This window comes from Bubalus kerabau, chromosome 20 (genome assembly GCF_029407905.1).
Source record: "Bubalus kerabau isolate K-KA32 ecotype Philippines breed swamp buffalo chromosome 20, PCC_UOA_SB_1v2, whole genome shotgun sequence".
In the NCBI taxonomy this organism is placed as follows: domain Eukaryota; kingdom Metazoa; phylum Chordata; class Mammalia; order Artiodactyla; family Bovidae; genus Bubalus; species Bubalus kerabau.
Genome location: NC_073643.1, coordinates 14,924,677 through 14,987,349, shown reverse-complemented (window position 1 = coordinate 14,987,349; position 62,673 = coordinate 14,924,677). Strand labels below are relative to the sequence as shown.

Genomic DNA, 62,673 nt, shown 5'->3' with positions numbered 1-62,673 from the left:
CTATAACAGCACCCATTTCTGACCTCACAATTCTGGAGATCAGAAGTCTGGGTGGGTTCTCTGCTTAGAGACTCACAAGGCTGAAATGATTGGAGGCTCTGAGGAGATCTGCCTCCAAGTTCACTTAGGTTGGCGGCTGAGTTCAACTCCTTGCAGTTGTAGGACTGAGATCCTTCTTCCATGCTGGCTGTCAGCTAGGGGTTACTCTTAGTTCCTAGGGGCTGCCCTAGGGCCCTTTCTGCCCTAAGGAGGATTTCTACCCAAATCCTCCTAATGCTTTGAATATGACTTTCTTTCTTGGAGAAAATGAAAATGAAAGTGAAAGTCACTCCAACTCTTTGTGACCTCATAGACTATGCAGTTCATGGAATTCTCCAGGCTAGAATACTGGAGTGGGTAGCCTTTCCCTTCTCCAGGGGATCCTCCCAATCCAAGGATTGAACCCAGATCTCCTGCATTGCAGGAGGATTCTTTACCATTAGAGTCACCAGGAAAGCCCAGGAATAGTGGAGTGGGTAGCCTATCCCTTCTCCAGTGGATCTTCCCGACCCAGGAATTGAAGTGGGGTCTCCTGCATTGCAGGTGGATTCTTCATTAACTAAACTATCAGGGAAGCCTGGAGAGAACACTCTGCCTTTAAAGAAGTCATGGAAATTGTGAGTTGAGATTAGATTAGAATTTTGTAGTCCAGTTGCATGATTAGCAACAATATGAGAATTTGTGTAGTTTTTAAAAAGTAATCCAAGAGAGAGATCATGATGTGTGTGTGCACGCGTGCATGAGTGTGTGCAAGGAATCTTTGTGAAAGAAGTAGAGCTGGGATTGAACCTTGAGAAATATGGAGGTTTGGATGAGTGGGAGGATAACCCACAGTCTAGGGAAAACTGTGAACAGTGGTGCACTTTGGGATGGGAGCAGCCATTCTGGTTGGGAATCAAAGTGTGAGTGGCAGGTTGTAGCCTCAGAAGCTTTGCAATGTCAGATAAGGTAAGGAAATGTTGGACTCAGTTATCTCAAGGAACTGAAGGTTTATTAAAGTGAAACACTTTGAGCTCTTTGGAATAAAGGTGATATTGATGTATGACTTTCTTAATACACTAGGAAAGTTTGCTCAATAAACTTTTTTAGTTGTTTAGCTTCTTTTCATAGATGCCACCTTGGGTCCTTAAGAGAAAGAGTACCGTATGCACAGTAACAAACACACTGCAAGTCACAATAAAATAAGTCTCCTTTATTCTGTACTCAGTGAACAAGCTATAATCTGAGAGAATGTTGATTTTTACTTTGTAGCCATTGGACTTGATAGAGTCCCCTCCCACTTTGGAGTTAAATATCCCTGCAGCTTCCTTTCCACCCTCAAAGTCAGGAACTATGGCTACTGTGTGCAAAGGCCTACCATCTAGGAAAGTGACTGGTAAGCAAATCAGAGAAGAGGATGTCCTGTGACAGCATCAGGTGGGCCTGTGGAAATGGTGGGTGAAATATACACAGGGTGCTAGTGATGGAAAGACAACCCTAAGCAAAAGCCTAGCAAAGGCAAAATGATCTGGAGCATGATAGCCTTGCTAGGAATAGACATTTCACAAGGGCACACAGCAGTGGGAAGGGGAGGCGACGAGAATGATACACACACAGGGGGCGATCTAATGACCAGAGCCCTGAGAGGGAATCCTACTTCAGGAATGGCCTGTAGTGTTCTGGTGGATGTTCTGTGTGGCTCTGCCCTTCAGGTTCTGCCTGCGTGGCAGAAGCTTGGCTGTGGCCACTGTCCTTGGGGGCGAAGGAGGATTTTCCCCCAGATACAATATTCTACCAAGCCGAGAGAGCTCAATGTTATTAATGGTTGTTAAGGAAATTCTTAGTTAAGGACCAATGAGAGGAAGCCATAAAATGAGATATTTGATTGGACCAGATGCTTACTAGACACCTGCCAATTTCCAATCCAACTGGGAGGACTATGGCATTTTTGAAGGAGGGAAAATGCAAACTGAGCCCTGAGGTCAACTCTTCCACATTCATCTGTCATCTTCTGAACTTACTCTTCCTGTGGGACACTTGGAATAAGGAGGCTGACCTTGATGGCCTGTCTCTCCTCTGTTCCCCAATAGGTCAGCTAGTGGGTGGCAGGGTCTCTGGCAGAGGAATGTGCACAGAACAGTTGAGGGACCTCCCAGGAGGTGTTTTGACATAAATCAGTATCTGAGAGGCACAGGACCTAGGCATTGGACTTTAGCTGTGTTTCCCGAAGATGGACATTTTGCTTGCATTGTCTGGTGCTCCCCAAGCTGGTTGGGGGCAGCTCTCAGGCTCTAGGAACCACTCTGTGAGGCTCACTCAGAGTCCACCATGTTGTCCAAGGCATGCTGGGAGCGCCTCTGATTCCTGGACAACACACACAAGTATACGAGATATGTCAGACACAGCAAGGCCACTGCGACAAAGAAGGAGAGGGTGCCCACGAAGGCAGATGGCTTGATGGGCAGGCGGATGAGGGGGCTTTCGGCTGGGATCTGGTTGGTCAGGCTGAGCATGTAGCCGAGAGACCAGGCTATGCTGCTGTTCCCCACCTGTGGAGTAGAGGAGATGGCTCACTTCTTGGACTGGACTTGAGGCCCAGATTATATCCCCAGGACACACCATGGTCACCCTCCTGAGACACCCCCAGGAACTGTGGCCTAAGGAGGTCAACGGACTTGCCTAAGTTCAGAAACTGCAGAGACTGATCTAGAACCCTGGTCATCATGACCACAAAGGCTTGAGTGCCCAACCTCCCACACTGCAGAGAACTAATCCTCACAGCCTCATCACAGCCAGCGTGAAGAGGGCACAGTTAACAGCAGTGGAAGTTTTTCAATCACTGGGTACATTAGTCTATAGCTAAAGAAAGAGGTGATGTATCTTTTACCAAACCCAGGACCAGTTTCTAGGAAAAGAAGGTCAGTCTAAGTGGGAAGCAGACTGTGTCAGTTCCATCTGGTTGTTCCATCAACTTTTGCCTGCATGGTTTTAGGTCATTTTGGAGATGTATAAATGTTTCACATTTGTAATCTTCCATCCTCTCTCTCTCTCACTGTGGTGTCTTCTCTTGTTGCGGAGCACAGACTCGAAGGTGCACAGGCTCAGTAGTTGTGGTGCGTGGACTTAGTTGCTCCTTGGCATGTGGAATCTTCCCAGACCAGGGATTGAACCCATGTCCCCTGCAGTGGCAGGTGGATTCTCATCTACTGAGCCACCAAGGAAATCCCCCACATATTTTGGATATAAATCTTTGTTTGGCAAATCTCCTGAAGTCTTTTTATATCCTCACATTTGAATACTGATTTGACTGATATTAAATTCTTTATAAATAAAAGAAAGGAACTTGAAACCTAGAATTATGTATCCCCCCAAATTGATATTTAATGGAAAATCATAATGTGCTTTCCTGGTAATTAGATTAATTAGAAACAAAGCTTGGAGAGTACATGCCACCAGCAGCCCTTATCTGTCTCCAGACATCCTTATTTTTTACGGCTGACTCAATTTTATCTATGTAAAAAAGTCACAAGCCTAATACTGGATGTTGCTTGCTTTAATCTAATTACTGCTGAAGCTCATATTGAACAGACTGACTCCAGACATACTTCAGGCTTTACATCTGCTATTCCTGAAATGAGAAAACCCTCCAAGAACCTGGGGAACAGAGTGCTGGATCGACACAGCAGCAAGGCTGAGTCCTGAAAGCAAAGTACAGAGGCGCCTCACCAGTCGGCTGTCATTCCAGCGTCAGACCATTCTGGACGCTTGAAAGTGAATACAGTGACCTCAGACTCATTCCAATATCAAATCCTTACTTAACGCTGCTAACTTAATCCCTGTGCTCTAAAGAATAGATCTCCCTCTGACATTTGTGTAAAGTGGAGATCAGTTAGTTACTATCCTCTTAACAAAACTGTATTTGAAGCTTCTTGTCAGGATAAAAAGTCTCAGTTCCTTAATATATTTATGGATTCACGCAACAGTATTTACCAAGAGCCTTCTATGTTCTCAGCCTTGTGTGAGTGCTAGGAATGTGAGGATGATCGAGCAAGTCCTGCCCGCACAGAGCTCCGAGTCCACAGTTCTTGGCTTCCTCAGCTCACATAGAAGGTTTCTGATGACCACTTCCTCTAAATTCTCCATTATCTCTTCTCATAAGCTCACCAGGGATCAAGCCTCGTTGGCTCCCATTCAGCAAGTTTAAATCCCCAATTCCCACTTATCCCCTACATTTCTTTCACACACATACAAACAAACATCTATTTTTGAGAGGAAGAAGAGGAAAACAATTTGTGCTTTGACTTACTTCCTTTTTAAAATGTATTTGGGGCCAGCTCTCCTCGGTGAATTTGTATCCACTTACAAGCAAATGGTAGATATAGTGGGCCGAGAAGCAGTAGGAGCGTGCATACTGCTCATCAAACTGGGGCAGCAGCAGTGGGAGCTGAAGGCAAGTTTGAAAAACAGGGAGGAGGCAGGTTTTAAAATGCGCATTTCAGAACAGCTTAGGTCACGGTCATATTTTAAAGAATCTTATCACCCAGAGAATTTAATCATTAAAATTACTATAAAATAATACAATGACAAAAAACCTGTTCATTTGTTTCATTTTTTAGATTCCACATATGTGTGATAAAGTACAGTATCTGTCTTCCTCCGTCTGACTTATTTCACTAAGCATAATACCCTCCAGGTCCACTCATGTTGCTAAAAATGGCACAATTTCATTCTTCTTAAAGGCTGAGTGATACTTCATTGTATATATACACCACATCTCGTATATTAAAAAAAAAAATCCCTTTACAACATAACCGAGTGGTAAAGAACGCGCCTGCCAATGCAGGAGACATAACAGATGCAGGTTTGATCCCTGGGTTGGGAAGATCCCCTGGAGAAGGAAATGGCAACCCACTCCAGTATTCTTGCCTGGAGAATCCCATAGATAGAGGAGCCTGGACAGTTCATAGGGTCACAAGAGTTGGACTGAAGCGACTTAGCATGCATACAATATCATGGAACAGCAATCTTAAGTTTATAGAGTGCTTGTTACATGCCAGACACTGTTATAAACATTGTGCCCATGTATAGAACATTTAATCTAATTACTGCAGTAATCCAATCACAACACAGCTGTGAGGTGGGGTTCCTTATTAATCTTACAGATGTGGTGAAGGAGAACAGCATAAAAGTCAAATTCAGAACATACATACACACGTACACACACACACAGGCGCAAATGAAATCTACTCTGCTCTACTGTTTTGTACCAATATGGATGCTTTTTCTTTAAATACTGACCTGATTCCAATTCTTTGAGCAAAAATTCCAGGTGCTCAAGTTGAAGGCGTGCAGAGAAAAGCTACCTGAAAGGTTGAAAGCATTGGCTGTATAGTAGAATCCTGCAAAAGCCTGTAAGGAAGTTGTACAGAAGGAAATCATTTCTCAGAATGCGAGATAATGAAGGTTTCAGGGCAGGGAATAAGAAAGCGGGAAACACCTCAGCAGAGGAAAGACAGGAAGGTGAGAAATAATCAGTAGGGGGAAAAGGAATCTCTGTTGTTTTGCTCTTACCACAAATGACCCTTTAACTCTTGGCTGATACACCCCATCAAAGGAACAAGCTTCGTGATCATGGCAAGCGCTGAAGTTGAATAGGGAAGCCACCTTTTCCCTACACAGTGATGGGTCCCCAGTTCCTTCAAAAGTGATGATGTTGTTGGGATTATATCTTTCAGGTCTCAGGTCCTCTGTACACAGGCTGCCAAACACCTGTGCCTCAGTGAAGGTGGTGATGTAATTCTGAGGGTAACAAGGGTTGGTGAGCGTGGTTTCAGTGGTATAATCCTGTAGGTAAAGAGTAAGCTGTTAGAAATCACTCTTGTGGAGATCCAAGTACTTTCCTTTTGCAAGTCCTCACTGTTGTTCCCCTCCAGTGCCAAGAGAGAAATGGGAAAAAGGCCATTATACGTCCGGTGGAAGGGGAGTCCCAGGTTGTCTAGATAACTCTACTTGGGGAGGGGGGATTATCACCCTGCACCAGGCACAATACCAGGCTGTGCTCCAGCACTTAGCACAGCTGCATGAAGCAGGGTTTATGAACTCCATTTTGATGAGAAAGCAAGATACGTTTAGGTTAATCAACCATTTTGAAGAGCATGTTATCTATCCATCTAAAAATAACAAGTAAAAAGGTACAAATAAAGGTATTGTGAAAATTAAGGCTCATTCCCACCCACTTTATCCACCCAGCTTCCCTCCCTGGAAGTAACCACTGTTGCCAGTTATAGTGCATTCTGACAGAGATTCTGTGTATACTTCTTCTATGCATGTGCAATTATGTTTTCTTTTCCCCTCTTTTTCTTTCTTTAAATTTTAAATCATAAATGGCAGTGCTCTATACACACCATTCTGTCCCTTGCATTAAGAATATATCTGAGATTTTCCTTTCATTGTCCATGTAAGAGTGACCTCTTCGTTTTACACTAGCTTCTTTCATGCTAGCTACCCAGAACTCCACTGTACAAATCAACTGTACTTTATTTAGGGAATCCCATCTAGAGGAAAATTTAGCTGGTTTCCAATCACGTGCCATTACAAAACAATGATGTAATAAATACCCTGTTACATAGAAATCTTCGATCTGTTTGTAATTTATTTGGTATTAAGATTGTGGTAGGGATTTGATTTTACTTTCTCCAGATGATTATCCAGTCTTCTATTTATGGTGAAAAATGTTCCCTTTATTTAATGCTAAATTCCAAAATGTGTTTGGTTCAATTTATGGGCTCTCTTTTCCAAGGAATTGAATTTGAACTCTGTGTAATTTCAAAGCTACTAAAGTGTATTTTAATCCTCTACAGTATAATCTTGGCCCAGAAAACACTTAGCTCAGCTCTCTTATTTTACTGCTGAGGAACCTGAGGTACACATCAAAATAATGTAATCATTTAATGAAAGGCAGTCGTAGGATTCTATGCAGAATCCTACAGAAGTCTAACACTCAGCTGATATGAGTGTCCTACAGAAAGATCTTAATATGACGGTGGAGGCAGCAAATGGGCCCCTTCTGCTTCAGTGGTGTGAAAAAGTCTATGGTGTTCAAAAGTTGTTATGTCTAATTTGTAACATATCACGTCATGGTCACCCTATGGCTGAAATAATCATTGAAAGAAAAAAAAATAAAATCAACAATTAATCATTTAGTTTCCCCCTCCAAATCTGACTTCTACTTTTTTAATAATTAAAATAAGTCATTTCTGGCCTGGCTTGGAGAAGAAGCAAAATAATGTAAATTATTTTTGGCTAGAAGAAGCTTAGTAAAGATTAATTCAGTTCTCTTTTTGGATCATGAATTATTTGTTAGAGCATTCCTGAAATGTAACTTGCCAATGTGCCAAGTTACTTAGTCCCTCAACATTTAATAAATCTTCCCTGAATTTAGTCTTTGCAGGGCATTAGCATGAAAGGGTCATGTACTTCCTTTGTAACTACACGACCAACATAGTTTTTCTTTTTAAATAATGTGTTTGGAATACTGCCTGTGCTTGTGCTCAGTCGCTCAGTCGTGTTCGACCCTTTGCAACCCCCATGGACTGTAGCTGGCCTGGCTCCTCCATCCATGGGATTTTCCAGGCAAGAATACTGGAGTGGGTTGTCATTTCCTCCTCCAGAGGATCTTCCCAACCCAGAGATCAAACCTGTGTCTCTTACGTCTCTTGCATTGGCAGGCGGGTTCTTTACCACTAGCACCACTTGGCAAGCCCATATATATACCATATGAAGCCAAATTTGTAAATACACATATTCTTGCATTAAAAAAGAACTGGAATAAAATGCAATAATATGTTAATGATGGTAATTCTAAGTTTTGTTGTTTATTATTTATATTCTTTATGTCTGTATTTTCTCTCCCTCCCCCTCACCGAATATGGGTTACTTTAAAACCAGAAGAAAAAAATCTTACTTAACAAGAAGAGAAAGTGAATACATGTCCCTAATGTCTAACATGCTATCAGAGTGAGACTTGAGCCTTGGGGTCACTGGAGACCCCTTAATTAAGAAAATAATTTGCAAAGTATCTATTGGTAGCTCAGATGGTAAAGAATCTGCCTGCAATGCATGAGACCTGAGTTCGATCCCTGGATCAGAAAGACCCCCTGGACTAGGAAATGGCAACCCATTCCAATATCCTTGCCTGGAGGATTCCATGGACAGAGGAGTCTGGCAGGCTACAGTCCATGGGGTTGCAAAGAGTTGGACACAACTGATTAACACTTTGACTTTTCATATATCTAGGTGTCACTCTCACCACACTCTGTAGCACTTTATATTTCAGTCCAGGAACTGAGACCTGGACTGGAAGCAATTACTCAGGCAGCGTTCATGATGCAATAGGCTTTGGGAACCTTTAAGCTGGGGTTTGGCAACACATCTTTGGAACATGAAAGTATTGACTAGGCAGGTCGGGACATGCATTTGTGGGTGATCCTCATCACACCTGGATCCTGCCCCACACATGAGTCAGAAGGCTTAGAGGGCAAAGCCACTCTCTCAGGCATCCACATGTTATCAGGCAAGTTGACGATGCCCCCTGTCCCTGTGAGTTGACTATATACAGTGAGAAGCAGGGGTGTCCCACCTCTGCCCCCAGACCTGGGCTCACACCTTGAGACCTGCATTCTCAAGTTCAAATGAGACCTCACCCAGGTGGAGTATTCACTTCTCTACTGTAGACTGTTAGGAACATAGGCAGTCATTCTTTAATAAATCTCATAGGAATGTGTGCACAAATATACATACACACACCCTCATGGCCAGCCAAATTTAAGAGATTAGCTTCTCAAACCTAGATTCACCCTGGGAAAAGGGTGATTTCCCCTGCCTCCCTTCTCCCATCTGAAGTCCAGAGGAGCCCTGCCCTCCCCGACCCACCCTGCACCCCTTCTAGGGCCAGAGCTGGAGGAAGGGGCCTTAAGTATTGCTAGAAATAAAAGGAGAGAGAAAAGAGTAGCCCAGTTAGAGAGGGTTGACTAAGCTCCCTGCGGGGTTTGGTTTGGCCGAGTGGGGGTGTGTATTTAGGAGTCTGGCCTGGGCACCAAGTCTCCTGAGCCATGGAGAAGTAGCTCAGGGCTGCCTGCAGGGCCCCTGCTCTGTCTTTCCCAGGAGTGCCCAGGCCCTCCCCAAAATACATGTGGCATACATGTGTGCTGGGGCTCCAGCCTTTCCTGTGAGGCTGAAAGAGAAGTTTTGGGAAGAGGGCCAGACCTGGAGGGTGAATTCTCACAATCCACCCTGCATGAATACTCAGTAAATGCAGGGATCTGAAGATGTGAGTTCTACTGATGACTCTTTGTAAACCAATCCAATTTTTCTACAGCTAGTGGCTGGGAAATACTGCTTCCCTCCTCATGACCAGAGTAAGCTGCAGTGGTGGGGGTTAACCTACTGATGCTGTGTCCACTACATTCAGAGGCTGACTCAGCCCCTGTGCCCTGCCCCAGGTCCCCTCAGAAGTCAGGATCTGTGGCCTCCGGTTGGCCTCATGCCCTTCCAGGAGATCAAGATTCCTTCCCTTCATTCTCCTTTCATCTTCATCTTCCCTTTTCAGCCATGGTCGAGATGGATGTCCCCTGAGCACTGGAGTTTGGGGCCCAGGGTCACATCCATGGTGCTAGTGCTCTCGCTGCCACAAACAGTACTCATGTCAACTTTATATTAGTGACAGCCTAACTGATGTCTGAAGTAGCCATCATATTTAGTTACCGTATAAATTACTGATCAATGTGATGGAATTCAGTTGCTCTAAGATCCCACCATATAAAGCACATTAAATCTGCCTAATACAGGCTCATCTAAAAGAAGCCTGAGCCTGGGGAGGTCCTCTACCCTCTCTGTTGTCAGCAAGCATTTCTCCTGTGACCAGGTTTATTATTTTGTCTGCACTCAGGGGAGTCTCTGCAATCTCCAGCTTCTTTAGCTACTAGTTTAAAGCAGTTTGTGTCCATAAAGGGATCCCAAGTCCTGAATCATTTATAAAACCTCTGGGGCTCTGGAATTGCCCTGGACTTCTGACTCAAATACACTGGAAATGGTCAATTTATCAGAGAGAGAGAGAGAAAGAGAGAGAGAAAGAGAATGCGTGGACCCCTACAAGTTAACAGGAAAATGCTGCTGTTTCCATCCACCTCCTAATTGGAATGGAAAGGACAGACCCCAGAAGGCAAGGCATCTTCCCCTCAGCCAAGACCCCTGAGGGAACACCTGTTGCCCCCTGGCTCAGGTACCTGAAGGAGGGTTGCCAGAAACCTCTTCTCAGCCTCGTTCCGGCCATAGCACTGGAAGCTGTGTGTGTAGAGCGTGTATTCATAGCCATACAGGGTCACCTTCATGATGTCACTGGTGTTCAGCCCCACCTTCTCTTCTGCTGCGAAGGATATTTGGGTGGAGGCACCACCCAAATCCAGGGCACCTGTGGTCTCCTTTCCACTTGGATGCACCCACATATGCCACAGGCTTTTCTACGCAGTTGGAAAGAGAAGCAAGAAAAAAGACCAAAGGTGCCATCTCTGACTGGCCAGGGCTCATCACCCAGGATCCATCTCTTATTGCTAAGAAGTATGACATGGGGTGCATTCAGGGCCAAATCTCTCCTTTGTTTCACAGGTGGTGAACTCAAATGCTTTCAGGGACTGGACAGGCAACATAAATGAATGAGTAGATTAGGTGTACACAACAGGGAATGGTGAGGACTGTGGCCATCTGGGGAATGCATGAGATATAGACTCTGTTCCAGTTGGTTGTTGGCATGCAGGAATGTGAGTCTGCTATGACCAGCTCTTCTAACTTTTGGAGAGTGAGGGAGTCCAGAAGAGGCTAGAATCATGGATTTCTACGGGAATTTTCCAAAATATTAACTAAATTAATTAACTTTAACTAAAAATATATTCAAGGGAGAAGAAAACAGGTCTTGGGCTGGACATGGTAGGTACCCTCAGTTTACACCCTCTGTGACACGGTGATTATCTTTCCGAGTCAGCTTTCCTCTGCACCAAAGGAACAGGGAGTGTAGAGACCGGAGTGTGAGACCTGAGGACACAGAGTGAGTGGGAAGAAGGCCGCGTGAGGGCTCTGTAAATTCCTGACGGCTACAGGGCTTCTTGGAAGCGTCATTCTCTAGTTGTATTTCAAAAGACGCATGGCCTACTGCAAGATTTAGATCCTCCCTCCCTCCTCAAATTTCTTGTTGGTTGGTAAAATGATATTCCCCCTCCCCCGTGCATTTGTCTTACTTAGTATCCAAGGCTTTGTCCCAGCTATACATGTCTTTTCTTGGCTATTGTATCACTGCTGTTTCCCTAAAGAAATGACACAGGACAGATGGCCCTGTCAGCATGCACCTCTGCTTAAGCTACCAACCCCAGGGGACAGAATAAACAGCGAGATTAAAAACCATGCATTTGTTTTCACACACCTCCAGGAAATTTCCCATTAAATAGTTGGCTGTAATCCATCCATATATCCCTTCCTCTTGCCCAGAAATGATTTGAGCATCCCTAAAATCAAAGGGCTGAGACTCGAAGTAGTTTTCAATGCTCTCAAGGACTTCATTAGCTGCTGTTTCGTTTTGCAACCTATGCAAGGCACAGAACACAAAAGGCTGAGTGCCCAGACAACAATCTTAAAATAACCTCCCCACTCCCTCAGGCAGAGACCGTTTTCCAGATGTAGGTAAGATACAGGAACCCCCTCTGCAAATTGAAGCTTCCCAGGCAACCATGAAGGCAGGCTGCACTTGTTACCTGTCAAACTGCCAAGCAGGGAAATAGCTACCAGTAAAAATATCACTTGTTCTCTCCTCCCTTACCTGTTTCTATTCTGCTGTCTAGCAACCAGCTAAAGAGCCTCCTACTCAATCACTGTTGCTCTGTCTCAGATCAGCAGAAGAAAGGAGATTAGTGAAGGCATAGGAGTAGCGTAAGTATTCACTTGGGGCACTATACAAAGAAACCCTCATCAGGCCAGAAGGATGGGGAGCTTAGGAGGGAGGTGGAAAGGAAGAGGGGTTTTTCGCTGTCCCTGCTTTGCTCTTTGGGAGGGCTTTGGCATGAGGGGATATGATGGCCATCATGGCTGCCACTGAATTGAAACCCTTTAGTGTGTGACCCATGGAGGAGTGGTGACATAGCATTCATATGACCCATGACATAGTGTATTTGTATCGCTCATCTATGCCGTTTTATGGAAGAAGGCTCACTTGGGACACTCTTTTCCCTTTCATCAGGGTTAAAGAAATTCGGGGGGCACTGGCTCACTCTTGGCTAAAGAAGAAAAAAGAGCAATGCTACAAGCTGAAGTCCATTCCAGTTCAGTAGCAATTTATCACTGCTTGGAAAATAATGAATAATTTTCTTAGTTTTATTAGTTTCCATCCCAGAGACTCAAATTATTGTTTTTTCTATATTTGACTTTTCTTGCAATTAAAATATCAACTAGTTCCTCAGAATAAATGGATCACCATCAGGAAGTTGTGAAAGAGTCACAAAGAATGTCAATATGTATTCAAGTGTAACATTCACCTTCTCGCTAAGGGGCAAACTTTCTATTTCATGTTTCTTTTTTCATGGCTATAAATTACAGAGCCTTTGAATGATTTCTCACTGAGAGGACTGGGAGAAAAAAGCAACCAAGACAAAGTTGACAAAATTGAGTTCTTTGCTTCCATTAGAAAGAAAAGACAGAAGGAAGGGATTTCTATATCATTTCTATTTCAGGTAAACACAGCAATCTTGAAAACACACTGCAGAATCCAAGAGTAAGGAAAGAAACCTGACTTCCTTCCACATTCTACTTGATAAACCAGGACATATGAATAGAAAAAAATGAGAGAAAAACTACAGGGAAAAGGCTCAATCCAACTGAAAGTGCTTCATGATCTTTTTGATTATCATCTGAAAGCAACTCTGTTTGTTCCCTTGAAGTTTCTGCATGTGGTGAAGAAAATACATGTAATTTTACATTCCTAGGATCATAGACAAAGTGACTTTGCAACCAAATGAGTGTCATCGTTTGGGGAGAAAGCCTTATTTTCAAAGTTTAGGGCAGCATCTGCCCTTTAATTTCGGTAGTTTTAAGTTTGATGGGTTTTTAAAAAACTGTTTTTCTTTTATTTCAAGGTCAAGGAAATATTATCATGGAGAAAAAAAATGAGAAAGGACATTCAAAAACAATACAATGGGGCTAAAAGTCATGGCTGAAAATTTAGAAGGAACTGCTTAATTGAATGAAATGAGATGTTTATTTTTTATAGTAACTCCAAAGGCCTTGGGGCGAGGAACAGAATTCCCATTATTTGAAAGCAGGTATTTTGGTGACATTTTGTATGCGGATAGAAGCTAAATAGCTTAGTAGTATAGTGGCTTACATTTAGTGGAACTGGTTGTGCACAGGTATTAAAATTGTTATTTAGTCGCTCAGTTGTGTTCTACTCTTTTATGACCCAATGGACTGTGGCCTGTCATGCTCCTCTGTCCGTGGAATTTCCCAGGCAAGAATACTGGAGGGGGTTGCTATGCCCTTCTCCAGGGGACCTCCTCAGATCAGGGATCAAACCTGAGTCTCCTGCACTGGCAGGCTGATTCTTTACCACTGAGCCACCAGGGAAATCCCTGGTGGTCAAAAACAGTTTCTACTTTTCAAGAAAACTAGAGGTACATCCCATGACTAGATTTCATGTTACTTTCCTTTTTTTTCAGAGTTCTCAATAAAATCACCATGGGGAAGGGAATCAAATATAGAACTGTTTCTTTCTGAATATTAAGACTAAAAGTTTCCCAACTTTTAAAGCCTAAATTTATGGCAGAATATGGGATTCTTTCCCAGAAATACAGTTATATTCTTGGAAAGGTTCAACACATTTCTGGCTGTGTTGGTCCAATGCGCTCCTCTGTGCCATTTGAGCTCTCACCTCAGTAATCGCATCCCAGCTGTGGCCCCCAGGTAAACGCAGGTGGATCCATGGAGACCGACTGGAATGTGCCCCTTGACTTTTTGCATGCAATCCTCAAAGGCTTTGGGGGCATCTTGGGGGTTTTCCGCATAGTTGGAGATCCCAGAGCCTGAAGAGCAAGCATTCATCACTTCTTAGCATTCCCAGGAACCAACAAGAGCCATACGACTTTTAAATAAAGCAAATCAGCTCTGGAAATTAATGGGTTTTTGTAGGGGATTGAAAACAGTGTATGTGCTAAGTTCCATGTGGCCACATAGATGAGTCAATTCCCAAAATGTAGAAGGAAAGAATTACAAAGGTGAAAAAAAATGAGCTGAGACCTGCTTTGAAAAAAGGTTCTCATTACAGAAATTTCAAATATAAATAAAAGTAGAGAGAAGAGTACAACAAACCCATGCACCCATCTTCCAGTTTTAACAGTGATCAATCTTGCCCCATCTGCACTCCCCCAGTCTCTCCTCATGAAGCAGACTGCAGACATGGTATCATTTCATTCTATAAATATTTCAGTATGTATCATTAAAAGATAAGACGTCTTTTAAAGAAACATAACCATAGTCTCATTAGTCTATCTAAAAGTTTAAAAAATAATCACTTAATATAATTAAATATCTAATTAAGATTCACATTTCCTCCATATTCATATATTTTCTCTCCCTCTACCTTGCCTGGAGAATCCCAGGGATGGGGGAGCCTGGTGGGCTGCTGTCTATGGGGTCGCACAGAGTCGGACACGACTGAAGTGACTTAGCAGTAGCAGTCTACCTTTCTCTATCTAATTTGTTTGAATTAGGGCCCCAATAAATTCCATCCATTATAATTGGTTGCCATGTCATTTAAGTCTCCTTTAATATATAGATTCTGCCCTCTCTTTCTAATTTTTCTTTGTAATTAAACACTTTTTCCCTTGCAATTTCATTTGTCCTATAGTTTCCTAAAGTCTAGAGTTTGCTGACCGCATCTCCATGGTTCATTTAATATGTTATTTGGTTTCAGTGTTTTCTATAAATTGGTAACTGAACACAGAGGCTTAATCAGATTCAGGTCTGAACTTTTTCAGAAAGAGTAATTTGTAGGGATGTGCATTTCCAATAAGAGGCACAAGCATCTGGTTGTTTCTCTCTGTGCAATGATCATTGCTTAGATCCATTAGCCTATTAGGGTTTGTGAAATGGTGATATTTTATTGCCATCATTCTTGTTTCACTTTTTATCTAAAATGCTTTTAAAAGAAGAAAACTTCCCCATCATTAACTACTTGGTTACCCTATAATACAGTTTGTACAGGGAAGGCTGGATAGATATGTGCTTGATTCTTTCCCTTTATTTACCAGCTTAAAAAATATTGATTGTAGACTTCCCTGGCAGTCCAGTGGTTGACTCCACGCTTCCAATGTAGGGGGCGGAGGTTCAGTCCCTGGTTGGGGAGCTAATATCCCACATGCCACGTGACCAAATAAATTTAAAAAATTTATATATATGCTATATATATATATATATATATATATATATATATATAGTATATTGCACCTCCATTATCTTCTTAACTTAACCAATGAGGGATTTTACTTGTTTGTTTAATATCTTTAAGGGCTTATGAATCTACAGATACGTTTGATATGTAATATTGCAGTTATTATTCTTATTGATGGCCCATTTTTATCCAGTGGTGCTTTCTTCAGTCTGGCAGCTGTCCTTTTGACATGATCCCAGAAACCTTTAAGAACTTCTCTGCTTTCTGATATAATGAGATGTATCAATGACCTATATACTTCCTGCCCTAGATCTGGAATCTGCCATTTCTCCAAGAAATCCTGATTTCTTTTACTAAGTAATGGTATCTGCTGCTGCTGCTAAGTCGCTTCAGTCGTGTCCGACTCTGTGCGACCCCATAGACGGCAGCCCAACAGGCTCCTCCGTCCCTGGGATTCTCCAGTCAAGAACACTGGAGTGGGTTGCCATTTCCTTCCCCAATGCATGAAAGTGAAAAGTGAAAGTGAAGTCGCTCAGTCATGTCCAACTCCTAGCGACCCCATGGACTGCAGCCCACCAGGCTCCTCCGTCCCTGGGATTTTCCAGGCAAGAGTACTGGAGTGGGGTGCCATCACCTTCACCAGAGTAATGGTATCTAGAATCCAAAATTTAGAAGTTAGGGTGCTCATTGCAAGCCTTTTCAGAAGACAGACCTAGAGAAAACTTTATTTCAAGAGAAAACATGTCATGAATTCTTAGTGGTATTTCTAATTCAGAACTTCAATTTTTCCCTTGAATTCACTGATCTTGTATCTTTATCTTCCTTTTCCTATGCTAAAAATCCTGTTCCCCAGCCCCTCCAACTTAATAACTCATTTGCTTTATGAGTCTCAGTATGACAGTGACAGGGCCAGCACTACCACCAGCTGTAGGATTATTGAAAACAATTTAAATTTTTTTGAAGTTCTTTTTGTCCTTAGGGTATATATCCTGTTAGGCATATACAAGTGTCCATAAACCAAGTCTTCTTGAAATACATACATACTGATTTGTCTCCAGATGGTCTATGGCTGCTTTCATGCTAAAGTAGGAGAGTTAAATGGTTACAACAGAGATCACGTGGCCAACAAATGAAAAATATTTATCCTCTAGCTCTTTACAGAAAAAGTTTGCTGACTTTTTCTGAAAGTTTGCTGAAAAGTCCCCTGACTTAGATGCTTTTTTGGCACCTCGAACTTAATATATTCAAAACCAGATTCCTTAATCCGTGCCACAGCCCCAACCCCCAGTGTTGCCCCCTCTCAGGAGACAGTACCTTCATGCACACAGTCACTCAGGTCAGAACTGACGCTCAGGTACCATCAGCCAGGATGCCATACATTAAAACGATAGTAAAATGTTGGCTCTACTTCCAAAATATGGCTCCAATCTCAGCACTTCTCACTCCTTCCCCAGAACCATTGTCAATCAGCGTTTCTCAGCCTCCGCACTACTGACCTTTTGGGCTGGATTGTTCTTTTTTGTGGGGACTGTTCTGCAAGTCGTGCAATGGTTAGCAGCATCCTTGTTCTCTACCACTAGACGCCAGCAGCACCACACACCCCAGCTGTGAAAACCAAAAATGTCCCCAGAGGGACTTCCCTGGTGGTCCAGTGGCTAAGACTCCATGCTCCCAACGCAGGGGTCCTGGGTTCGATCCCTAGTCAGGGAACTAAGATTCCCACGTGCCACAACTAAGACCTGGTGCAGCCAAATAAATTCATTAAGTACATAAAAATAATTTAAAAATAATGTCCCCAGATATCAACAAATGTTCCCTGGGGGACAAAATTGCCCCATGTTGAGAAGCACGTGTCTAGGCTAGACCACCCAAACATCACCTCCCACTTGCACTGCTCTAGTAACCCTGGTTTCCCTGCCTCTAATCTTAGTCTCTTGACTACATGTTCTACGTTGACAGAGTGATCTGTTAAAATGATGTCATCTCATGTTAGCTCCCTGGTCAGAATCTCCTAATGGGTTCCCAATATACTTTGAACAAAATTCATTTGAGTAGAAGTCAAACCCCTTACTGCATCTCAAGGTCCTCCCTGAGCTGGCCTCTGCGACAGCTCCAGCCTCATTTCCCACTGGAATCTCTTACTCGTTCTGCTCCAGTCACACTGGCCCCTTTGCTTTTCCTAGAAAATGCTGAGCCGCTGCCACCCATGGTCTTTTCTCTTGCCGTGCCCTCTGCTAGCACGCTCTTCCCTCAAACATATGCATGGCTCACCCCCTCATCTCACTTTGGTCTCCGCTTAGCTGTCACCTTCTTTGCTCTCCCATGAAATTGCATGATTACTCTCTATCCACCTAGCTGGCTTACTTTCTCTTCACAGCATTTCTGACTGACATCATATACCCATTTGTTTGCTGTCTCTCCTTCATTAGACTGTAAGTTCTGTAACAGTAGAGACTTTGTACATTTTGGTTATTTTAGAATTCCCAGTGTCAAGAACAGTTATTGGCAAATAGCAAGTACCCAAATAAATACTTATTAAGTATATGAATCAATCCATCAGTGAGATTTTCAGATCAGCCCACCACACTAGAGGAAGGGGATTGTGTAGTTCAATCTGGAGCAAACAAAATATATTTCTGCAAGAGCTGATCTCTGGACAGGAACTGGTTAGGAGCCTTGCTAGAATGTTGAAATGTGGGGTATTTGAGCATGTCCCTCAGGGACCTATTTTCATAAGGTTCCCTTAAGCCTCCCAGAGGGAAAAGGAGATTGGGTTCACAGGCTCATGGAATACTGGGACACTCCAACGAAAGAGCTAAAACTGCTATTCCAATCTGAGAAGAGAGGGTTGGACAGCTGGCATAAGACTTACTTGAGGTGGGACAGGAGCAAAAGACATGTTCTGAGCAAAAGATGGTTTTCAACACTATAGTGACCTGGTCCCTAGAGCAACTTTTTAAGGTATTTCAATGGAGATGGTTAAGTCTAGTCTCAGTGGAGTTGAAAATTTTTTAACTGCTGGTGTAAAGGGAAAACATGACTGTCACCTCTGAGAAAAGGCAGCAGGAAGCCTGAGCAGTGCATCCTACACAAGAGATGAGGGACAGGCAAGGGACCAGTGACCCTCAGAGAATGGCTTTAAAATAAGCAGCCAGAGCCACAGACACCGGCATGGCACCCAGGAGCTAAGGCAGCACCCACTGAGCTCACAGAAAACAGCAGCGCCTGAGGGCGGACGCCCACCACGAATGCCCTGAGAAAGGTTTTTCTAAGGCCCTGGGCGTTCAGGAAACACTGCTAGGCAAGCAAACATTCACCACTCCCTCACACTGGCCGAGGCAGGGGAGTCCTGGGGAAATCTGCAACTGAGAAACTAGAAACCCAAATTATGCTTGGCGAAGCCACTTGTCTTCCAGTGGATGACACTTGCCAAACTTCAGCTCTGTTTTTTGAGCTGTAGTTTGTGGTCTTCTGGTCATTCCAAGTATATATGGATCCCTGAGGCTACTGTGATCAAAGAGAGAAGATCCATTTATGGATGTGGTGTGGGCTCCATGACCCTGCCCCTCCCCTAAATCACATCCAGGGTGGGCCAAGGGCCCCCGCCTCTGAGAGACTGCCTGGGTCCCTCCCCACGAAAGTGCCACCTGTTCCTGCAGTTTGAGGCCATCACGACTGACTTGGCTGAACTGTCCTCCCAGGGGTAGAGGCAGATCTTACAACTATGTTAGAACAGCCTTTTAGCAAGAATATCCACTGGGAATTCTAAAGTGTGGTGCCACGTAATTAATAGCTAACAATTATTGAGTGCCTACTGTATTATTGAGTGCCTACTGTATGCCAGGTCTTTGCTACCTGCTTTATATGTGCTGGTGCTCAGTTGCTGAGTTGTGTCTGACTCTTTGTGACCTCATGGACTGTAGCCCGCCAGGCTCTCGGGAAGACCCCCTGAAGGAAGAAATGGCAGCCCACTCCAGTATTCTTGCTTGAAAAATCCCATGGACCTGCTTTATACATATTATGTCATTTAATCCAAATCATTCCTGTGGGGTGGGTATTACTGTTACTCTGCCTTTTATTTTAGTCAAGATGCAGAGAGCTCAGATGAGTCTCCAGAGCTCTCATAGTATGAGGGTGACGTCTTAGTCACTGTCCGACATTATCATCTCTGCTTGGAGTGGCTGGTCTGTCTTTCCTAAAAAAGCGTCCTGTTGCCTGCTTCAGAGTGAAGAAATAGCTCAGAAGTTAGGAGAACAGAGATGGCTCTCTGGCTGAAGTTTCAGAAAGGCCGCTGTTGCTGGTGAGCTGCAGGTAACGATGCAAGCAGCGCTCAGACGACATGGAAGTCCCCTATTGTGAGGAGCCCAGAGAAGTGCCGCACAGATGCCCCTTCAAATAAAGGCTTAGTGTCCAGATGTTAGTTCCTTCGGGGTTTTCTTTAGCTGCAGAAAACTGTCTTGGTCAATACTTTCTTCCCAGCTGGCAACATCCAATAACTGACAGTGACAGGAGGAATCACATCCAGTCATTTCCGACCATTTATACCCAGTGCTGCTGCTGCTACTGCTGCTAAGTCACTTCAGTCGTCTCCGACTCTGTGCGACCCCATAGACGGCGGCCCACCACGCTCCCCCATCCCTGGGATTCTCCAGGCAAGAACACCCAGTGCAGGGCACCTCTAATTGGCTGGAGCTCTGCTACGCCTGAGTTGCAATCTGACTTCTCTTTCTGTGCAATCCTCCTCTTTCTGCCTCCTTTCCACAGATGTGGATCACTCATCACTCCCTTGCACCCCAGCCTCTGTCTACACGTCTGCTTCTTAAGACCCTAAGTGACACCTATGTCCCAGGGTCAGCAAGCTCCTGGCTGCCCTCCGTGGAAGGGCAGATGATCAGAATGCACCCTGGTTATCCAGAGACAACTCCTGGTCTCTCTACGGGAAAGCTAATTCTGCTTCCCAACATTTTCTATACCACAATCTGCAAGAGAGTATTCTATTTGAGCAGCTTATTGAGGGAAATGAAGGAAGTTGCTTGGGGTGACTGGCCCAGAGTCTAACTCATCCTCTAGGCTGAGGGTATCCCTGTAACCTATTGTGTACACTCGTTGGGAAGATCCAGGCCAAGTCAAAAATCATAGTGCTCTAAAGAGGGTAGCACATACATATACATTCACTAACTGGGCTTGATTATGTGGCCTAAAGACTTAATTGTAAGAGGCAAATTTATAAAACTTTTTTGTTTTGATTGTGCCACATGGCCTGAACCCGTGACCCCTGCAGTGGAAGCATGGAGCCTTAACCACTGGACCGCCAGAGAAGTCCAAAACTTTTGATAGAAAAATATCTTTATGACTTCAAGTTAGGGAAGGATTTCTTAAATAAAACATACAAAAGAACAAATGAAAAGGGAGAAGACTGATAACTGTACCTTCGTAAAAATTGAGAACTTTTATTTGTCAAAAGGCATCATGAAAAACTAAAAAGACAAACCATAAACTGTGAGAGAGATTAGCAACAATATAATAATAATATAGCAAAGCATTCATATTTGGAAATAAAGACAAAGGATTCCATACTCAATAGGAAAATGTCAAGCAATTCAGTAGAAAAATGAGCAAAAGACATGAACAGGCATTTCACAGAAACAGAAATAGTCATAAATATATAAAAGGATACTTAACCTTATTAGTAACCAGGGAAAGACAAATATCCCTCAACAGGGAAAAATGAACCAGGTACTCATAGCAACAGAGATGGATTTTAAAATCCAAGTGGTAGTGAACAAAGCAAATTACAGAATAAATGTTTGCTTCCAATTGTATAAATATGCGCTTGATTCCTTTTCCAAAACCAGGAAAAACTAAATGCATAAGGACAAAACTATAAAAAAAGAACAAGTAAATAGTCAACATAACATTCAGGATATATTGTGGAGGAAGCAGGAAGCGCATGGAGGGTCATTAAAGACACTGATAACGTTCTGTTTCAGAGTTGGCAGCTCCTTAGCCATATACAGTTCGCCACTTTCTTTTATACAGCCTATGAACTGAGATATTCATGCATTATTTTTAGATGGTGTTGAACATTTTTTTAAATAATATTTTGTGACATTTGAGAATTATTTGAAATTCAGAATTTCAGGGTCCATAAAGAAAGCTTTACTGGAACAGAGCCACACAAGCCTGTTTGTTTACAGATGGTCCATCTCTCTCTCTCTTTTTACCCTCCCCTCCCACCATACACAGCCAACTGGAATATAATTTTCCTGCTGCTGCTGCTGCTAAGTCGCTTCAGTCATGTCTGACTCTGTGCGACCCCATAGACGGCAGCCCACCAGGCTCCCCCGTCCCTGGGATTCTCCAGGCAAGAACACTGGAGTGGGTTGCCATTTCCTTTTCCAATGCATGAAAGTGAAAAGTGAAAGTGAAGTCGCTCAGTCGTGTTCGACTCTTAGTGACCCCATGGACTACAGCCCATCAGGCCCTCCGTCCATGGGATTTTCCAGGCAAGAGTACTGGAGTGGGGTGCCATTGCTTTCATGAGTTTCTCACGTTTCTACATGTCTTATGAGCAGAGGCACTCACTGCTGTTGTTCTGGACTATCTGTTCAGGGATATTTGCATAATGAACAGGCTAAGAAGATACGGATAGTGTTTCCCTCCAGAGCAAGGCAGGTGCCCATTATAAATCTTTCAGGTTCTCCAATCTCAGGGTTCCTTTTTGGTAATACAACCCACAGTGCAAGCAGGTACCATCTGGCGCTCTCTACACATCACCCTGTGCAAATTGGAGCTCAGAGAACCAGGACAAGAAAACGCTAATCCTCGGGCATTTGTGTGAGCAATAAACTCTCCTGTGTTTATCACAGGAGTTTTGGGTCTTTCACCAGCATCCGTATCACACCAGTCACAGTTCTTGACACCCCTGCCTTCTGTTTTACAGATGAGAAATCTGAAATCCAGAGAAGGGAAGGGGCTAGCCTAAGGTCACCGTACTGAAGAGTAGCAGCGCTAACAAGAGGTCTCATATTTCCCTGACACCCAGCCCAGTGCTCACTCCTCGCCTCCAGGCAGTATTTCAGGACCCCTGCAGGCCTCCAAAGGACATTAGGACTCTCCCTTCTTCCCTTGGGCCTTACCTTTCACGTTGCATTTGAAGGTTTGACTGACCACTCCAGTATTATTCGCCTTCTCTGCTGGCCATTGATACACATAGATTGTGGTTCTGGAAGACCCGGCATCAAGTACAATTCCATACTGAATAAAAGGGGGGACGAGAGTTAATTACAGGCTCAGCCTCTCTGAGGACCCCTTTTCCCAGAGAACCACTGAGAACCCTGAGTCGTCCCAAGAGTTTAACCCACACTGCTTCCTTTATATAGAACCTGACCAAGAAGAAAAAACTATTTTCTCCAAACCAACTTTGTTTCTGTAGACTGGAGGGAGGGGTGGGGCGGAGGTGGGTCAGGTGTTCTAGGCCACAGTTCTCAGCCTTGGTTCACAGTGGAATCACTTAGGGAGCTTTTGAAGCTCCCAATACCAAGGCTACACCCGAGACTCATTAAATCAGAATCTCTGTCAATCGACCCAGGCACAAACAGTTCTTAAAGCTCCCGTGGTGATTCCGATATGCAGCCAAGGTTAAAGATGAGTACCCCAAAGATTGTGCATGCAAAGACAATCTCCTGATTTCTCTTCATCCAGATTCCGCAGGGTGGAGGTGGGGGAGGTCAGAAGCCACCTGGGTCTCAGGAGGAAAATGAATCGTCAGTCACCTGCTACTGTTTCTTGTCCAAACTTCCAGGACTATCTGCCTGGGAATAAGCATAGGAAACCATGGTAGGAAGTACTTAAGGAGGAAAAAACCAAAATACGAAAGATTGTTGATATATCATCTCACTCTGGTGACTCATGTGTGGAAAAATGGACAGGAGGGTATTGCCAGCCATCTCACCCAGCTTGAGGCAGTTACCAGAGAGCTTTGCTTGAAGGTGTGGCCCAGCCCAGGCCCTGGACCAGACCTGCCCAGAACACAGCATGCAGTAGCAGCCAAGGGGCACAGGAATGAGTTATGCTGACCTAGGTCAGTATCTGGTTGGGCTGGAGTCAGCCCAGGGCATCAGAGGCTTCTGGGTGGCAGCTTTTCCCCAATTCCTCTGCCACTGAGTTAGCCTAGCCTGTCTCAGAGAGGAAGATGACTTTGGGTTCTGGAGGCAGGTCAAATCGGATGGATTCCTACTTTTCTGATATTGTGTAAGAGACCTAACCTCTCTGGATTCCATCATCTTCAGACAACTTCCTTTTGGAAGTAAACAGGAGACCATCTGCCTGATGCTTACTGGCTGTTCAATAAATACAAGCTACATAGAAAAACCAGTAAGCAAAATAAATAAAATTACAAAGCAAGAAAAAGAGGAAAGAAAAGTGAATAACACTCCTCAAACCCAACTACTGTTTTAACACCTTGTTATATATCTTTTCCAATGGTCTTCTGTGCATACAACTACATATACACCTATGCTTCATATGTTTTTAAATCAACACAGAATTATACTACACAGAAGCTTCTCCAATGCTCTTTTCTTACTAAAACAGTATATCAAGAACATCTCTCCCTATCAGTAAAAATACTGACATCATGATTTTTAAGACATTAATCACATTGACTGTGAGACATACAGTAATTCATTTAACCAATCCCCTGATTCTAAACTCTGCCATGAACACTTGCTTCATTTGAAATAGGAGCAAATAAAAAACTGTTACTCCAGCTCCTCCATTCTATTAAGATTGAGAACACCCTGTGTACACTGGTATTTGAACTTGAACAGCCTCTTCAACTGGGCTCTTCAGTCTGATGACGCGTGTTGCTTGGGATCCTGACATGACACCCCTCTATGGCGAACAAGGGAGGCATTGTTCACAATCTGTTCCAGGCAGAGGCTCCCCATGAGGTTAAAGCACAGGTTGAAATGGAAGGAAATCAGGCACTCCAGAGGTCTGAGCCTCTGTGTCAGTGCTTGCTTTCCTTCCCTCTGCTGCCAACCTGCTCCCTACCCCTCCACCGGCCCCTCCAGGCCAGGTACGGATAGGAGCGCGAGCATAAGAAGGCAGCCGCTCCAGAGGATACCACACTGTCTACCCCCAAATCTTCTTTATTCCAACCCTTCATGAAGAACGCTTAGGGTTCCTGGGCCAAGATCAGAAAGAAAGAAGAATGTCCATTTTCATTTGTAACTCCAGAAAAATGGGATTTAGTTTTCACCACAGTGGGTGCCGCCAGAGACTTTGCTCTGAGATTTGCAGGAGAAGTGGCAGCCCCTTGGGTACCTGCCGATGTACTGACAGCAGCCTTGAGGCCCAGGGCTACTTCTCACTCATACAATCCACCCCCACCCCACCATCTTTCACTGGCATTTTTAAAAGTGGAAAAATTGGTCTTCAACCAGTTTTCAGAGTTCATCTGCCTAGATCAGTGCAACTCAGTGTGGTTCCATGGAGGAAGGTGTAAGAGGAGAATGAATTTCATTCAGTTCAATGAAGTGGGTGATGTTTGGGTGAAAAGCAGCAAGTCACCCTCTGTTTAATGCACTGTCAGAAAAAAAAAAACATGGCCTGATGCAGAACTGAAGACACACTCAGTAGGTCAACCGAAAAGAAACAGTCTTCCATATTAACCCATGGTCATGGACTGTGTGAGCTTCTAGGAAAAGCAAAAGCAAAGATCACATGATCAGCTTTCTTAGGTGTGTTTATCATCATCATCATCATTACTCTTACTATAATAATAAGAATAGGGATAGTAATAAACATTTGCTGAACCCTTATAATATGTCAGGCAGTGCAGAAAGGGCCTTAGTGTCGCATTTATAAGGCAGGTGTTATCATCATCCCCACTTGACAGATGGGAAAACTGAGGCTCACAGAGGTAAATAATTAGCCAAGGTCACAGACTTGGGATCAAGCTGGGGTCTGATTCTCAAACCTGTACCCATAGCCCCTGTACTTCCCTGAGTTCCAAGAAAAACAAGTCTTTTTTAAAATGTATTTCTAATTGAAGGATAATTGCTTTACAATATTGTATTGGTTTCTGCCATACATCAGCATGAATCACCCATAGGTATATATATATATATATATATATATATATATCTCCTATCCCTCTTGAACCTCCTTCCCACCTCCCACCCCATCCCACCTCTCTAGGTTGTCACAGAGCCCCAGTTTGAGTTCCCTGAGTCATATAGCCAATTCCTGCTGGCTATCTACTTTACCTATGGTAATGTATATGTTTCCATGCTGCTCTCTCCATTTGTCCCACCCTCTCCTTCCCACTCTGTGCTCACAAATCTGTTCTCTATGTCTGCGTCTCCATTGCTGCCCTGCAAATAGGTTCATCAGTACCGTCTTTCTAGATTCCATAGAGATGCATTAATATATGATATTTGTTGAAGAAAAACAAGTCTTAACAGGGTGACTGATTAGTAAGAAGGTGCCTGGTATGGTATGGCAGACTTTGTTCAGACAAAAGACCCTTGAAAGCAAACTCTTAGTTAAGTGGTGTGCAGATCTGGGTGGAGAGGAGAATGACCAATGTGAATAAGGAGCCAGGGCTTTCTAGAAAGGAAGAAACCAATTACCCAACTCTTGTTTTCCAAGAGGTAAACCAGGGTGGGCCACAGGGCATCTGATACCCAGGCTGACGACTGAGAATGGATGAGGGTTAGAAGGAAATGGTTTTAACACAGCCCGGTCCAGTTGTTGTGCTTTGGAGAGTTGTGTGACCCAACCTGGGCTCTGATGTGACCTGAGCAGGTCGTGGCAGAAAAGCAGTGTCCCTGAAACCTGGGACTCTGCATGCCCTTCTTCAACAGTGACACCATGTGGGTGCAAGCAGCAGTGGCAGTGACACTGGGATATTGATCAGATGGGACTGAGAGGCTTCAGGGCTTCTAAGCAACTGTGACAGGGTTGGGAGGGTAAAGCCTCAAGAGGCAGATATCAGACTTAATGATAATAAAGTGGCAGGGTAGGTGAAAAACAAAGGCAACGTTGTCATGTTTCTTCCTCAGGCTGATAGAGCAGGTCAAACCAGTAACAATGATAAAGGGACTGGGGATATTTCCCTCACTGCCTAAGTTTTAATAGTTCCACTGTAGGAAATCAGTCCTGAGTGTTCATTGGAAGGACTGATGTTGAAGCTGAAACTCCAGTACTTTGGCCACCTGATGCGAAGAGATGACTCATTTGAAAAGACCCTGATGCTGGGAAAGATTGAAGGCAGGAGGAGAAGGGGACGACAGAGGAAGAGATGGTTGGATGGCATCACCGACATAATGGACATGAGTTTGGGTGAACTCTGGGAGTTGGTGATGGACAGGGAGGCCTGGCATGCTGCAGTCCATGGGGTCGCAAAAAGTTGACATGACTGAGCAACTGAACTGAACTGAACGGAACACTTAGATAAAACAAGGTCAGGTGGGCCAACATTGGATTTAATAGCCAGATATCTTGACCTCTCATATGGGTCTTGAGGAACATTCCAGGGCCCCCTATATAGGCAGACCACCATGGAGCTGGCCCCTCAGAACCACCAGCTGCACACAAAGGCAAGATAAGGCAAGGTATGAAAACACAGACAATGAAAAATTTATATGTTTTTTCATTTTTTTTTTTATATTCACTGCCTCCACCTCCACACTGCCCTTCCCACCCCCAGCACACATTGCACAACAGAAGGACAGGTCTCTGGACAGCCTGAGAAAAGCTGCATGTGAAGGGCCCCCTTCCAGGCTGTCATTCCACTCGACTTCAGCTGGCCCACAACATCTGTCTTTTCTCACACCTAACTCTCTCAGTGAAACAGGATGAGCCCCTGAGCCAATATTCCGATGTCATACAAGTCATTCTCCTACAGCTGGGGCTGAAGAAATTAAAAATCCCCTCTCTGAACTGTGTCTGCTAATGAGGATATACATACCGATCCTTCCAAACTCTTGCCTAAGGCCTTTGTTCTCTGCTTTTTTCTTCCTTCTATGCCAATTATGTTACTTCTAATCTGTGTAATCGCAGGAAGCTATTTGCCCTTTCTGTTCCTCTGTTTTCTCGTTTTCAAAGTTGGAATGAAAATAATCTACCTACAGGGTGACAGTCACTGATGGTTCCCTCACCCCTGTGATGTCCACTTATGTATGCACTTTCTTTTTTTTTTTTAATGTATGCACTTTCTACCTGCCTGAAGGCTGTCTCCTTGGCCCAGCCTACCTAAGCTCACACTATGCCAGAAATACTAGAGAGCTTATGTCCCCCAGGGAGCAGCCCGCAACCGATGACTAATGGAAGCTGGTGTGTAAATACGCCCTGGACTCGGATGACCGAGGCAGGTGTTCTGCATGCCCGGGACAGATTTCATCCCTGAGGTGAGTTCTGCACTGGCTCCCAGGGCAGTCCCAGATGCCCACAGTGGTAACCTCTGGGTATCAGCCCCTCCACTGGGACAGAAGCCCCTTCCCTTCTGTCTCACTTCCACCCCCCACAGTGCTTCCTGGGGTCACCCCCAGATGACTGTCTTGCACAGGCATCTTTGACTAGGGAAACCCCTCTGAACAGTGGAACTAAACATGGTCTCCTTCAACAGCACCCTCCCTCCAGACTGCTCGGAGACCCACTTTTCTCTACCCAGTTTACTCTTCAGGTCTTCTAATTCCTCCATGTCCCTCCAGTTTGAACTTACCTCTCATCTCCCCAAACTGTCTTAACCAGCCTATCCCTCGCATTTGAAGGGCCCAAGGGACACTTTTTTATAAAGGAAGACTTCTGCCCTGTCCTGCCCTCCGGCGCCCCCACCTGTCTTCTTCTCATCCACAGGCAAATCCACAGTGTGAACAGCCTCATGCACCTGTATGTTGACTGTAGAAGGTGGGCTAGCTCAGACTGTACACTCTGCCCATGCTCTGTCTACTCTCCCTGCAAGCAGCTGCCCCTTTGCCACCCCTCAGATCAGTGGCGAGGTCTGCTCTCAGGGGAAGGCCCACACAGACCCTGGGTTCTAGGGTCCCCAGCATGTTCTAGAAGGGGAAGCATGGCTCTTGGTGGGCACATTCCCTTGTCCCATAGAGAGGTGTACCTGGAGTGCAGCTAGAGCTGGTTCCTTTGATTTATGGGGTCCAGGGGCGGTACTGGGCTTCCCAGGTGGCATTAGTGGTAAAGAACCTGCCTGCCAATGCAGGAGATGTGAGAGACATGGGTTCAATCTCTGGGTTGGGAAGATCCCCTGAAGGAGGAAATGGAACCCCTCTCCAGTATTCTTGCCTGGGAAATCCCATGGACAGAGGAGCCTGGCGGGGTATGGCCCATAGGGTGGCAGGGTCAGACACGACTAAAGTGACTGAGCACACACGTTCAGGGTGGCACTAGGGTCTAAGAATGGTTCCTTGCCCCCCAGGTCGCTCCTGCAATTCAGTACCTTCCTGTCTCTGTGCCCATCCTCCCTTCCTGTGCAAAGGAGGACATGTTTTCCTATCAGAGGCCAGTATCTCCTCCTGGGCTCCCTGTTCAGAACCTAGGATCAAGGAACAGTTGGAAGTAAATGAAGAGAGCCCTGGCGGTGGCAAAGGAGTGTTCAGGTTTCAGTTCTGGTCCCACCATCCACTGAGCAAAATGGTGGTGACAGGGTTTGTCCATCTTCCATAGCTGGCACAAGATTTCAGTGAGATAATTCAGGGAAAAATGCTCACTCAACTGACTAGCAATTTACAAAGAGTAAGGAGATGGTATTTCCTCTAGTTGCACTCCTGATTTTATACAGTTTATAGAAGAAGGCAGTGCCTGGAGCTTGGGAAAACAGCTTCTCTAGGCCTTAGCTAATGTCTTTGGACAGCCAGATAATTTGTTTTCCTCTCACCACTGGACAGCTGCATGAGGCTTTTCTTTTTCTTTTTTATTCATGTTATCCATGGGAGGCTGAGATTCTTAAGTAAAATATAAAAGAACAAAGTTCCATTATCTAGAAAAGATTTTAGGAAATTCTCTGGCAGTCCAGTGGTTAGGACTCAGCATTCTTACTGCTGGGACCCTGGGTTGGAGCCCTAGCTGGGGAATTAAGATCCCACAAGCTTCTTTTTGCAGCCAGAAAAAATTTAATTAATTAATTTAAAGGCAGACAGAAAGAAAGAAACAGATTTTCCTCTACTCCTTTAGCAAAGTGGACTCTGGATGGTAGATCAAACTCAACCACAGAGTCAAGGCAAAAATGGTTCTTTTTATCTTTTAAAAACCTCTATATCAAATATAGCCTATGAACAGTCCCTAACAGCAGGAAGATATAGAAAAGACCCAAGGTCAAAGATAAATACTAAATGAGATTCAAATAACATGGTTCCTATGGCCCTCCATCTAAGAGTGGTTTTCATAGCTTTAAAGAGTCATAAGAAGAGAAAAAGAAAAGAAGCTATGCAATAGAGACTATAAATGGTTCTCAAAACCTGAAATATGTACTGTCTGGCTCTTTGTGGAGGAAGTTTGCTGACTTCTACTCAAAATAATTGAAGGACTCACTGATTCTCTTCACCTTTCGCTTGACAGTCCCTCAGGGGATCACCTCCTGTCACCCTGACAGCCAAGGCAGAGGGCTACATACACTTCTATCTATCAAATGGTTTTTATCGAGGGCTGACAGAGGTCTCTGGAACTTAGCATAAGGTCCTGAGTAATTTCGGTGCGGGGAGGAGTCAGAGGGACCATGGCATACTTCTAGACTCAAGAGAGGTAACGCAGCACAGATCAAGGAGACTTTCCAGGTCCTTGATTTTGTTTACCCAGGCTAGGCCAGAAGAAGAGCCTGAGTCTCCTGGTCTCCGCTTATGAGCAGGGTTGGGTCATCTGGGGAGACTGACAAACTGGTAAATCTTTGGTAGCCATCCATAATTCTTGGCAACAAAGTCTGGCTTTGGTTCCAACAGTCAGGAGTCAAAGCAAGACCACATCATCCTAGGAGAAGGTGTCACCACTATCAATCTGTCACCTCAGACACCACAAACCTAGCATGTCCAGTCTTTCTCCCTGGGCCTTACCCCACCTTTCCCTGGCTCCAGCTGAAGGTGAGGAAGGGCAAGAATTTTCTTCTAACTCATAGCTTGAGAATCATTGATGTCAGAGCCCATTTCTTCCCTTCAGTGCCAACCCCTTCACACCTACCTTTGGTCCTGGAAAAAGGACCTCCTTCTGGTGTGTCTGGATGAGTGTGATAGCCATAAGTACCACAATGCTCAAAAACAAGACCACCAAGGCGATGATGGCTGGAGTTCGGGAGAGGACCTTGAGGCCTAAAATGAGGAAACCCAGAAGACACATGAGGGGGAATCAGGAACAGGGCCCTGCCCTTCTTCGTAGAATCTCTGAATTTGGTGCTTAACTGGGTGCTTAGCTGCATGCATAAGTCACTTCCTCTGGCTTTTTTTGAGAGCCAAACATTTAGAACTACAACTGGGCTCAAATACCCATTTGAGTATCTTTCCTCCAAAGAGTGGACTAAAACAGCATTTGCAAGGAGAGTGTGCATAGTCTGCTACTGCTAAGTCACTTCAGTCGTGTCCGACTCTGTGCGACCCCATAGACGGCAGCCCACCAGGCTCCCCCGTCCTTGGGATTCTCCAGGCAAGAACACTGGAGTGGGTTGCCATTTCCTTCTCCAATGCATGAAAGTGAAAAGTGAAAGTGAAGTCGCTCAGTCGTGTCCGACTCTTAGTGACCCCATGGACTGCAGCCTACCAGGCTCCTCCGTCCATGGGATTTTCCAGGCAAAAGTACTGGAGTGGGGTGCCATTGCCTTCTCCGGTGCATAGTCTAGCTCTCTGGTATTTCCCAAAGTGTGTTATGCATATTACTGGTTGTCCCTGAGATGATTTCCAATAACATTTATTTCAATGTATATTTGAAAATTATGAGTTTTCTATTAAAGCAGGTGATATAATATTTCAATTAAAAATAATCTCAAATAAATAAGAAGACATTCGTATTGTATTTCAGATACAGTCAATGATTATAAAGTTTAGTACGTGGTGACACTGTCAAACAAACGGTAATGTGTCTGAATTCCTAAGATGTGTGAGTTCCCAGTAAGAATTCAATCTCAGTCATTTTCCCTGTGTCTATAGTAAAGACATAGACAAATGAAGAGTAACTAGACCCCAATCCACATGTTCCCTCCCAAAGGGGTCATGTAATCTCTGGTATTTATATTTTATATTTTAATCATAACATGTAAATGCAAAAGAAAAAAAAATGTAGCATATGAATTGTCTTCAACTAAATATATAGCCTCTAAGTAAAGATAATTATATAATTATATGCATTATATGATAATATATAATGTATCATAATGGATTATTTCTACTTATTAAATTTAAGCTAACATTTCCTAACTAGATGATTATGAGCAAATATTTACTTGGGTCTTAACATACCAGTGCGGGCTAATGAAAATTTCATAAATAAAGTAGCAAATATATTTATTTAAAAAAAAAAGAAAAGAAGGAAAGAAACTTTCTGAAATGATTCCATTTATGTTAAGCTCTAAAACAGGCGGGTGATAGAAATCAGAACAGTAAATGCACAGGGGTTTGGGGCAGGCACTTTCTAGGGAAATGAAAATGCTTTTATATCTAAATAGGATTGTGGGGTATATGAGTTTGTTCATTTTTCAAAATTTATAAAACTTTCCAAAGTCCTTTGGAAAAAAACTGAAAATCACAGCAAACCAGCTCCTTTAGATACAATTTCCCTTAAAAAATATTCTTATAAATTGTCTATTTTCTAAAAACATAATCCTTCCAGAAGGCGAGAATACCAAATTTAGGGACACAACTTAAGATCTATCCATTTCACTATATATGAAGGAAGTGAAAGTCACTCAGTCGTGTCAGACCCAGGTCTCCCACATTGCAGGCAGCTTCTTTACCATCTGAGCCACAAGGGAAGCCCAAGAATACTGGTGTGGGTAACCTATCCCTTTTCCAGGGGATCTTCCTGACCCAGGAATCGAACATGAGTCTCCTGCATTTACCAGCATAAAGAATCCACCTGCAAAGTAGGAGACCTGAGTTCGATCCCTGGGTCGCAAGATCCCCTGGAGGAGGGCATGGCAACCCACCCCAGTATTCTTGCCTGGGAAATCCCATGGACAGAGGAGCCTGGTGGGCTACAGTCCATGGGGTCGCAAAGAATAGGACACAACTGAGCGACTAAACCACTACCACCACCACTACCTATCACTATATATAACTTATACCTAATTTTTTTAAAGATAAAAAGACATTAAAGTAAAATATTGACTAAATAATAGTCTTGGTAGAACTATTACAGCATAAACCTAAGTGGTGACACTCAAATGGCTGAACTATGATAAACACTGGCATAACAGGAAGATCACTGAATTCAGAGAATCCAAATATGTCTCACCAATTGAGTATTTAAATTAACTAAAAGTAAATAAAATTTAAAAATTCAGTTTCTCAGTTGCACTAGCCACTTTCTGCTGCTGCTGCTGCTAAGTCATGTCAGTCGTGTCCGACTCTGTGTGACCCTATAGATGGCAGCCCACTGGGCTCTTTCTAAGTGTTCAGTAATCAAAAGTGGCTACCATATTGGACAGTGTAATTCCAGAACATTTCTACCATCACAGAAAGTTCTATTGACCAGCAGTGGGGTAGAACCTGTCCTATTCTAGAACATCTACCTTTAGATCATCATAAGCTATTCTTTACATTATTTCTAGGAGATATTTTCTTGGAAGAAAAAAAAAGAGCATGTATTTACTACCATATAGAGTTAGATTCAGCCTCAATATCCAGTCACATCACAGTGCTCATTACTTGGGGAGGTCAGTCATGCAGTGGGTCTCAATATCTCAGAAGAGCCAACTCTTAACTACCTCACCTGATTCCCCTGCAGTATAAATACTGCCACACACACATCCTGATGTCCAAGGTGCCTTAATTTTCCTGCCTTGTCACTGGGAATGAACTGGAGGGGAATTTGTCAGCATGTATCAAAATGCAAGTGTGTATACCATCTGCCTCCCAGTCCCACTTCTGGGAATTTATTCCACAGAACTGGTCCCAAGTGTGTTAAATGACTTGTCCACCATGTTACTCACTGTGGAATCGTTTGTCATAGCACCTGGAAGGAGGCCAGCCACTGTGGAGTTAACCTTCAGGGCCTCTGAAGGGGTCTTGGCTCACTTTTCTGTGATTCCAGATCAAAGGATATGACCCAGACAGAAACCATTTTATCCACAGAGGCAAATTTTTGCATCAACTGTTAAACAGTGCATATGCCAGGTCAGTTATATACAAGACAAGGTAGAAGTTTAATCTGCCAAGTTAAACTTGTCCTTTGGAAGGAATGTAACAAGTTAGTCTGCATGTGTGATGTTACAGTATATGTGTTAAACTATCAAAGTATTTTGAATACCAATTTAGGGGCACCACTAAAGAACATCTGTCCATGGGGCGGAACTGGGGGTGATACGTAAGCAGTCTCCTGACCACAGCCACGAGCCTAGCCTCCTAAGTCTTCTGCGCTTCAGCAGTTTTCAGGTAAAAAGCTGTGATTACTTTAAGCAAACCCTTGCTCCAGCAGAAAAGCCTATCGTAGACCAAAATGGACTAGACCAGGTCTCATTCATTTAGGGAACTGCAGCCTAGAGCTGTGCTGTCATTAGGGCTGGACAAACACTGTAATTACCAGGTACCTCCCAAGAGTGGAGAGGCCAGACCCTTCTAGGCTTCCACACAGAGCAACTGCAAAATGTGCTCCAGAGGCAGGCAGGACAAGCTCAGAAGTGTGTGTGTATGTGTGTGTGTGCGTGTGTGTGCAAATTCTACCCATGTGCCTGCAGTAAAAGGTGGTAACAACGCTGACCACGGGGGCGGGGGTTGGGCGCGGGGCGGGGGGAGGGGCGAGCGGAGGGGGAAGGGATGCAGTAGGCGCCAGGCCAGCAGTAACTTGGATGGAAAGAGAGGCAAGCTCCAAGTACTTTACAGGTCATCACAAAATCAACAATATTCTAAAGCAGACCTTACACACAGCTGGGTAAGGGAAACCACAAGGGCCAAATTAATGGATTATGCAAACCGGAAAAACCATTTAAGCGAAACAAGCATGCTAGTCCTGGTTTTGTGTCGCTTTGACGAAAAGAATTACTTTTATCTGTGGAATGCCGGTGGTGAAAGCCCGGTGGAGACTAAGTCTCCCACCAAAGAAGTTAAACCGTCATTTGCTGGGGACGTGGATGAAAGAGCCTGTGGGCTGAAGCTGGGATTCTTGGGTGATGTGACAAAATCATACTCGCTGCCTGCTGAGTGATACTGACCTGCTTGCTCACAAGGTTGGCGGGTCAGCACCGTGAACATCTCTCCTTCCAGCTGCAGGTGAGAGAACATAGAATGACGGCGCGAACTTGGTCCCTGACTTAAGTTCCGAAAACTTGCACCGCGTTAAAGCACAAACCCACTTCACTTTTTCCAAAGGAAAGCCTTCTGGGGGCCAGATGAACCTAGAACTTCCCAGGCAGACCCAAAGCTGGGCTTATATTCTAGAGTTATCTCTCGCCAACCCCCACCTCCCTCCATGCAAAAAGGAAGAACGGACTTGTTGAAAATTTAAATTAAATTTTTCGAAGAAGTCGAGCTTCTCCTGCAGATTTTTCCACCTGTACACACCTCCTGGGGCAGAACAAATCTTCAACCTATTATCAACATTCACAGTCTGAGGCAGGGCTGTTTTTCAAAGCACGCCAGCAAGGGAGGTTTCTTTGTGTGTTCGCGGCTTGCGAGCCCGAGGTCGCCCTTTCAAGATCCAGGACGAGTATCTGTCGCTGCTGGCTGGCGACCATTGCAAAAGGATGTCGGGACCCCGGCATCCAGCGCCCCAGGATCTAAGAGGCCCCACTCTGGACTGAATCCCCACAAGAGTCAAGGCATCCAAGCTCCCGGCGCTCCTTTGGACCCGAAGAAGCGCTCGGTTAAAGACGCGTCCACCTCTCCGGGGGCCGCATGGATCACCTCCCCACAGCCCGAGGACGTGGGGCTCGCGTACTTCTGTCCCTCCCTCCGGCCCCCTGAGGAATTCGATCCCGTTTCCTTCCCTCCCAGATTTCAGCCCCACGAAGCTTCCCACTCCTGCAGCGGCTCAGACGCGGGGTCCTCTCCTCACCTGTGCGCAGACGACAGGAGGAAGGCGACTGGCGCTGCCGCAGTGCTAGCCGGCAGCCAGAGCGCCAGGGGCTCCTGCGGAGGCGGGGCTGGGGCGGGGCGGGGCGGGGCTTCCGTGTCCTGGGCCCGCCCCCTGGTCCTGGCCAAGCACCTCTTCACCTTCCCTCTTCTAGTTCACTATCATGCGGAGTTGGGGCGGGGAGGTTTGGGAACCGCAGCGGGGCCTTGGCTCTTCACTAGCGATCCCGCCCGGGCCTACCTTGGGAAAGTGGGGCGGGGGTGATGTCTTCTACGTGCTGCCCTCTTTGATGTCAAAGCCAAGAGCCTTTTGACTTATCTGTTAGTTTCCTTCAGTATTAACCCAAGCCTCAGTAGAGGGGAATTGGGGTCAGGGCAGGGTAGAGACTAGGCACTCTGTGGGTGTGCTCTATCTTTCCGTGACGTCGAGGACACCTGTAAACACACGTAATGGTGGGGGTGAGACAGGTAAGCAGACTGGTCCCTGGGTCGCTTGGACCAGGAGAGCAAAGTAGTACAGAGTCCTTCTCTCTTGAGTGAGTGAGTGAAGTCGCTCAGTCGTGTCCGACTCTTTGCGACCCCATGGACTGTAGCCTACCAGGCTCCTCTCTGTTCATGGGATTTTCCAGGCAATAGTACTGGAATGGATTGCCATTGCCTTCTCCAGGGGATCTTCCCAACCCAGGGATCGAACCTGGGTCTCCCGCATTGTAGACAGACGCTTTACCGTCGTCGGAGCCACGAGGGAAGTCCCTCTTAGTTCAGCAGAACTGCCTTCACTATGCCCAGGGACATTCTCACTAGTTACTGAGCAATGCTCTCCCTCACTGCATTTTTATAGGCCAAAATTCAGTCCAAGCACTTCTTAGAAGAGGCCAAATAGGAAAAGTGACAAAGATGCAGCCATTCACATGCCCCAGGAGTCTGTTTTTAATGCACCAGCAGGCCACCTTGTGGCCCCTCTGAGTGACCCCAAGGACTCTTGGAATGATCCCAGCAAGATGCATAATAAGCAAGCTTCTGTTGAATCATCCCTCTTTGTGGCTCCTGAATTTTTGAAAGGAGTTGCTGAGACCTCGACTATGTCCTTGGGAGCTAGGCCTGTGTGCCACTGGTTTTCTGTCCTGTGCAGGTAGGGCCAAACCCTTCACAAGACAAAAGGGCCTTCAGAGAACAGTGATCTTGTTTTTTTGAGACTTTTGAGCCCAAAGAGGAGGGTCCCAAGCTGGGTGTGTGTTTGTGGGTGCGCGCACACACAAGCATGCAAGGGCACCAGTCATTCACCCTAAGTCTGATGGAGATGGACTGTTGAACAGGATTTGTACAGAGTCTAGAGTGGGGCATTCAGTAAATACTTGCTGAATTGCAAGGCTTCTTTTCATTGAAAGCTGTGCGTCAATGAAACACAAGGCTTAGGACTGAAAGATGAAGGACTTTCTGCACCCAGGGGGTCATAAACTCACAAACAGCTGCTGACGCTGCCCCTAGACCTGGGGTCAACACTGGCTCGAAGGGATGAATAACTGACCTTAACATCCCCTAAGGTTTCCCTGCAGCTGAGAAGAGTTTCCTGGGCCTAAAACTTTGATATCTTTAAATTGGACTTTTTAAACCAAGCAATAACAAAGCTAAAACTATCTGTGAATGACTATTGTCAAAAAGAGCACAAAAACAAATGTTGGTGAGGATGTGGAGAAAGGGGAACCCTCATACATTGTTGATAGGAAGGTAAACTGGTGCAGCTACTGTGGAAAACAGTACGGATGTTCTTCAAAAAAGCTAAACATAAAGCTACCATAAGATGCAGCAGTTCCCCTAAGTTGGAAAGGATACACATAGCCCAATGTTCATAGCAGCACTACTTATAATAACCAAGATATGGAAGCTACCTCAGTGTCCATCAGCAGGTGAATGGTTAAGGAAACTGTGATGTGTATGTGTGTGTGTATAATATTACCCATAAAAATAACAAAATTTTGCCATTTGCAGCAACATGGATGGACTTGGAGAGCATTGTGGTTAGTGAAATAAGAGAGAAACCAAGTACTGTTTGATATCACTTATATATGAAATCTAAAAATACAACAAACTAGTGACTATAACATCAGCATCAAAAAAGATCTATGATACTCCATGTTGGAGAAGCTGTGGGGGAAACAGGCCTTTCTGAAGCTTCTGGGATGTGACATGCCCTGGTTTGTTCCCACCTGCTTGAAGCTTTTTGCTAGTTTGTGTTCTTCTCCCAGGAGTTTCTCAACAAATAGTCCTGGGCCCTCTTTTCTCCTCACTCTGTCCTCCCTTCTTAGGTAGTCTCATCCATGCCCACGCCTTCTATTAACAAAAGCCCCTCCAATACATGTCTCCTGCTCAGGATTCCCACCTTGAGCTGTAGACTTAGAGAACTGGAGGTTTGACTTCTTTGGATGTCTTAAAAGGCATCTCAGTTTATGAGGCTTCAAGCTGAATTCCTTATCTTCTCCCACCAGATCATCACCGCCTCCAAAATTTTCTCATTTCAGTGGATGCCCCTGCTCATCCACTTGGGCAAGCCAGCAACCTGAGGGTTATCTTAGATAATCTTTCCCTCATTCCTCATAATCAGCCACTAATTACTGTGGATATTAACCTCTTAATTATCTCTGCAATATGTACTCTATCGTCACCACCACCACAGTCTGAGCAAGGGTTTCATGGTCTTTGGCACTATTTGTATTTCAGGCCAGATAATCCTTTGTTGTGGGGTCAGTTCTGTGTATCATAATTTAGTAACATCCCTGATCTTCACCCACTAAATGCCAGTGACATCCCTCCACACATAGTGGAACAACCAAAAATGTCTCCAGACATTGCCAAGTGTTTTCTAAGGGGTGAAATCTCTCAGTTTGAGAACCACTGGTCTAAGCTACCCTTGTCTCTCTCCTGGACGTGGGCAGTGGTCTCACTTCCTTCCTTTCTGATCCATTTTCCCATCGCTGCCACCCTCCTCTTTTCAAAAGACAAATCTCACTGTGTCAGCCCTGTCCTTAACAGACACTTCTGTGCCAGCCATTTCTCAACCGATACAGACTCAAATCCTCAGTATAACCTAGAAGGTCCTGCTCTGTCTGGTCCCAATCATCCCTTCTCTGACTCTTTTAGTCTCATCCTTCTTCTTACTTTATGCCCCAAGGGCACGCCAGCTTTCTTTCAATTTTTAAAATTTGTTAATTTGGCTGTACAGGGTCTTAGTTGTGGCATATGAGATCTTTAGTTGCGGTGTGCAAGTGTTTAGTTGTGGCATGTGGGATCTAGTTCCCTGCCCAGGGATTGAACCTGGACCCGCTGCATTGGGAATGTGGAGTTTTAGCCATTGGCCCACCAGGGAAGTCTCCAGTTTTTCAAATATATTTCCTCCTGCCATAGGCCAGTTGCACATAATTTCCTTTGCCTTTGCCTAAGGGACAGGGTAGTGTCTGCCTCTTCTTTTATTTTTCCCTAACTAATTCTGGTTTATACTTTCATTCTCAGCTCAGTCACATCCACCCTTCAGTTACATGCTCCCTCAGTGGGCTTTTCTTTCCTTCCGCTGTGGTTTCATTATGGCAGTTGTGGAGCAAGTGACACCTATTGCCTCCCACCAGGAGCAGCAGTACCAGGGTGTCAACCCACTGCATGGTTTGCAGGTGTCAGGGTCGCCAAGAAAGAGGGAACTTACACAGGCTCTGGATGGAACAACACTTCCCCTGCCCGCCTCCCCCCCCCGCCCCCCCCCGCCCCCCCAGAAAGAGACAGAGCAAGAGCAGCTTCAACAGCCAGCATCCATCCCCTGTGGTCAGCGGGTCTCACTCCACAGCCCAGAGTAAGACGGGGAGATGGTGTATGAACCCCTTTTCTGCTGCAGGTGAAGGACACCCCCTCCCGCATATGGGTTTGAAATTCAAAAAGGTGGGGACATGCCTGAGGGCCAATGAGCCACATGCTCAAGCAGAACAAAAAAAGTACACATCAAACCTGGAACAGGGGAAGATGTTCCAAAACAAAGAAGTATGGCTGGTACAGGCTGTAGGGCTTTTTCTCTCTTTGTAAGGAAGTGTTCCAGGCCCAGGGCAACCCTTCCAGGCAGGAGGCAGGAAGCTGCATGTGACTGCCTTTCCCAACAATGATTTCTGATGAGTCTGTCTCTGCCTACTAGATGGTAAATCCCATGCAAGTAAAAACCATGCTATTTTTACTCACCATGATATTCTTAGTGTCTACCACAGTCAAGCAGCTAGTAAGTTCTCAATAAATATAAGTCAAATGGACAGGATGGTGTCTCACAAATGGAGGATATTAACCCTTTGACTATCTTATGTGACACATACTTTCCCCCAGTTTTCCATTTAAGACTCAGCATTTTTACAAGCTACTGCTGTCTTTCTGACTGCATGTTGCAGCTTGAAGTCTTTGAGTTGAACAAAGCATATCTAATTGGAGATAGTTCATAGTTGCTCATAGACCAGAGGGACAACTGGGTTATCCAAAGGAGTGTTAAACTAATATTTAGGAAACCCGACTTCTTAGTCTCAGCTCTAATTACCAGCAGGTACATGACCCTGAACACATCTCTAGACTTTCTGGATCCTCAGGTTGTTGGTGTTTTTTTTTTTTTTTTAACCTGTGAAATGGAGACATTAGTTAGCATCTGTCTATGATTCCATTATTTTTGAAAGCTTGAAGCTAGAGATATACATCATTAGTGGATGGGAATGGTTGGAGTTTGGACAGAGACTAGAGATGACCAGGAGTAATGGAGCATCACGGTGGAAGCCAAATTGCTTCCACTGTGAGGAAGTGGTCATGAAGAGTGGTTAAGGAAAAAAAAAAAAAGAGTGGTTAAGGAGGAAGTGGAGCAGGTGTGTGTGTGTGTGTGTGTGTGTGTGTGTGTGAGTGAGCATATGCCCCAGATGACCTTAATTCCTGCTGTCTTCTAAAGCAGTCTTCACCTTCACTGTTTGAACCAAACTTAAATCCCACTGCAATTCATCACCTCATGTTTCTTAATGTTCTTTTGCTGCTCTAATGAATTAAGTAAAGCAAAAGAAACAGTTTTCTCTGAACTTATGGTATGTAACATTTTTATGTGGATGATTTAGAGCATATATATATATATGGAATTGGAGTTATTGTGAGGAATTGACTCATGTGGTTCTGAAGGCTGAGAAGTCCCAGAATCTGCTGGTTTTGACAAACTAGAAACCCAGGAGAACCAGTGCTGTGCTTCTAGTCTGAGGCTGACGGCCTGAGAACCAGGAGAGCTGATGGTGTAATTTCAGTGTTTCAGTTTGAGTCCATGTCTGAAGATAGGAGAAGACTAATGTCCCACTCTAAAACAGTCAGGCAGAAAGTACACTGTCCCCATTCTGCCAGTATTTGTTTAACCAGCTGAGCATTTGAAGATCCAATCAAGCTAACACATAAAATTAACCATTATGAAATCCAATTGCCTCTTCTTGAATTTTATGATTCTGGTCCCAGATCCAAGACTTGCCTGGGTGGTATCATATAGGGCAAGTCATGCCTTGCATTACGTGTTCTGGGCTTGAAAAACCTCGTTACAACATGCTTTTGTGGAAGACATTCAGGAAGATTGACAAATGTGCTTTGGGACAATGGCTCTAGAGTCTCATTTATAAAGGAGAAAAGCAATTTAGAACCAGATGGGTGACATTAAAACCCTAGATCAGTTCGTGATTCCAAGTGATGTGGAGGCTCAGAAGATGAATAAATCCTTCCCCTGTGGTAGCTCACTGCGAGTCTCCAACCTCCTGCACCTACTCCAGTGCCAGACCTCACTGAATGCCCCAGCTTTCGTGCAACACCTTCTACCCCTTTGACCCTTCTTTCTTTCTAGACTTGTAAGCCCACTCAGTGGACCAGCCCAGTATATTCCACCTCACAATTGCCTCCATGCCACTTCCATTTTCCATTCATTTAAAAAATTTGACTTAGTGGCCTCGTGTTCCAAGCACTGTTCTAGGTGCCGGGTCTGGGCAGGAAATGAGTGACACCTGGGGGATTGAGTTCACTCCTGTCCTTCACCCTCTCATTCCAGCTCTCTTATCACTGGTTCAGACTTTTTCCCAGCCTCCAAGGATCTGCCCCACCTTCCCCTCTTAGCCATCTTACTTAGTTTTCACTTTTTTTTTTTTTTTGCAATCATGGACCCTTTCTGCAGTCTGGTGAACTGATGGACATTCTCAGAATCTTTTTTTTTTTTTTAATGTATAAATGAAGCACATAGAATTGCAAGGAAATCTTTATGTTGAAATGCATTTTAAAAATGTTTTAAAAATCAGATTTGTGTTGTATGTATTTCTTTATTAACTCATTAAGTCATGAGGTCCAGTAGCAGATCTAATGCCTGGTTTAATTTCAAAGTGTGATGGGGTAATGTGACATGAAAATATCTGTGATTTCTCTTGGTGACAAAATCATAGGTCTTGCCAATACCATTATGCTTTGTTGACTATATTCATAATTGAAGGAAGCACTCCATTTCCTGAAGATAAAAAAGTATACCCCCTTGCCCCATGCAAGGATGTAAGCCCCCCTGAGTTTTGTCTGTGGACTCCAGTTTAAGAACCTGCTGGATGATTCTTATAGCACAGCTGTGGGTTTCTGGCTCAAAATCTTTTGACGATTCATTCATTCAACAATCAATTCTCACTGCCTACTAAAATGTCTATCAGCCTGGCATTCAAAGATCTGCTTCTGCCAATTAATTTCTTTTCTGTCTTAAAAAATTTACTGATATTGTATATACTATTCTTTTGCCACTTGCCTATTTCATTCAAAAGTTTTCCCCCCTGAGATTTATCCATGTTGTTATCTATTTTGTTGCTGTTGTTTACGGATAAGTCATGTCTGACTCTTTGTGACCCCATACACTGTAGCACACCAGGCTCCTTTGTTCTCCACTATCTCCTGGGGTTTGCTCAAATTTATATCCATTGAGTATAACCATGGTAGTTAAAACCCCTGAAAAATAAAACCTCTTTGGGGTCTGAGGAACTTGTGTTCTAGGCCAATTCTACCTGAGTCATAGACTGACATGTACTAAACCTCCCTTAGACTTGGGCCCTGTCCATGCTAGGGACTGGGCAGGCATGGGCAGCCCAGTCAAAAACTTTCAGGTGGGGTAAGATTTACAAACAAGTGCTTCACTTGTCCCTTTGGGCACCAGTTTTGATTGCAATCTCTTTCCATTTTTTATCACCTGATTTAGGGGGATGAAATTCTACACTCCTTGTTGGAATATGCCTAACTTCCTTCTTCACTTGACTGGCTTTAAATTATCTTTTTTTCTGCCTGATTGGCTCCTACATTATTCTCATAGTTTTCTTGTTTGGCTATAGCCACAGTTCTATTGTTAGTTTATTAACAGTCTTCTCTACAAGGTGACTTTGTTTACAATTACAGCTAATTTTTAAAAATGAATTCCTCCTTTCTACTTAAAAATTTTTGTTGTCCTTTTTAACTTCTTGAGCAAAATGGTTAGCTTATTATTTTGTAAAATTCCTGTCTTCTATAAATATATGCCTGAGATTACATTCCAAGGCTACGCTCTTTACTTCAAATGCCACTTCAGCTACGTTCCACAAGTTTTCATAAAGAACATTTTTGTTATTATTCAGCTCTAAATATTTTTTGATTTATATTATGATATTCTTTGACCCATTGATTTTTTTAAAATGTCTTTTCTTAGTTTCCAAAAGTATGAGGTTTGGGAACAAAATTTTTCTTTTTTTAAACTTTTTATTTTGTTTTGGGGTATAGCAGCTTAACAGTGCTGTGATAGTTTCAGGTGAAGAGCAAAGGGACTCAGCCACATATATACATGTATCCCTTCTCCCCCAAATTCCCTGGGAGCAAAATTTTTATAATTGCTTTAGAGTTATATTATACTGTAGTTAGTGAATTTAGTGTGTATGATAGTTTTAATATTGCCTTTGTGGTCATGTACTTTGTCAAAAGTGTAGATAATTTATTGGACTCCCAATGGCACTAGTGTAAGGAACCTGCCTGCCAATGCAGGAGACATAAGAGACGCAGGTTTGATCCCTGGGTCAGGTGGATCCCCTGGAGCAGAGCATGGCAATCCACTCCAGTGTTCTTGCTTGGAGAGTTCCATGGACAGAGGAGCCTGGCAGACTACAGTCCATAGGGTTGCAAAGAGTCAGACGTGACTGAAGCAACTTAGCATGAATAGACTAATGCTTTTAGGATTCAGCTGGAAAATGTTTATATGCATAACGTTCCTGGTGTTGGAGTATAGTTTTTAAGTTTTAGCAAATGAGCAGAGTCCAGTGACTGCCTACCACAATGGAGTCAGAACCATTCTAGCAACCTCTACTGCTCTTTTGTAGTCAACCTCTTCCCTCACCGCCAAAGCACATAATCTGTTTTCTGCTCCTTTCATTTTGCTTTCTCTAGAATGTCATGTAAATAAAATCATAAACTATGTGACTTGTTAAGTCCGACTACTTTTATTTAGCATAATGCATTTGAAGTTCATCCACATGGTTGCATGTGTCAATAATTCATTCATTTTTATTGCCGAATTGTATTTCATTGTATGGATATACCACAGTCTGTCTATCCATTCACCAGCTGAAGGACATTTGTAAGATTTTCAGTAACACTGTATGTTTTAAATTATTGGGAGTAGAAGATGATATACATTCATTATATGAAGCTTTTTGTGTTGTTCAAATTTTCTATAGACTTAGAAAAATGTCATCTGTTGGGTCTGTCACTTTCTGGGAGAGATATTTTAAAACCTCCCACCATGAGAGTATATTTGCTGTTGTCTCCTTATAATCCCTGTGGTGTTTTATTTTTATATGAGAAGCCTATGCTGTTAGTTTCATACAGGTACAGGATTGTTATATCTTCCAGGTGACATGTTCCTGTTACCATTAAGCAAAATTCCTCTTTATTCCTAATAATGTTTACTGTCTTAAAGTCCTTCCTATCCAGTATGAAGATTGCCATGCCATTTGCCCTGACCCCAGATACATTCCCCGCCTTCTCTTCCCTGCTCTGGCCCACAGACTGCATCAGCCAAGCTCCGTTGCCAGCTGCCTTGTGGTTAGGTCGCCAGTGGGAGTCAGGAGTTGTAGAATGGAGGAGAAAGAGGTCAAGTATTTCTTGTTCCGCCCTCCTCCATCTAAGCTACATTATCTGGTGGAAGCCATGTCCCTCCATGGCTGATGGAGATCTCTCCTCGGGGTTCAAGCATACTCTGAGGTCTGACAAAGCTTATTCCTCCTGTCATTTCCAGCCTGAGAGTAGCAACAGCTTGTCTCTCTGTTTTTCTTGCCTATTTATTTCCTGAATTCCACCTCCCTACGTGGTTTGTCCCTAAGCCATCTTATCTGGATTCTGCTGGGATGCATGTTTTATGTACTTTTTAAAACCACTCCATGTTTAAGGTAAATTTGTAACTGCTGATACATGTTTATTTATTTTCTATTATCTTATTTAGTGATCTTCATTTTCTGTGCTTTATCTCTGTCTTTGCTTCTTTTTCCCCTCTTTCCTGCCTTTCCAAATTGAGTTTTCTTTATTCCCTTGTTTTCCATTCACCAGTTTTGAATATATACATTCTATTTTTATTCTTTTGTTGGTTACTGTGATGTAGTAAGAAATATATATTTGGTCCCTGCTCTTGGTTCCTGACACAGAATTCCTAAATCCCTTGGAAGTTCCTAGGTGATAGAAACATCTTTTGTTCTAATGAGACAAGTCTTGCTAGACTCATGGATGGCTGGTCACCATGAAGGTCAAACTTGACTAGAAGCTTGGAACTTTCAGCCCCTGCCATCCTCCTGGGAGGAGAGGGACTGCAGATTGAGTCAATCATCAATCATAGGGACTTCTCTGGTGGCTCACTGGTAAAGAATCCACCTGCCACTGCAAGAGACACAGGTTTGATCCCTGGTCCAGGATCCACACATCGCAACTAGAATAGCCCCAACTTGCCATAACTAGAGAAAAGCTCACACAGCAGCGAAGACCCAGCACAGCCAAAATTAATTAATTAAAAAAGGAGTGAGTTGGGAAACATATCCATGTGCCAAGAGGGTGGCTCATCCCAATTCCACTGCCCCTGGAACATTTCTGGTTCTCATCTTATGTACTTATTTATCCGACTGATCATCTGTATCCATTATTATATCCTTCATAATAAATTGATAAATGTGTTTCCCTATAGCAAATGATTAAACCTGAGGGGAAGGTTGTGGGAACCCCCAATTAGTAGCCAAGCAAATCAGAGAGCTTTGGGTGACAACCTGAGACTGTGATTAGCATCTGAAGCAGAGGCAGTCTTGTAGAACTGAGCCCTTAATCTATGTAGTCTGCACTAACTCCAGGTAGTTAGTATCATAATTGAATTCTGGGGCATCCAGACAATATGAAGAATTAGTGTTGAGAAAAAACTTGCACACATTTGGGGTCAGAAGTGTGGAGATCAGAGGAAAAATATTCTTTCCTTCCTTTTAGTTACTCTTTTGTCTTTAACATGTATGCTCTGCTATATAAAATATATGCTTGATGAAGATAATCTGTATCTTTATTTTACTCCCAAAGAGTACACAATCTATAAAATGCAGTCACTCTGATCCCCTTTCCCATCTACCACTTTTGTTGCGATTTATCCATTGTATTAGTTTACTCAGGTTACCATAACAAAATACGACACATTGGATGGCTTGTTGTCATGCTTAATCACTCAGTTGTGTCTGACTCTTTGCGACTCCAGGGACTGTGGTCTGCCAGCCTCCTCTGTCCATGGGATTCTCCAGGCAAGAATACCAGAGTGGGTAGCCATTTCCTTCTACAGGGGATCCTCCTGAACCATGGATCAAACCTAAGTACATTCTTTTTTTTTGGCTACATGGCATGTGGGATCTTAGTTCCCCAACCAGGGAATGAACTCGTGACTCTTGCAATGGAAGCATGGAGTCTTAACCACTGGACCACCAGGAAAGCCCCAAATTCGGTGGTTTAAACAACAGGAATTTATTTTCTCACAGTTTTGGAGGCAAGAAGTCCAAGATCAAGGTGCCGTCAGGGTTAGTTTCTGGTGAGAACCCGCTTCCTGGCTTACAGATGGTCACCTTCTCTCTGTGTCCTCTCATGGCCTTCCCTGCATGGATGAGAGAGAGAAAGAGAGAGAGCGGGGGGCGGGGGGGGGTCTGGTGTCTCTTCCTCTTCTTATAATATACGTTTGGATAGTTTATCACTTGGTAAATGAATTTTTTAAGGCAACTGAGAGGTGACTGAAATGAACATTTCTATGGAGAGATCTGGTCTCACTTGATTTCATGAAATAGTCCCCAAATAATAATAACCACGAAATGTATACACACATATACTCTAGCACATGCACTTTAAAAATACAAAAGCAGAACCTGTCAAGGAAGAATTTTCCCCGTTAGCCCCATATCCACATATTCCCGAGAAGCTATTAGTCCAGTTTTCCCAGGGTGAGTCTGGGATCCATGTGGAGGTTTATGAAAATTTGAGTACATCATGTGAAATGCTGGGCTGGGTGAAGCACAAGCTGGAATAAAGATTGCTGGGAGAAATATCAATAACCTCAGATATGCAGATGACACCACCCTTATGGCAAAAAGCAAAGAAGAACTAAAGAGCCTCTTGATGAAAGTGAAAGAGGAGAGTGAAAAAGTTGGCTTAAAACTCAACATTCAGAAAACTAAGATCATGGCATCCAGTCCCATCACTTTATGGTAAATAGATGAGGAAATAATGGAAACAGTGAGAGACTTTATTTTTGGGTCTCCAAAATCACTGCAGATGGTGACTACAGCCATGAAATTAAAAGACACTTGCTCCTTGGAAGAAAAGCTATGACAAACCTAGACAGTATATTAAAAAGCAGAGAAATTACTTTACCAACATAGGTCCATCTAGTCAAGGCTATTGTTTTTCCAGCAGTCATGTATGGATGTAAGAGTTGGACCATAAAGAAAGCTGAGCACAGAAGAATTGATGCTTTTGAACTGTGGTGTTGGAGAAGACCTTGAGAGTCCCTTGGACTGCAAGGAGATCCAACCAGTCCATCCTAAAGGAAATAAGTCCTGAATATTCATTGGAAGGACTGATGCTGAAGCTGAAACTCCAATACTTTGGCCACCTGATTCGAAGAACCAACTCATTAGAAAAGACCCTGATGCTGGGAAAGATTGAAGGCAGGAGGAGAAGGGGACAACAGAGGATGAGATGGTTGGATGGCATCATCTACTCAATGGACATGAGTTTGAGTACGTTCAGGGAGTTGGTGACGGACAGGGAAGCCTGGTGTGCTGCAATCCATGGGGTTGCAAAGAGTCGGACATGACTGAGCGAATGAACTGAAGTGAATAAAGGAAAGGAAAAATAAAAGTATAAGAGAAATTGGGAATTCCCTGATGATTCAGTGGTTAGGACTTGACGCTTTCATCCTTGTGGCCCAGATTCAGCCCCTGTTTGGGGAACTAAGATCCTCCAAGCTGAGCGACATGGTCAGAAAACAAAAACCAAAGGACCAAAAAAAAAAAAAAAAAGAGATAGAGACCGGAATGGATGAATTGCCCCATTGAATTCATTTCTGTCAATTGTTTTCTCTCTTTCTAAAATGAACATTTCTGTAAGGAAGAAAACAGATTTTAATGGAAGAATAAAGCAATCTCTTCTGCTTACTCCTCAAGGCCTGGCTTCCTCACCTTGCATCCCCCAGAGTAACTTCCCAGGGGGTGCTCTAAGCCCTTGAATGTACTCTTTTTGCTGTAACATTAAGGGGAGACGGTAAAACTCATTATTGCCCTTTTGGAGAAAATAGTTTTGTTTTTGTTTTGGTTCACCATTTTTTAACATCTTTCTAGCCTCTTTGGGTAGGGAGGGAATGGGAAAATTTGCAAAAATGTTATGCAAAAGATTTTCTTTCCCTGAGGTATTACAAATTTGAAGAATGCAAATAATTGATTCATTCTTGTATGCTAAGTCTGCAGCCCTGTGTCCCTGACTTTTCTGGGCACTCTCAGAGTATTTTGCTATATCAGAGGCCCAAACAAGCACAGCTAAAGGTTTTATCAGTGTTACTGGTACTACTAGATATGATGGGGATGTGTGTCACTAGCATGACTCAGCTCAGGAATTCCCACCTCCTCAGGTACAATTATAGGGTTTCCACCACTGTGGGTGTCCAGGATCTCAGCCAGGTTTATGTTTTCCTGGGGTATTCCTGGGTGGAGTTGAATGTGACAGGGCACTCAGATAGGGACTGAACCAAGTCCCATTGCAGTTTTGGGTTTTGCTTCTTTGAGAAATCACCAGGTGAAGAGCTGAGGCATCCAAGGTGAGATTCTGATGCAAAAAAAGGAAAACTGGTTCAGCTGGTGAGACCTCAGGCTTCTGATGGTGCCTTTCACAATGGTCCTGCCCAGCACAGCTGTATGGGATGCCATTCACGTGGACTTCAGCCTTGACGTCATGCAGCATGCAACCTACACAACCAAACGCAGTGACCTGGGCTTGACTGGACGCGCAGGCTTCCCCTCAGTCTCTACTTCTTTCCTGTTTACGTCCATAACTTCTACAGGGTCAACTTCCAAGCTTGGAAATCCACGTGTCTACCTTCTTGAGCTGCTCAAACGGTCCTTGTGGGACTGTTGGAAGACACAATTCTTCATGCCTTTAGGAACTGTGAACAGGTTTTGGATGCTAATGATTCTGTCTCCCGTAATGATGGGCTGTCAAGATTGTTGCTTAGGGGCATCCCTGGTGACTCAGTGGTACAGAATCCCCCTTGCAATGCAGGAGACACGGGTTTGATCCCTGGTCCGAGAGGATCCCACATGCCGTGGAGCAGCTGAGCACATTTGCCACAACTATTGCACCCGTGCTCTAGAGCCCAGGAACCGCAACTACTGAGCCCATGCGCCACAACTGCTGAAGCCCTGCACCTCGAGCCTGTGCTCTACAGCAAGGGAGGCCACTGCACAAGAAGCCCACGCACCCAGTGAGAAGGCGGCCCTTGCTCATCACAACTAGAGAAACAACCTGCACGGCCATGAACAGCCAGCATAGCCAAAAATAAATAAATAAAATACAATTATAAGAAAGGATGGAGGAAATCATTTTTTAAAATTATTGTATAAATATGTATATTTAAACACATATATAAATATAGAAAATATCTATGGGTGGCTCAGATGGTAAAGAATCTGCCTGCAGTGCAGGAGACCTGGTTCAGTCTCTGGGTTGGGGAGATCCCCTGGAGAAGGGCATGGCAACCCACTCCAGTATTCTTGCCTGGAGAATCCCCATGGACAGAGGAGCCTGGCAGGCTACAGTCCCTGGGGTTGCAAAGAGTTGGATATGACTGAGTGACTGAGCACAGCACAGTAATATTATATTATAATACACATGTAATATGTGTATATATATGAATTCATGAATATAAACCTAGAGTTTGTGTCTAGGGCTAAGAGAGGCATAGGTAGGAACACCCAAGGGTAGGTACTATGACTAGTCTTTTTTTTTTTTTGACTAGTCTCTTTTTATAAACATTACAGCTTAGAGAGATATAATGATTTGGCCAAGAGCCCCCTAATGTGTGATAAAGGTAATTCCTAGCTTGTCTGACCCCATTATGGTGAAACTGTTCTGCTTGATGAGTGATTTCTAGTGAGGGAGGAGAGTAAAATGAGCTTATTGAAGTACACTTTATATACAGTAAAATGCACAAGTCTTAAATGTTTAGTTCAATGAATTTGGAATGTGTAAACACCTCAGAGTTCAAGATAGAGAACATATTCATCACTCCAGAATGTTTCTTCATACCTCCTCCCAGGGGTCATCACTGTTCTGATGTCTGTCATCATGAATACGTTTTGCATGTTTTTGAACTTCGTATGAAAGAAATGGCACAGAATGTACAGGATCCCAAGTGTGGCTCCTTACTCTAGGTGACGGGTGTGTGTGTGCTAGTGCATGCTTGTGGGCTGCTGAGTCTTGTTTGCCCTTCTTGTGACACATTAAATATAAAGCCAGAAGTGAGCAACACACACTGTGAATGGATGAGCTGAGTCACGGGTGTTCTGTAGATTTTTAATATCTGAGTTTGGGGTGAGGCAACATCTCGAGTAAATTGGCTACATTTATATTTGTTTCAAGCACAATAATGAAAATCAGTGCCTGGGTAAGGTTTATCTGTGTTTAATAACTTCCATTCTTTAACCGCGTTAGATGTTCATTTGGAAACAAAATGAATTCCATTGGAAAAGCACTGCTTGAGAAAATGCTTTATCCCACTTGATCATAATGCAGACAGTAATGAGTATTGAAATCTCAAGTTTTTAAAGGCTGGGGGCCATCCTCTGTTTCTTCCGTTTCCTTATAGCACTGTGCTGGGTAGAAACACACCCGAAGGAAAAGGAGAACTGCTAGCTACTGGCCTTGAACTGGGCAGGGAGAGTCTTGCTTTTCCCCTTTCTTTTCTCTCCTCTTTCATTAGTGTTACCATAAGTGTTGGTACAGGCAGAAAAGAGAAAGGCTTCATGTCCTGCAAGTCATCTCCTCCTTTGTCTCTTACAGGCAGCGTAACTAGGCGACACTGATTCAGGCATTGCTATTTCCTACTTGTGTGACTTTGGGCAGGTGACACCCTTTCCGTGCCTCCAGTTCCTCAGCTAGGAACTGTGATGAACATTGGGGTGCAGATATCTTTTTGAATTAGAGTTTTCACCTTTTCCGGATATATGCCCATGGCCCAGGAGTGTAATTACTGGATCGTATGGTAGCTCTATTCTTAGTTTTAAAAGGAACCTCCTTACTGTTCTCCATAGTGGCTGTTACCAGTTTACATTTCCACCTACAGTGAACGAGGGTACCCTTTCCTCCAAATGTTCTCCAGAATTTGTTAATAATGTTTTCTTTTCTCCAGTTTACTTTATTGTAAGAGTACAATATATAATACATATAATATACAAAATATGTGTCAATAAACTGTATTATTGGTCAACAGTAGGCTATTAGAAGTTAAGTTTTGAGGGTCAAAAGCTTTATGCAGATTTTTGACTGTGTGAGGGTTGGCGTCCTTAACCCCCTTGTTATTCAGAGTCAACCATATGTAAATACTATAGGATATAGGCTCTCCAAAGGTAGGAATTTTAGTTTTGTTCACTAATGTAAACCAAGAACAATGCCTAGGACAATGTATATATTCAATAAATATTTAAGATATGGGTGCAATTTAAAAGATTTGATAAGAATACGGATGGTGCTTTCAAAAGTAAGAATGTTTAGGACCTAAAAATGTCTTAAAATAGCTCAGATGAGTTTTTGGATATGATCGGGGTGCTGGTTATGTTACATGTTGATGAGAGAACTTTGATAGATTCTTTGGGCTCCAGCTGATGACATGAAGGAGACAAAATTCAGAGGTGAATGAACCACATTCCATCAAAGCCTTTCTCATGTTCTTCTATTTTAAAATTCCTCTGCCTCCTATTGTTATTTTTAGACAAGAGAGCGAAATGCATTCATTTGAATAATGTAATTTAAAAATGATTCTGGAGCAAAGCCAAGAAGTAGTAGTCTGCTAAACTATACTCAACTTAAAATTTTAATTTTGATTTTAAAATTTAGTTAATTAAATTTAATTCTTAGTTTTAATTGTGAAGTTTTATGTTGTTTTTAAGTATACAAATGTCAAGCTCTAAAGTCATCACAGTTTAGATGGGCATCAGTAATTATACAGACAGCCACAGATATTAGCATGAACTCAGTACCAAAATAAATCAGACTATGGATAATGGGAATCAAAAAAGACAAGCAGTAGGACTAAATAAATGAATATGTTTTGCCTATTTTTTCTTTGAGTTAGTTTTTATTTTGAAATTGTAAGCCAGAAATTGCTCTTCTGGTATAAGAAAAAACATGATGAGCCAAGCAAAGGTGTTTTCTGGCTTTTGCAAAATGGATGAAAATATGAGATATAGGGAAATTAAAAGTTTTCCACCCTTTATTTTTTTTTTATTTTATTTTTAAACTTTACATAATTGTATTAGTTTTGCCAAATATCAAAATGAATCCACCACTGGTATACATGTGTTCCCCATCCTGAACCCTCCTCCCACCTCCCTCCCCATTCCATCCCTCTGGGTCATCCCAGTGCACCAGCCCCAAGCATCCAGTATCGTGCATCGAACCTGGACTGGTGACTCGTTTCATACATGATATTTTACATGTTTCAATGCCTTTCTCCCAAATCTTCCCACCCTCTCCCTCTCTCACAGAGTCCATAAGACTGTTCTATACATCAGTGTCTCTTTTGCTGTCTCGTACACAGGGTTATTGTTACCATCTTTCTAAATTCCATATATATGTGTTAGTATACTGTATTGGTGTTTTTCTTTCTGGCTTACTTCACTCTGTATAATAGGTTCCAGTTTCATCCACCTCATTAGAACTGATTCAAATGTATTCTTTTTAATGGCTGAGTAGTACTCCATTGTGTATAAGTACCACAGCTTTCTTATCCATTCATCTGCTGATGGACATCTAGGTTGCTTCCCTGTCCTGGCTATTATAAACAGTGCTGCAATGAACATTGGGGCACATGTGTCTCTTTCCCTTCTGGTTTCCTCAGTGTGTATGCCCAGCAGTGGGATTGCTGGATCATAAGGCAGTTCTATTTCCAGTTTTTTAAGGAATCTCCACACTGTTCTCCATAGTGGCTGTACTAGTTTGCATTCCCACCAACAGTGTAAGAGGGTTCCCTTTTCTCCACACCCTCTCCAGCATTTATTGCTTGTAGACTTTTGGATCGCAGCCATTCTGACTGGTGTGAAATGGTACCTCATATTTGCATTTCTCTGATAATGAGTGATGTTGAGCATCTTTTCATGTGTTTGTTAGCCATCTGTATGTCTTCTTTGGAGAAATGTCTATTTAGTTCTTTGGCCCGTTTTGTGATTGGGTCATTTATTTTTCTGGAGTTGAGCTGTAGGAGTTGCTTGTATATTCTCGAGATTAGTTGTTTGTCAGTTGCTTCATTTGCTATTATCTTCTCCCATTCTGAAGGCTGTCTTTTCACCTTGCTAAGAGTTTCCTTTGATGTGCCGAAGCTTTTAAGGTTAATTAGGTCCCATTTGTTTATTTTTGCTTTTATTTCCAATATTCTGGGAGGTGGGCCATAGAGGATCCTGCTGTGATGTATGTCAGAGAGTGTTTTGCCTATGTTCTCCTCTAGGAGTTTTATAGTTTCTGGTCTTACGTTGAGATCTTTAATCCATTTTGAGTTTATTTTTGTGTATGGTGTTAGAAAGTGTTCTAGTTTCATTCTTTTACAAGTGGTTGACCAGATTTCCCAGCAGCACTTGTTAAAGAGATTGTCTTTAATCCACTGTATATTCTTGCCTCCTTTGTCAAAGATAAAGTGTCCATCCACCCTTTATTTTTATAGCAAAGATAGAATGTTGCAACCATATCCAAACATTGATAGTATTTTTAGTATCTTTTCGTATTTTATTGACCATTGCAGTTTTTGTTTTGGCGAACTGGACGTACATATAATTTATTCATTTTTTTTTTCTATTAGGTTGCTCACATTTTAAATAATTTTTTTTGAAAAGGTAGAAGAAAAAAAAAAAAGGTAGAAGATTAAAAATAAATTTTGTATCCAGAGACCCTCCACCTGCTGGGGTTTTAGAGGACTTGACAACATCATGTTACTGGTTGCAGGATCCAGGGTTAGATGGCCTGGCAATGTCAACACGGCTGTAACTCCTTTTAGTCTTGCTGTCTGTGCTGTGGGGCACCCAACCACAGACTTTACGGGCAAGGGCTGACCTTCTCAGTGTCTGCATGTTACAGAACCGAACTTGGGTCAGTTCACCTGACATACAGCAAAGCCAATCTACTGATGTGGGGTTGTGGGGAAACTCCTTGCAAAGTACCCGACTGGGGGCCAAGCAAGGAGAATGGGCAGCTCTTGCTCAAAAGATCTGAACTCCCTGATGGCTTTCGGGCAAGGTTTTTTAAAGACAAAGTGAGTTGCAAGGTGCATGATCAGCTTGGGCACATCCTTCTGACTGGTTGGTAGTGAGATAATGGTATGATGTTTTGGGAATCTCAGTTATCAACCTTCTGGTTCCAACTAGTCTGGTGTCTACCTACTGGTGGTCAGCATGCAGTTAGCTTCTTCCACCTGGTAGAGGTTTTAGTATCTGCAAAACAATGGAAGGATATAGGTCAGAATATTATCTAAAGGCCTTGAGGAGAAATGAAAAGTCCTTGAGTTTGTTTTATGGCTAAACTGTTATTATTTTGCTTGATCGACTGTTTTCCTTTATTTCTGCATTTTCTAACTTCTCTGAGAAATTAATTTTAATTTAAAATTAAAATTGGTCTTTGGAATTCAAGGTTAAAGCCTCTCTACAAATAAGAGGCGGGGGACATGGTGGGGGGAGTGTGTCCCCAGGAAAGGCCCTGCAGGGTCCTGCTTGGTTTCCTATGGATGCCAGTGCACCAGAAGGAAGGTCCAGGCTCTGAGGACAAGCTGTATGAACTCTGCCATTCATGGAAGATGAATTCTGGCTGCTCCAGGAAGCCCACAAGGACATGTCCTGCCCTGACAGAGTCACTTGAGCCACCATGGAGAGATGGCAAGCGCCCCCTCATCCAGGACACTTGCCTCTATGACGCTTCCTCAACCTGGGGCCCGGATCCAGAAGCTGGACCAGAGTGGGCACAGAGGGCTGCCTTGGACCTGCCCCTCTGCAAAGACAGCTGTCAGCCCTCGTGGGAAAATTGCTGCACCTGCTTCCCCCGGAAGTGTGCCACACAATGTAACCAGTGTCCCGTGGGGCTTCCTGTCACCCCTTCGACTTCTACTTCCCACACCTTCCATTCTACAATGAACTCAGAAGTGGCTCCTACACTATAAGCCAACTGCAGCCAAGGGAGAGGTCGCTGCACCCAGATGTGGTTTGTTCTGGCCCAGGGAGCCCCATGGAGGAGATTCTATGCTATGACATTGCACTGGGGCTGTGTCCTGTGGGGCTGGCATCTCCTGCTCACTCTACCCCTGATGGTGCTCAGATGAGCTATTTCTACCATATCCTACCTGGACATCCCAACTTGTTCAGCCCCACAGCACCCACACCCTCAGTTTCTGCTCAGTTGTGGGGTCTCTGGCAGCCAATTTAAATAAATAGACACCCTTGTCACTCACACAGAAGTCTTGCAAAAGGATATATGATGGAAAGTAATCCTCCCTCCTGTGACAACTGAATTTAATCGGTTCTTATAAAAATGGGACGAGAAAACCATACACATACCCCAAAGTTCATTGCAGCACTATTTATAATAGCCAGGACATGGATGAAACCTAGATGTCCATCAACAGATGAATGGATAAAGAAGTTGTGGTTCAAATATACAGTGGAATATTAGCTATAAAAACAAATGGAACTGAGTCAGTTGTAGTGAGGTGGATGGACCTAGAGTCTGTCATACAGAGTGAAATAAGTCAGAAAGAGAAAAATAAATATCATACATTTGTGCATATGTATGGAATCTAGAAAAATGGTATTGATGAACCTATTTGCAGGGCAGGAATAGAGACACAGATGTAGAGAATGGACTTATGCACACAGTGAGGGAAAGAGAGGGTGGGATGAATTGGTAAAGTAGTATTACATATTTAGACTCCCATGTGTAAAATAGATAACTAGTAGGAAGCTGCTGTGTAATAGGGGCAGCTCAGCTCAGTGCTCTGTGATGAACTAGAGGGGTGGGAGGGAGGCTCCAGAGGAGGGGTTCAGATCAGATCAGTCGCTCAGTCGTGTCCGATTCTTTGCGACCCCATGAATCACAGCACGCCAGGCCTCCCTGTCCATCACCAACTCCCGGAGTTCACTGAGACTCACGTCCATCGAGTCAGTGATGCCATCCAGCCATCTCATCCTCTGTCGTCCCCTTCTCCTCCTGCCCCCAATCCCTCCCAGCATCAGGGTCTTTTCCAATGAGTCAACTCTTCGCATGAGGTGGCCAAAGTACTGGAGTTTCAGCTTTAGCATCATTCCTTCCAAAGAAATCCCAGGGCTGATCTCCTTCAGAATGGACTGGTTGGATCTCCTTGCAGTCCAAGGGACTCTCAAGAGTCTTCTCCAACACCACAGTTCAAAACCATCAATTCTTCGGCACTCAGCCTTCTTCACAGTCCAACTCCCACATCCATACATGACCACAGGAAAAACCAAGGACTTGACTAGACGAACCTTTGTTGGCAGAGTAATGTCTCTGCTTTTGAATATGCTATCGAGGTTGGTCATAACTTTCCTTCCAAGGAGTAAGCGTCTTTTAATTTCATGGCTGCAGTCACCATCTGTAGTGATTTTGGAGCCCAGAAAAATAAAGTCTGACACTGTTTCCACTGTTTCCCCATCTATTTCCCATGAAGTGGTGGGACCAGATGCCATGATCTTCATTTTCTGAATGTTGAGCTTTAAGCCCACTTTTTCACTCTCCACTTTCACTTTCATCAAGAGGCTTTTGAGTTCCTCTTCACTTTCTGCCACAAGGGTGGTGTCATCTGCATATCTGAGGTGATTGATATTTCTCCCAGCAATCTTGATTCCAGTTTGTGTTTCTTCCAGTCCAGCGTTTCTCATGATGTACTCTGCATATAAGTTAAATAAGCAGGGTGACAATATACAGCCTTGACGAACTCCTTTTCCTATTTGGAACCAGTCTGTTGTTCCATGTCAAGTTCTAACTGTTGCTTCCTGACCTGCATACAAATTTTTCAAGAGGCAGATCAGGTGGTCTGGTATTCCCATCTCTTCCAGAATTTTCCACAGTTTATTGTGATCCACACAGTCAAAGGCTTTGGCATAGTCAATAAAGCAGAAATAGATGTTTTTCTGGAACTGTCTTGCTTTTTCGATGATCCAGCAGATGTTGGCAATTTGATCTCTGGTTCCTCTGCCTTTTCTAAAACCAGCTTGAACATCAGGAAGTTCACGGTTCACATATTGCTGAAGCCTGGCTTGGAGAATTTTGAGCATTACTTTACTAGCATGTGAGATGAGTGCAATTGTGCGGTAGTTTGAGCATTCTTTGGCATTGCCTTTCTTTGGGATTGGAATGAAAACTGACCTTTGCCAGTCCTGTGGCCACTGCTGAGTTTTCCAGATTTGCTGGCATATTGAGTGCAGCACTTTCACAGCATCATCTTTCAGGATTTGGAATAGCTCAACTGGAATTCCATCACCTCCACTAGCTTTGTTCGTAGTGATGCTTTCTAAGGCCCACTTGACTTCACATTCCAGGATGTCTGGCTCTAGATCAGTGATCACACCATCGTGATTATCTGGGTCGTGAAGATCTTTTTTGTACAGTTCTTCTGTGTATTCTTGCCATCTCTTCTTAATATCTTCTGCTTCTGTTAGGTCCATACCATTTCTGTCCTTTATCGAGCTCATCTTTGCATGAAATGTTCCTTTGGTATCTCTGATTTTCTTGAAGAGATCCCTAGTCTTTCCCATTCTGTTGTTTTCCTCTATTTCTTTGCATTGATCGCTGAAGAAGGCTTTCTTATCTCTTCTTGCTATTCTTTGAAACTCTGCATTCAGATGTTTATATCTTTCCTTTTCTCCTTTGCTTTTCGCTTCTCTTCTTTTCACAGCTATTTGTAAGGCCTCTCCAGACAGCCATTTTGCTTTTTTGCATTTCTTTTCCACGGGGATGGTCTTGATCCCTGTCTCCTGTACAATGTCACGAACCTCATTCCATAGTTCATCAGGCACTCTATCTATCAGATCTAGGCCCTTAGATCTATTTCTCACTTCCACTGTATAATCATAAGGGATTTGATTTAGGTCATACCTGAATGGTCTAGTGGTTTTCCCTACTTTCTTCAATTTAAGTCTGAATTTGGCAATAAGGAGTTCATGGTCTGAGCCACAGTCAGCTCCTGGTCTTGTTTTTGCTGACTGTATAGAGCTTCTCCATCTTTGGCTGCAAAGGATATAATCAATCTGATTTCGGTGTTGACCATCTGGTGATGTCCATGTGTAGAGTCTTCTCTTGTGTTGTTGGAAGAGGATGTTTGTTATGACCAGTGCATTTTCTTGGCAAAACTCTATTAGTCTTTGCCCTGCTTCATTCCGTATTCCAAGGCCAAATTTGCCTGTTACTCCAGGTGTTTCTTGACTTCCTACTTTTGCATTCCAGTCCCCTATAATGAAAAGGACATCTTTTTTGGGTGTTAGTTCTAAAAGGTCTTGTAGGTCTTCATAGAACCGTTCAACTTCAGCTTCTTCAGCGTTACTGGTTGGGGCACAGACTTGGATTACTGTGATATTGAATGGTTTGCCTTGGAAACGAACAGAGATCATTCTGTCGTTTTTGAGACTGCATCCAAGTACTGCATTTTGGACTCTTTTGTTGACCATGATGGCCACTCCATTTCTTCTGAGGGATTCCTGCCCGGAGTAGTAGATATAATGGTCATCTGAGTTAAATTCACCCATTCCAGTCCATTTCAGTTCGCTGATTCCTAGAATGTCGACATTCACTCTTGCCATCTCTTCTTTGACCACTTCCAATTTGCCTTGATTCATGGACCTGACATTCCAGGTTCCTATGCAATATTGCTCTTTACAGCATCGGACCTTGCTTCTATCACCAGTCACATCCACAGCTGGGTATTGTTTTTGCTTTGGCTCCATCCCTTCATTCTTTCTGGAGTTATTTCTCCACTGATCTCCAGTAGCATATTGGGCACCTACTGACCTGGGGAGTTTCTCTTTCAGTATCCTATCATTTTGCCTTTTCATACTGTTCATGGGGTTCTCAAGGCAAGAATACTGAAGTGGTTTGCCATTCCCTTCTCCAGTGGACCACATTCTGTCAAATCTCTCCACCATGACCTGCCTGTCTTGGGTTGCCCCACGGGCATGGCTTAGTTTCATTGAGTTAGACAAGGCTGTGGTCCTAGTGTGATTAGATTGACTAGTTTTCTGTGAGTATGGTTTCAGTGTGTTTGCCCTCTGATGCCCTCTTGCAACACCTACCGTCTTACTTGGGTTTCTCTTACCTTGGGCGTGGGGTATCTCTTCATGGCTGCTCCAGCAAAACACAGCCATTGCTCCTTACCTTGGACGAGGGGTATCTCCTTACCGCCGCCCTTCCTGACCTTCAATGTGGGATAGCTCCTCTAGGCCCTCCTGCGCCCCCGCAGCCACGGCTCCTTGGACGTGGGGTTGGTCCTCCTGGCCACCGCCCCTGGCCTCGGTCATGCGGTTGCTCCTCCCCGCCACCGCCCTTGGCCTTGGGCTTAGGGGCCTGGGGTAGCTCCTCCCGCCCGTCGCCCCTGGCCTCGGGCTTGAGGCGTGGGGTATCTCCTCTGGCCGCCTGACCTCGGACGTGGGGTAACTCCTCTCGTCGCGGCCCCTGGCCTCGGGTGTGGGTTGCTCCTCCCGGCCGCCGCCCCTGGCCTCGGGCTTAGGGGCATGGGGTAGCTCCTCTCGCCGCTGCCGCCGCCGCCGCCGCCGCAGCCGCCCCTGACCTCGGACGCTGGGTATCTCCTCTCGACCGCCCCCCCCCCGCCCCTCCACCGACCTCGGACGCGGGGTAGCTCCTCTTGGCAGTTCATGCGCCGTCGCAGTCTGGTACTCTAGGCCGCTGCCCCTGACCTCGGACGTGGGGTAACTCCTCTTGGCCGCCGCCCTTCGAGGAGGGGTTATATGTATACTTATAGCTGATTCATGTTTTTGTATAGCAGAAACCAACACAACATTGTAAAGCAATTATCCCCCAATTAAAAATAAATTAAAAATAGAAAATAAATTAAAAAAATGGAATATTGGAAATTCCCTGGCAGTCCAGTGGTTAGGACTCTGCGCGTTCTCTGTAGAGAGCACAGGTTCAATTCCTGGTCAGGGAGCTAAGATCCTGCAAGCTGCATGATGCAGTTAAGAAAACCCCACAAAAGACAAAAAAATAGGAATGTTGTTTTGAAAAAACTTCAGATTTTGCCAAGAATTTACTATTTCTGTCTTTCTTTTTTTACTTAGTATTTAAAGTCTTTTTCTCTACAGAAAGCACGTCTTCACTTGCTTTACTATTTTTGAGTTTAGTGAACTGTAATTTTTTAAATGAAAAATTGGAGTAAATTGTGATGTCTATTTAGGAAAGAAAACTGCCCTAGGATATAGAGAAGTTCAAGAAAAGATGGCCAGTAGTGATCATATTTCTCCTCTGGGCTTTGACATGGACTTTACTTGGAGGTCATAAAGGAGTGTTTGGGGACATTTTGTAGAAAGAGCCTTATCTGGAGGAGCCATCTGAAAAGGTTCAGGCTGGTTCATTTATTTTCTTATGGCCAGAGCATTTTACGGCTTCATCCCAGGAGATTATAGCTGGGTGTTTTGAGATTCTCCTAGAAACAGTCCGGATTCTAGGAGACTGGCTTAGATGACTTATTTGGTGCCTGGTGGTGACTGAAGATCTCTGCTCTGGGCTGAATGGTGAATCTTAAGTATGAACCAATAGCCAAGACAAAACAAAGCTGCCAACATGCACGATAGAGGGAGAGAAAACAAAACAACAGCAATAACAAAAACAGGTCAGAAAAAGGAACTCAGAGAACAAATAAGACAGTGGACCTGGAGTAGCAAAAGAAAAGATAAACAGCAAACCCCAGAATCATTAAACTTCTGAGAGACTTGAAGATACTGTATCTATAAGAAGAAAGGAAGCACAATGAAACAGGAACATTTAGAGTGCATGGAATGTTCTGTTGGGCATTTAAAATATGACAGAAGATGAAGGGAAGAGTCCAGTTGACTGTTTGGAAAATAAACATGGGGAAATATATTAGGATTAATATATACATGTATTATAAAAAGATAAAATGGGAGAGAAAATATAAGAAAAAGAGGATCAATTCTGGAAGTACAGCATTCAATAAAAGTTCCAAAAGTAGAGCAGAAAAAATGGAGGGGGAGAGATTATTGAAGAAGTAATACAAGAGAACCCTCAGAATTGGAGATGCTAAATGCTAAATTAAGTGCACAATGGATGAAAAAACAGGCAAAGAAGTCATGTTATTTTCAAAACACTGATGATGGCAAGAAGATTGGAGAGAGAGAAAGGGAGAAAGAGAACAGTTCACTTACACAGGAATGAAAATCAGATAGATATATTAGGCTTTTTAATAATAACACTCAGTACTAAAATATGGTGAAATTATGCTTTAAGATTCCCTTCTATGATCAAATAAAATGGTGATGATGATAAAAATCATTTCCAATATACAAACAATAGCTAATTTCTATTGACTCTTTACAAAGTGTCAGGAAGTAAGTTAAATTCTTCACATTGACCTTCATGTTTAGTGCTCCCAACAAAGTTATGTTTTATTATTATTCCCATTTTACATATGAAGAAGCTGAAGTGCAACATGGTTAACTAACTTGTTAAAGGTCAAGCAGAGAGTAAACTTTGGAGGCAAAATGAGTTTCCAAAAAATTATGAAAATACTTGGATCAGGCAGTAAGATGTTAATGTTATATCTGTCACACAGGGTAAGAGAATAAAGAGAAAAAAAGAATAAAAAGAATTTGACGAAGATTCCTCCATTTTAGGTGCAAAAGAATTATCAATCAAGAAGGAAAAGGGGAAAAAGTTTTGTAGCACCAAGTAACTGTTTTACCCCTGTGCTAATGAGTCGTGTTGCAAAGTTTTTGCTGCTGGGGAATGTGTGATCCTTTGCATCCGCTGTGATACTGGGCACCAAAAGAAATACTCAACTACTGATGAAGCCAGCTTATATCCACATGCGATCTGCTGTGAATGAAGCATATTGGCACCTTGAGCCCCACTTACCTTGTGAAGCAGGAG

At 43.6% G+C, this 62,673-nt stretch overlaps 1 protein-coding gene across 1 annotated transcript; it reads right to left on the bottom strand.

The window, feature by feature from the left end:
* Positions 1 to 2,160: 2,160 nt before the first annotated feature.
* ENTPD3 (ectonucleoside triphosphate diphosphohydrolase 3) lies at positions 2,161 to 34,911 on the bottom strand. Its single transcript, XM_055557797.1, has 10 exons — positions 34,872 to 34,911; positions 30,695 to 30,822; positions 22,639 to 22,756; positions 13,982 to 14,132; positions 11,489 to 11,648; positions 10,302 to 10,535; positions 5,590 to 5,862; positions 5,317 to 5,427; positions 4,325 to 4,462; positions 2,161 to 2,567 (listed from the first exon to the last, which is right to left on the bottom strand). Exons 1-10 carry the CDS (start codon positions 34,909 to 34,911, stop codon positions 2,331 to 2,333), a joined length of 1,590 nt encoding a protein of 529 aa, XP_055413772.1. The 3' UTR covers positions 2,161 to 2,330.
* Positions 34,912 to 62,673: the final 27,762 nt, after the last annotated feature.

Bases quoted from the DNA above. Each gene is read 5' to 3' on its own strand.
- ENTPD3 (XM_055557797.1), bottom strand. From the start codon at position 34,911: ATGTTCACGGTGCTGACCCGCCAACCTTGTGAGCAAGCAG. The intron at 22,757-30,694 runs GTAGGTGTGAAG...CCTTTTATTCAG, and splicing joins TCCTTTTTCCAGGACCAAAG to TATGGAATTGTACTTGATGC. The intron at 10,536-11,488 runs GTGTGTGAAAAC...CCAACTGCGTAG, and splicing joins TAATGGGAAATTTCCTGGAG to AAAAGCCTGTGGCATATGTG.